Source organism: Heloderma suspectum, chromosome 2, assembly GCF_057233095.1.
Source record: "Heloderma suspectum isolate Gila_16-S chromosome 2, 16-S_ref, whole genome shotgun sequence".
NCBI lineage: Eukaryota > Metazoa > Chordata > Lepidosauria > Squamata > Helodermatidae > Heloderma > Heloderma suspectum.
The window spans coordinates 4,176,046-4,246,680 of record NC_139459.1 but is presented as its reverse complement, the minus strand read 5'-3'; the positions used below and the strand labels follow the sequence as shown (position 1 = coordinate 4,246,680).

The window sequence follows — 70,635 nt, the reverse complement described above, 5'->3', positions numbered from 1 at the left end:
TTTACTCATTTCGTACCTCCCTGACCAGAATATGGATTCTAACACAATTGGCAGTCGAAGTCTGTACATTTCCAAGCTTGCAGCGTGGTTCGTGGACCAAAAAATATGTGCCCGATACATTTGAAAAATGCACAGTTTGGAAAAGTGTGCACAAACATGCTTTAGTCAATGGGAGAAAATGCATCCATTTAAAAATGCACACAATTGATGCATGCATTTAGAAAAATGCACACACATGTGTGCATGCATTTTTGAATGAACAGAAAAAACAAAGCTCATGATGTGATGTGGACATGAGTCAGAATGAGCTTTAGGTGGAATGCAGAGAACTGTGACAAGCTTGACTTTTGCTGATTTACACATCCTTAGTTATGATAGCTATATCTTACCTCCAGTGTCAGTGGCTGCATGCTCTCAGTACCACTTGCTGGGGAACATGAGCTGGAGGGAGCTGTTGCGCTCATGTTCTACTTGTGGGTTTCCCACAGGCAGCTGGTTAGCCACTGTGGGAACAGAATGCTGGATGAGATGGACCCTTGGTCTGATCCAGCACAGTCTTCTTACGTTCTCATAACCCATGGGACATATTCTCATGCACAAGCCTCATTGGAATGAATGGGAGCTGTGCAATGCACGGTAGTGCAGAATAGTGCACAGGAGACCATGCCTGTTGATTGTGCCTCATGATAATTAATGCATGGTAGGGGCCATTTAAATATACTTCCAGAGGTGTTGAAATCTGTTGGACTGGCTTTGGGTGTGATGGAGATTGTGTTTTGTTTTTTAATCATGGGAACGTGCGTGCGTGCATGTGTGCGCGGAGTGGAATCGAGATGGTGATTTTGCAAGGGGGCAGACATGTGCTCACGAAATACTCCCCCCTGCAGTCCCCCTGCATTGCATCCCCCAGGCAACCTTAGCACAGGCTGCGGTGAGTACAGGGCCAGCACTGGGTGGGCAGCGGAGCTGTCCGCACCATACTGGAAGCCCTTGCGAGGCTGTTTCCTGTTTAGCCACCGGAGCGCTCGACTAGTTCCGCAGGGTGCCCCATCGGAATCTGCCGCCAAAGCAGCCTTGGATCGGGCTTTCAACCGCCTGAATTTTCCAGCTTGCTTTTTTGCCCTTTCAGCTGCAATGTGCCTGTATGGCTGACTGACCTGCGTGGTAGGAGTTCATCTCGTTTGCCTGCACAGCAGCCTACTAAGGCAGGCCGCTGCAGCACCGATGTCGCCGGTGAGGTGGGGACCTGAAGCTAGTTCTTCCGAGACCAACTTCCGCTTGGCCAGGCCCTGAATCCCAGCAACTGCTGAGCTGGCCTCGGCTCTGTCTGCCAGGTAGCCCTGGGTTGTGTTGTGTGGCCAGTGTGGTGTAGTGGCAAGAGTGTTGGACTAGGAGCTGGGAGATCCAGGTTCTAGTCCCTGCTCGGCCATGGAAGCTCACTGGGTGACTTTGGGCCAGTCACAGACTCTCAGCCCAACCCACCTCACAGGGTTGTTGTTGTGAGGATAAAATGGAGAGGAGGAGGATAATGTAAGCCGCCTTGGGTTCCTTGCAAGAGGAAAAAAGGTGGGGTATAAATGCAATAAATAAATAAATTGTGCAGGGGCCGACGTGGCGTTCCTGCCGGCCTCTCCAGCGGGCTGCTTTGTGTGGCTTTGTCTTCCAGCACTGCCTCCATGTACGGCCAAGGGAGCCACGCTTATCATATCATCGACAGGTCCTCTCTGGGGTCAAAGCCCTGCTCCCGACTCGTGCTCCCTTGGAGGTGCAGGGCCTGTTACAAGGGAGCAGCCCCGACCTCTGACCTCCCAGGGCACTGAGAGTTCCCTGGGGATGATGAGAATTTGGGCTCTGAGCTGCTTAGGGAAATTGCAGAGACTCTTCTAAGGAGGGTCCCATCAAAGACATTTCAAACCAGCAGTGTTAAATGATATGTTTCCTCGCGTCAGAAGGAAAGTGCAAGTCTGATGATTAGGAACAGAGGAAGCTGCCTTCTGCTGAGTCAGATCCTGGGTCCATCTAGCCCAGTACTGTTGACACTGGCTGGCATCAGTGGCTCTCCAGGGTATCAGCCAGGAGGTTTTCCTGCCCTACCCAGAAATGCCAGGGCTTGAACCTGGGACCGTCTGTGTGCAAAGCACGGGCTCTACCACTGAGCTGTGGCCCCAGTATTAACAGTTGGCCAGTGCTGGAAAAGCAGATAAGAAGGGAGTCTAATATTGTGCTTTAACCTGCCCCCAATCTAGCTTCTTACAACAACCCTGTAAGGTAGGCAAATATGCTTATCCCCATACTATACACTGAGTCTTCTGATGCTGATGGCAAGTGGCTTGCCGAGAGCCACGTTGGTGAGGACATGCGAGAAGGGAAATCCTGACCCGGTGACTTCCTGGTTCGTAGCTCATACACATAGCCATTATGGCAGCCTTCCCCAACCTCCTGCCCACCAGATGTCATAGAATAGTAGGGTTGGAAGGGGCCTACAAGGCCATCGAGTCCAACCCCCTGCTCAATGCAGGAATCCAAGTCAGAGCATCCCTGACAGGTGGCTGTCCAGCCTCGTCTTGAATGCCTCCAGTGTGGGAGAGCCCACCACCTCCCTACGTCATTGGTTCCATTGTCATATTGCTTTGACAGGAAGTTTTTCCTGATGTTCAGCCGGAATCTGGCTTCCTGTCACTTGAGCCCATGATTCCGTGTCCTGCACTCTGGGATGATCGAGACGAGATCCTGGCCTTCCTCTCTGTGACAACCTTTCAAGGACTTGAAGAGCGCTATCCTATCTCCCCTCAGTCTTCTCTTCTCAAGGCTAAACATGTCCAGTTCTTTCAGTCTCTCCTCATAGGGCTTTGTTTCCAGTCCCCTGATCATCTCTGTTGCCCTCCTCTGAATCCTCTCCAGTTTGTGTGCATCCTTCTTCAAGTGTGGTGCCCAGAACTGGACACAGTACTCCAGATGAGGCCTAACCAGTGCTGAGTAGAGGGGAACAGTGCTTCTATGAATGCAGCCCAAAAGAGCATTTGCCTTTTTTGCAGTCACATCACATTGTTGGCTCATATTCAGCTTGTGATCGACAACAATTCCAAGATCCTTCTCGCTTGTCGTGTTGTTGAGCCACTATTCCCCATCTTGTAACTGTGCATTTGGTTTCTTTTTCCTAGGTGCAGAACTTGGCATTTATCCCTCTTAAATGTCATTCTGTTTTTTTTCTGCCCAGCGCTCCAGCCTATCAAGATCACTTTGAATTCTGTTTCTGTCTTCCAGGGTATTAGCTATCCCGCCCAATTTTGTGTCATCTGCAAATTTTATCAGCATTCCCTGCACCTCCTCCTCCAAGTCATTCATAAAAATGTGGAAGAGCACTGGGCCCAGGACTGAGCCCTGTGGTACCCCACTCGTTACCTCTCCCCAGTTGGAGAAGGTCCCATTGATAAGCACTCTTTGAGTCCGATTCTGTAGCCAACTGTGGATCCACCGGATCGTTGTTTCATCTAGCCCACTTTGAGCTAGTTTGCTCATCAGGATATCATGGGGCACTTTGTTGAAAGCTTTGCAGAAGTTGAGGTATATTATGTTTACAGCATTCCCACGGTCCACAAGGGAAGTTACTTGATCAAAAACGAGACCAGATTCATCTGGCAGGATTTGTTCTTGACAAATCCATGTTGGCTTCGAGGAATCACTGCATTGTTTTCAAGGTGCTTACAGATGGATTGCTTTATAATCCGCTCCAGAATTTTCCCAGGGATTGCTGTCAGACTGACTGGCCTGTAGTTCCCAGGTTCCTCCTTTTTACCCGTTTTGAAGATAGGGACAACGTTAGCCCTCCTCCAGTCATCTGGCACTTCCCCCGTCCTCCATGATTTCTCAGAGAGAACAGACAGCGGTTCTGAGAGTTCTTCTGCCAGTTCCTTTATGACTCTAGGATGCAGTTCATCTGGCCCTGGAGATTTGAACTCATTCAAAGGAATGAGGTGTACTTTGACCATATGCCTATCGCTCTCAAGCTGCAATCCTGCCCCTTCAGCCTGTACTTCGCCTTTGCCAGGGGGGTCATAGACCCTCTTTTGGGAGAAGACTGAGCCAAAGTAGGACTTGAGCACTTCTGCCTTTTCTTTGTCATCTGTTATCATTTTGCCATCCTTATTTAATAGCTGAACCACCATTTCTTTCCTCTGTCTCTGTGTTGGACAACAATTCCCATCATTCCCAGCCAGCATGGTCAATGGCTGGGAATGATGGGAGTTGGACTCTCACCCACGTGGAGGGCCCCAGGTTGGGGAAGGCTGCATTCTGGCATCCTAGCTCAGTGAAATAAGGAAGAAGGAGACAAAGAAAGAAAAGGGGGATTTTTGCTTAGGAGGTGGAATAGGAAGGACTGGTCAGTCTCCACATCCATGAGGGCTAGCTACTTGCCTCTTGAGCATGAAAGAGCAGGGAGTCTCAGTTCTTGGGATGGATGCATTAAGTCCTGTTTCGGCAGCCAGATTCATTTTCAAATTCTTGGGGTGACCACAGTTGTGCTTCATGTTTGAAATTCCCACCCTCCTTAACTCTTGCTTTAGGCCAGGGATGGGGAATGTGTGGCCCTCCAGGTGTTGTTGGACTACAAGTCCCATCATCCCTCACCACTGGCTAGGTTGGCTGAGGCTGATGGGAGTTGCAGTCCAACAGTGTCTGCTGGGTTGTTACATGTTCCCCACCACCGGTTTAGGCAAAATGTTCCCAGTTCCTTCAGTATTTCTTCTGAGTATTTGTCTTCTGTGTAAGTCATCTTTACATCCTCTCCTGCATCAGTAATACACAGCTTGGCTCGCTTGCTTGAGTCATTTACAGCACTATAATTTTACCTTCTTCATATTTGCTTTTGTCCTTTAGGGCTTTCGGGGCGACCACTCCCTAAAGATGCTACAGACTTCATTGCAGTGATGGCAACTTGGGCTTGGGGGTTGCACAAACACCAGGGGTTAGCGCTGGGTGGTAGGCATGTGATCTGGATGAAATCGGCCCAATCTGATCCGTCTTTCCAGGATGCAAATCCCTTCTCTGTCTCATGCAAAGCAGCCATAAATATAACGCCAATACTGGGAAGTTAATCTGTATCCAGGCTGCTTAATAAATATTGTGCTGAAAGGCAGGATTCCACTTCTCCCCTCACCCTCCCTCATCCTTCTGGCATCCAGCTCGATCCAGTTGCCTCCGGCGTGCTCTGGTTTGGAGTTTGGGTGAACAATCCATTCCAGCCCTAGCTTGGATCCTGCTGGGGCTTAGCAGGCTTCAAACCCTAATGGGGCTCCCGTGCCTTTAGGAGTGTGCAACCTGGCACATCTTTCTGCATCACAGGGCTGCATCCTGCAGCTCTTTGAAGGTGCTGAGCCTTTCTCAGGGTTTGGATTGGAAGGGTCCACAGATCTGCCACCCAGACGGATGCTGCGGAGTGTTAGATGAAAACCTAATCAAAGGGTTGGAGTTGCAAAAGGGCACCTGTGGCAGCCTGTTGCAGGGAAAACACGGAAGAGTCTTGCAGCACCTTTAAGACGTGACAGATTCATTATGGCAGGACCTTCTGTGGATGAGGGTCCATTTCTTCAGATGCTTGGAGAGTTATCCTGAGCTGGCAGGTATATATACAGAAGGTTGTGTGTATGGGGGCAGGGAGTTACATTCATCCCCACACTTGGAAAGATGATTTCCCAGCTACCACGCCCCAGCCAGATCCACCTTCACCTGGGGTTCTTTAATTACGTTCCACCAGCAGGCCCAGGCCCGGCTATCCTTGGAGTTGGGAGCAGATGCCCAGCTGGCAGAGGTCCTGCTTGTCAAAGGCTGAAGGACAGGATCTTAGTATTTGTGCCAAGCCTGGTCAGTCCAGAGGCTTCAGCCTGGAGCCTCCTAGACGGGGGCTGAGACCTACTTAAAACATTGGGTATGATTTCCCCCTAAGATCTCAGCATGCAAGATCAGTGCAAGAGGGTGTTGCTAAGTCGCTCAGTTCGTCTATATGCTTTGCAAGTTCTAAGGTAATCTGCAAGACCGTAGACCTGAGCTGTCTAGTAAGAGCCGATATCTAGGCAGCTCCTTTGCTAGCAAGGTGATGCCTATAGGAAAAAGAACTAAACAGCACTGCAATCAGGCACATCCTGAATCCCAGAGTGAGGCAACCAGCTGCTGTAAGAATTAATATTTTTAGTAAGGCAACCGGCAAAACAGGGATAAATATATATTCTTTCATCTCTATCAAATGTTTTGGCTTCCGCCTTTGTCAGTGACAGTTAGTATAAGAGCTGAAACACAGCCCCCCGGGTGACAATTATAGAATATTTGTGCCGTGGATGGAATTATACTGTCACTGATGAAGGCAGAAGCTGAAATGTCTGATAGAAATTAAAATATATCTATTTACTCCGGTTTTGGAAAATGCTTTACTACACACACACGACATCTCTGTTCTGTCTTCAAGCATAAGAGTCTGAAGCCTCTTGGCATATTTTACACCCCCACTTCCAGCAGGGCTTTTGATCCTGATATTTTAAACAGTGGCCTGCTCCCCACTCCAATGGCAAGCCATTTTTGAATCTTGGGGAAGTTTCAGTAACAGTTTGTGATGGGTGTGTGCACACAATTAATAGAAAAACTCCATAAAATTTGTGCTGGGCACAAGCACAAATTCTCAGGCACAAGAAGATTTCTAGATTCTGGCTTTACACCCCAAACCTCACCACTGCCTTTACCTAGATGTCCAGCCAGGTTCACAGATGCATGTACATTTATACTGCATTATGAGGTGCTAGATGATGGCAACTACATGTGTAAAACTGATGCTAGCATGATGCATTTAAAATTCATTCCCTTTACTGGCCATTGGACAGCATTGCATTGCATTTGAGGTGATGCAAACATTCCTGGTGGCGTCAGTTGCACACATGCAAGGCACCTTTGGCCGTTGTAGTCAGAGTAATGTGTGGACATCCCTTTGGCTCACTGAATTTAGGGGAACTTGGAAGGACTGCCGCCTCCCCTCTGATCACATGCTGAGATCCTGCACTGAGGACATACCCCATGTCTCACCACTGTCTGACGTATGCCAGGCCTTTTTGGTGGTAGCGCCCAAGCTCTGAAAGTCATTGCCCCTGGAGACATGGCCTGTCTACTTCTTGGTTTCTGTTTAGGTGCCAGGTTAAGACAGTTTACAGCAATTAGCTGGTCTGGATTAAGGGCTCAGGGCGCAATCCGATGCATGTTATAGACAGAAGAAAAGTCCTACAACTCCCAGCATCCCCAGCCAGCATGACAGGCTGGGGCATGCTGGGAACTGCAGGACTGTTTTCTGTCTAAACATGCATAGGATTGCGTCCTAAGCATTCAGGGCATTTTGTATTCTGCTGCTGGTGTCTTATCAGATGTTTCAGGTGATGATATATTGATGTATTGTGTCCCCAGCAGTCAAAATCGTGATATCGAAATAAATGCTTTAGGGAGCATTCCTATGTGGATCGATGGTCACCTCCGACCCCAGGGTGACCGCCTATCCAGTGCAGGGTGGGAGGAGTGGTGAGGAGCGGATCTCCTGCTCTCTCCCCCTCCCCTGCTTTTGCGGCTAGACAGCCGACTTCTGTCTAGCCGCGGGACCTTGGAGTGTGGGGAGTGGTGGCTGGATGGCACATAGGATGTGTCGTACTGGCATTTTCGACCTCCCTGCCCCACCCCACCCCTGGGAACGCCCCATTTTTGCCACTCCGTGCTGCTCTTATGAGCGTGGGGCCGATCCACGCTGCCTACGAGGTGGCGCAGGAGGGGGTGGGGGTCAGTTCCCAGGAACTGACCTATCCTATGGCCATGTAGCTGCTGACTAGCGGCCGTAGGATTGCGCCCTTAAATATATAAACCAAAGTCACCTCCAGATAGGTTTCCCGTGGCTCACCGTGCTCCTGTTCCCCACCTCAAGACCTTGTGATGTGGAGGCCCATGAAATGGGAACGAATAAACAGTGCTAGAAGCTTCAGTCGTTCGAATGAGTAGATTAATAAACTGGAGCCGGAGCTGATATATTGCAGGGAGACCATCTGAATGTGTGAGGCAAATGTTAATACTTGGGGCCAAGTGTTAAGGGCCCAGTTCTTTATTTTTACCCCCTGTTTAGATTCTGGTGTGTAACTAGAATGTGGAATGAAAAAGAAAATGCTGACGGGGATCTCAGCCTCTGAGAGCCAGTGTGGTGCAGTGGCAAGAGTGCTGGACTAGGAGCTGGGAGATCTGGGTTCTAGTCCCCACTCGGCCATGGAAGCTCACTGGGTGACTTTGGGCCAGTCACAGACTCTCAGCCCAACCTACCTCACAGGCTTGTTGTGAGGATAAAATGGAGAGGAGGAGGATAATGTAAGCCGCCTTGGGTTCCTTGCAAGAGGAAAAAAGGCAGGGTATAAATGCGATAAATAAATAAATAAACAGCCAAGGCTGGCAGTGTCTGTTTATGAAACTATGAAGTTCTCTCACACTTCCTTCAGTTTCTGGAAAAAGGCATCAATACTGAGGTTTCAGAAATGTGCAGGTTAGTTCAGTCTCATGGATGGCTCAGATGATTCATGGCCCTACAATCCTTGAGTTGGCTGCCAGCCCCTGTGACGAAGGCATGAGCAGCAGGGGAAATTGGGGCCTGGGGTCTTCTGCGGCCGGGAGCGCGTGCAGTTTTGTGTGGGTCCTGGTGTGCCTAGAATTGTCCGTCAGCATGTACAATAATGTACAAAGTGCTGGGAATCAGCCATGCATGAGGGAAGTGGCAGGTTCTGCTTTATCTGGCGACGGGCAGCTCAGCCCCCCTCTCCCATCGGACTCTGCCAGGTGCAGAGTCCGTGAGGTCAGCACCGAGGGTCACCATGTGAGCGTCTGATCGGTTCGTGCTGCCCGCTTGCCCCGGATTGTGTAATCCCTCATAATTGGCAATGCGGCTTTCTCTCGGTGTTGGATCTATTCCAGGGCAGAGAGCAAGGAAGCTGGTCACAAAACACATCATGCGCGAGGGGAAGGCTGTAGCTCAGTGGCAGCGCGCATGCCGGAGGTCCTCATTCCATCTTTGCCAGGTTACGGATCTCAGCTAGCAGATGATGAGAAGGCCCCCTGCCTGAAACCTTGCAGAACCCCTCACTGCCGCTCCAAATACATGGCGCTGGGCTCCAAGGATCAATGGTCTCAGTCAGTACAGGGCAGATTCATATTTATTTAATTTATTGATTTAGAGATAGATAGATAGATAGATAGATAGATAGATAGAGATATGTCCTGCCCTTCTTTGCAAGGAGCCCAGGATGGCTAACAACCCATATAAAAACAACGCAACACACAAACACAGTTAAAATAATAACGCCACATTTAATTAATTAATTAATTACATTTCTAGCTCACCTAACAACCAGTGTTCTCTGGGTGGATAGCAAACTGGATGGATTGTACAAACTTTGTACAAATTACAAAGGCACCATAAAATGCAGTACAGTGCAATCATCATAACAACAGCAGAAAACATAAAACGCTTGCCCATGCCCCCAAAACTTGCATGAATAAATACGTCTTTAAGCAGTGCCTGAACCACAACAGTGTGGGGGACAGCTGAACCTCTTCTGAAAGGGAGTTCCACAGTCGGGGTGCCACTGCTGAGAAGTCCCTGCCACATGTGGCGGCCCCACGGGGCACATTCCTCAAGGGTACCGCAAGCAAAGCCTCCCTGGCCTATGTTAAATCCTGGGTTGGTTGGTGCTGGGGAAGGTGGTCACCTGTTCACATGATACTAACACCCCCCCTCCCCACACGCTGTTCTCTTGCCTGCAAACATTTTCAGTGGCACCATGTTCAAGCAGCAACACCATTACAGATGTCTGGCTGAATGTCTTTGGCTGGGTGGCACAGTGGTGAGAAGAGCTACGATTTGGGTTGGCACCTCACCCCCGGACACCAGGCCATGGGCTTTCACATCCCTTGCTGAGGCCGCTGAGGCTGCCTCCTCTCCACCTCTGTGCTTCCCTGCTGTCGTGATTTCCACGTGTGCTGCCTGGGAGAGGTACCTGGACAACAGGCCCACGGAGGAGGTGGGCAGGAGGAGCGGCAGCTGCCCTTGCCTCCTGCCCTGGCGAGGGGCCACAGCTGAGCCTTGGAGTGTGTGACAGGGGGCTGGGCGATTCCGGGAATTGCAGTCCACCCCGTCTGGAGGGTGTCAGGTTGGGAAGTCTGAACTCCCTGATGGCAGTGTTGGGCCGGACGAGGCGAAGGTGGCCAGCCCCAGCCCTGGGTCTTCAAAGGTCTCTGAGGAGCCATTGTTTCCCCTCCTGCAGCTTTCCTCTTAACCGAGTAGAGAAGCAGCATCTTGCAGAATTCCCTTTCCTCCAAAAAATACCTACACCTAAAAAAAGGATACTGTAGAGCTGGAAAAAGTGCAGGAAAGGGCAGCTAAAATGATCAAGGGGCTGGAGCACTCCCCCCATGAGGGAAGGTTACAACAGCTGGGACCGTTTAGCTTGGAGAAAAGGCGAGTGAGGGGAGAGATGATAGAGGTGTACTAAATTATGCATGGTGTGGAGAAATTGGATAGGGAGACATTTTTCTCCCCCTCTCATAATACCTCTAGTGTACTGTAGTGTAGATGTAGTGATGGCCACCAACTTGGATGGCTTTAAAAGGGGGTTGGACAAATTCTTGGAGGAAATTTGTCCTTCTAGTGGCTACTGGTTACTGGTCTTGATGGCTATGTGCTACCTCCAGTACCTGAGCTGGTATTCCTCTGTACACCAGCTGCTGGGGAACATGGGTGAGAGAGTGCTGTTGCGCTCGTGTCCTGCTTGTGGTACTGCCTGTGGCACTGGAGGTGGCACACAGCCATCAGGACTAGTAGCCATGGATAGCCTTCTCCTCCAGAAATTTGTCTAACCCCCTTTGAAAGCCATCCAAGTTGGTGGCCACCACTGCATCTTGTGGCAGCGATTCCATAGTTTGACTCTGTGCTGTGTGAAGAAGGACTTCCTTTGATCTGTCTTGAATCTCCCAGCAGTCAGCTTCGTGGGATGACCCCACTAGGTTCTAGTAGTATGAGGGGGGGGGAGTCTCCCTTTGCCATCCTCCGAACCTCCCTCGGAGGAGGGACGTGGAGAGGTCCCCAGGTGGTGAGGCTCCTCCTCCTCCCCTGTGGCCTTCCAAGATCCGTCCATAGCCAGAGCGCCCCAGCGGGAATGACAAGGCACCCCTGAGTCCTCGCCACTCTGCCGGCCGGCCTTTTGAGTGCTCGTCCCCTTGGCTTCTTCTGGGCAATTATCCCAGCTCCGAAGCATGCCCTGAACATGGCTCGGACCCATTTCTCGTTCCTCTTTGCTTTTTGCTCGCCATGCTGCTGCAGAGAAGCCAGTCGCAGCGGAGCGTCCCAGCAGAAGGGCATCAGAGAAGGGCTGCCACACAGCCAGGCTCCAAGCCAGCGGGCTGCTGGGAATGCTGCCAGTTCAGTGGTTATCTGGACTGCAGCCATGGATTGACTGTGTCACAGCCTGCATTATCAGGGAGGCTGGGAAGATGTCTGGCCTGGGAGGAAGCCAAGACTCAGGGCAGGAGAGTTTGTTGCCGCCTCAAACGCGAGCTGCTGTGTGAACAGAGAGTGGGCTCAGGGCTGCCTGCCAGACTAGGAAGGTCCACTCACCAGGGCAGCAGGCTACAGCAGGAGGCTGGCTGGCAGCATTGCGGGAAGCCAGAGCTGGGCGGCAGTGGAGTTGTTCTGGAGGACAGGTCTTGGTTGGTTGCCGGCTGTCCGCAAGGAGAAGCACGCGGCAGGAGCAAGGCAGGCGGGCAGCAGGGAGCTCGTTTCAGGGTGACTAGTATGGCCGATCTCCAGGTTTCGGCACATGCATGTAAAATGCACCCACGGGAACATTCGAGTGCCACGCACTGCCTGGATGTTGTGCCTGCTTCCTGGGTTGGCAAGACTCCCGGGGAACTCGCGATAGCAGATCACAGGAGAATTGGGTTTTTTCCTAGCATATCTTTAACCAAAAGACAAAATCAACTTGGTTTTTAATGCATTGGATATTAAATGAGTGCAGCATGTAGCAGGCAGAATTAGGAACATCAGAAGCTGCCTTAAACCAAGACTGACCCTTGATCCACCTAGCCCAGTATTGTCGACACAGACTGGCAGCAGCAGCTGTCTGAGGTTTCAGGCAGGAATTTTCCAAGCACTACTGGAAAACGCCGGGGATTGAACCTGGGACCTTCTGCATGCCAAGCAGGGGCTCTGCCACGGAGCTACAGCCTCTTGCTAGCCTCTGGCAACTTGTTGTAGGGCGTGGTGGCTCACGTGTAAGAATAGGGCTGTTACAAACATGACCGTCGTTTTAGTGGTGTCATGTCAGAGTCTATGCTAGAGACCAGGCTCCCCCAACCTGGTGCCCTCCAGATGCTTTGGAGTACAACTCCCACCAGCCCCAGCCAGCATTGCCAAGTGTCTAGGATGCTAAGAGATGTAGTCCAAAACATCTGGAAGGCACCAGGTGGGGGGAGGCTGCTATGGACCCTCCCCACAGAGATATTGATTCGTTTAAGGTATTTTCACGGTGCTTTTTCTAAGCTTGCCCTTGTTTTGGGCCCCCTGATATTATTGGCAGTGAGCACTTGGTTAAAGCTCTGCTGTTCACTTCCCAGGGCTTTGGGACACCCCCTACCCCAGCCCCTTGACCTGAGCCCAGAGCAATCCCACCCTGTTCCTTCCACCAGAAGGCTTTTGGCCTTTGCCAGTGCTTTTCTGAGTTTGGCTCAGAGAGGGCAGCTGGGAAGGCCCTTGCCACGGGGCCCTCTAGATGTTTTTGGACTACAACTCCCACACGAGAGGGGCTGTCGCTCAGTGGCGGAGCCCCTGCTTTGAATGCATGATCCCAGGTCCAGTTCTTGGCATCTCCATGTAGGACAGGGAAGATCCTGCCAGAAACCCTGCAGAGCCGCTGCTGCTGCCAGTCTGTGTATACAATACTGGGCTTGATGGACCAAGGGTCTGACTCAGTATAGGGCAGCTTCCAATGCTCCATCACTGACAATTGGCCATGCTGGCTGGGGCTCATGGGACATGTAGTCGAGAACATCTGGAAGGCAGCAAGATGGGCAAGGCTGCCGGGAGACGGCATCCCAGCCACCTGGCTGGCCACCAAAGGGTTAACAGTGACAGCCGTGATCTGGCTTCTCTCCTGCTGGCCTGATGCCCATTCCCCACGAGTCGTGCCAAGTCTCTGCCGTGTCACAGCTTCGGCCGCAGATTCTGATCTAATGAGATGCGTCCGGTTAACCCGGCGTCCCAGCCTCCTGCAACTTCCTTTGTGCTCAGGAATGTGATTTGCTGGCAGTTTTGAAGCTCTGGGCAATGAGAGGGCCTGTGCCAGGCTGGGAGAGGGCAGAGGGCATCCCAGCCAGCATCCCTGTCCAAGCCCAGGGGTTTTCCCTTCTGTAGAACAGCACAAAGTCTGCCTCCCCACTTACACGGACTCCGCTATTTCTCTTGCTGCTGCTTCCGAATGTTTGCTTATGCCAGCGTTCTCCAACCTGGTACCCTCCAGATGTGTTGGACTGCAACTCCCATCATACCCAGCCAGCACGCATGTCGGAGAAATCCATTTAGTGGGTGGAGTTTGATGGGTTTTCCTAGGCTCAGCCCCCTGGACTTTGTCCCAGTTCCTGCTGCAGCGCCCAACTTGATCTGCAGCAAGTCGGGCCAATTCATGGGTTTTACGGGAATTTTGCATATTTTAGGGGGAAGGTTTTGCAATATGTGCAAATTTCTAAGCGATTTGAGCAAACTATGGGCAAATTTGCACAGATTACGCAAATCAGGGCTGAATTTGCACACATTTGGCTGTCATTTGCACAAATTGCTCGGAAATTTGTGCAAAATGCAGAACCTTCTCCCCAAATGCACAAAAAAGTTCCTGGAGTTCGGGGAACAGCCCGCAGCTTGGCTCGCAGACTCAAAGTGAGCCGTACATGCTGTGGAATGCCATTGAACCAAAGAAGAGCTGGATTTTCCCGTGACAGACGTCCCGGAGTCCATACACTTTGAAAGCCAGGGAGAGGGGTGCTCCAAGGGACAGAGTGATATGCCTGCCCCCTGCCCCTGCTGCAGCGCAGCCCACCCCTCAGGGGGCCCAAGGCTGCCCATGGCAGGGGCCGTGCCAAGGGGTGCCAGGGGCATGCTTTCACTCAGATGGGCCGGCACAGTGTGGCCAGCTCTGACAGCTGCGTCCGTTTACTTGCAGCCCTCGCTGTATCAAACTGAGGGCTATTCCAACCGACGTGGAGCCAGGTCCCTTTGCTCGTTTAAAAGAGGTGGAGGAGGAGTGTCTGTACTGTGCCCTTCCAAATTTTGCCCCCCCAAAACTGGATTTGCCTTTTACGTGCACACCTAGAGTATTTGCATGTATCTGCTTTTCTTGCATCATTTATTCCCCTTTCGGCCAGTCAGGGAGGAGGGGCAATGAAGCCCTGCCAGCTGGGAGTCCTGATCAGCTCCATCTCCGGATTCCTCAGGCACAGCCCACACCTTTTCCAGGCTCCTGTTGCAGCCTTAAGAACGAGAAACTTGCTTTTTGTAAAACTGGAAGTGGGGATTCCCCAATGCTGGATTCTGGGCTGCTGGGCTCGCATGGTGCGACTGTGGGGGCTGTGTGTACACCAGTTGCTGGGGAACATGGGCAGAAGGGTGCTGTTGCATGTCCTATTTGTGGGTTTCCTGTGGGCAGCTGGTTGGCCACTGTGGGAACAGAATGCTGGATTCATGGACCTTGTTCTGATCCAGTGTGGCTCTTCTTATCTTCTTATGTGTGGGCCAGTGCATAACACCCTTGCTCCTGCTTTTCATGGGTACAAAGCTGCAAAATGTCACACTGCAAGCAGTACTTTTGCAAGTAACCCATGGGCCTGGCAGGGCTCAGTTTGGACCCCTGCTTGTATCCAGCATGGTTTGTGCAAATGTAATGTTTCCAAGAAGGGGAACCTGCCCAGAGAGGAGTATTTCCATTGCAGTTAATTTTATTTGGCTGCTGAGTTTCGAGTCAGATCAGAAGCCCCCACCCCGGGTTTTGTTGCCAAGGGGCAGGAAGACACAAACTCTGGCAAAGTGGAGAGGGGCCCAGCAGCCCCCTCCCTCCCCATCAATTTTACTCTGCTGGAGCCTGGATAATAGAGGTCAGAGGTCAGTAGGGGGCTGGCCCCATCTTGCTAATTGCCCTGATGTAGGGGAGGAGGAGGAAGGGGGGGATGCAATCCCTACAGGTGTCAACCCAGGCTCAACAGAGATTGCCGAGTGCCATCAAATATTTATTTCTTCCACCCGCACAAAGGTGAAAGGTCGCTGCTGTGGAGGGCCGGGAGGGGCAGCTATGGCTCCCTTGGGGTGTAGCGAGCTGCTTTCCTCCACTGTCCAGGCTGGGAAGAGCCAATTGTCCAGACGAGGCGCCCTTTGGATCTCACGCCCGGGTCGTGCTGGATGGGCGGAATGAATTAGGCGCTCCTTTGGGCACAGGGGCCGGACCTGGATGGCAAATGAGGGAGGCAAACGGGGGGGGGGGCTGTTTTTGTGGGGGAGGGATGGATCTCCTCTTCAGGAGGAAGGGGAGGAACTGCAAGTGAAAAGTGAGGAGAAGCCCCCTTCTGGAGCAGGATGGGTTCCTTTCGAGGTCTTAACAAGGGTGCCCCTAGTTAAAAATAAATAAATCTGTTCGTCTGCAAAATTATCAGCTGAGAAGGGAACTTGCAAGCATGTGTTCAAGCCTTGAGATACAAGCCGTTCAGGGGTTTGACAAGTGGAGCTCCCATTTCTGGGAGGCTGATGCTGCTGGATGTGAGTGCTGGGCTAGTGGCAGCTAGATCACTGGGGCCAGCTTTGTGGCAGGTTGGCACGGGGGGGGGGAGGGATGGATGCTGGGAGAGCCTTTGAAATGGATAGAAGACTCAATATGGCCTGGGAGAACTGAGAGGGGGGAAGCAGCTGGTTGTGATGGCTGTAAGAGAGAGCAGCCTTCCCCAACTGGGGCCCTCCAGATGGTTGGTCTACAACTCCCAGCATCCCCAGATGCTGGGAGTTTTAGTCCAACACAGCTGGAGGGTCCCAGGTTGGGCGAGACTGGGGGGAGCACGAACACTTTGCATTTAACAACAACAACAGCCTCTTCCCAAATAATTCTGTGGCAGGAAAAAGCCGAATTCTGTGATTCAATTTGTACAATTTGTGCAAATATGCCTAATTTCTCTCATTTTGCATAATTTATCTTGCGGCACTCCTTATGTTGCATGGTGTATTCTGGTCTTATTGGTGGTGGAGGTGATGCGGTGAAGCCCCCACCCCTAGCTACTGGCAACCTTGGTAAGCATTTCCTCCGGCTCCCGAGATTTTAGCAGGTTGCCCCTTGGACACTTGCAAGCGCACCTTCCCACCATAAGGGCTAGAATCTTGATTCCGCAGCCCCCAAGGAAGAACGCTGGAATCGGCTGAATTCTACACCCAGAGTCACAATCTGCGCTTTTCTTGGAATCGAGAGGTGCCCTCAGCCTTGGATATAACTCGCCTGTTACAGCATATAAACGGGGTGGTGCCCTGGAGTCCAGATTACATTTTGGGGAAGACCGACTGGGGATCATGGGGATGCAACCCCCACCTCAGTTTCTCCAAGGACACAGGGATGTATCATCTGTTCCCCCATCAGCACAACCGCTGTTGACCTTCTGGGTCCTTTGGTGAGGCTTGGGGTCAGCTGGTGTGCGTTGGCCTCCAGGAGGGTTTACTCAAGCTCTGCTAATATCCTGCCTTGTTCTTTCCCACATGCAGCTCTATGAACTGGATGGTGACCCCAAGCGCAAGGAGTTCCTGGATGATTTGTTTGGCTTCATGCAGAAGAGAGGTGAGTCCGATGATCCTCTTGGTCGATAGTCCCAAACGGCAGGAAAGACGAGGTGAGCTGAGGACGGTGTTGTGGTGGTGAGGGGCTTCGGACTGCTGCACTCCGCCCTCCAGGCGTGGGTTCTTTGTCCAGGTGGCCTGGGACCACCAGCCTCTTGCCTCTCTCTTCCCAGAGGACAGCCGGAAAGGCACGCGTCTGCGCAGGCATCAGCTGGGGGAGCCCAAGACGCTGTCTCGGCAGACTGGGTGCTTCTGGGGTGTGGAGGAAGCAGTAACTCTTGCCCTAGTCAAATGACCACAGCATCCTGGGCCAGGAAGCCGAGATGCCCGCGCACCCACGGAGCATGCTGATGGCCTCAGGTGGGGGGACCTGGTGTTCTGGTGCCCACCGATCTCTCGGGGAGCTCCGAAACTCTGCAGGACCTCTGTTTCAAGGAAAACTCTGCAGAGCCCACACAAGGGCGTGAAACCAGGCCCTCTTGCTTCAGCCACCGAAGGGGAAAGAAAAAGCTTTGCGTTTGATCTTCTCCCCCTCCGGAGCAGCTGAGCAGCCTAGTGCAGCAAACCACACATCTCCTCTCTCCCCATCAGCCTGGGAGAGGCAGGGAACCGCCAGCCCACAGGAAGCGACAGCTTCCTCTGCCTCTTCGCGTACAGAGACAGGAGAGGGACAAGGGGCCCCCAGCCTGTCTTTCCTCTCTACCCCCAGCTCCAGCCTGGGCATCAGGACACGAAAGGGGGCAGGTTGCAGAGTGGGGGCGGAGGGGTTCGCCTTCAAGGCAGTGTGGAAAACATGCCACTCCCCCGCCTCCCCCCCCGCCCTTTCAGTGGCAGGGCAGAAGCCGTCCTGCTTTGCTTTGCTTTGCTGCAGAGGATAAGGACAGTCTCGCTGCCTGCAGGAGATGGAGCCGGCCCCTGGGAAAATGCGTACAAACTGTGCCATGAATCCCCCTCCCCGAACCACAGAACAGTTATTGCTCGGCATTCACTGCGTGGTGAGAAAAACAAACACTCGTGTCAAAGGAATGAAGATGTTTTACAGGGCGGCATCTTGTCTCCTGTCTAAAAAAACTTGGAGAAAGCTTGAGCCCAGTTTCTCCTAATCTGTATTTAAGGCAGCCTTCCCCAGAACCTGGCACCCTCCAGATGTGTTGGACTACACCTTCCATCACTCCCAGCCAGCATGATGGGTTTTGTAGTCCAAGACTTCAGTAGCGTGCCCAGGCTGGGGAAGGCTGATTTAAGGCAACCAGAGGTGAATATGAAGATCTCTGCAATAACGGCCTTCGCCAACATCTTTCTCCGGGAGCTTGTTTCTTTAAACAATTCCTGCCGTGTGTCCCCCCCACCCCACCCCCCTTCGGCCTCCCCCTCCCAGTTAATTAGTGCAACATTAACCTCTGCCTGGGGTTTTATTTCCTATCGAGCTGCATGTTCATTAATCCCGATGCTGGCAAAGGGCTCTAATTGATGGCAGCCCCCGGACGGCATTGGCTGCAGTTTGGGAGGCTTTTGAAAATTGTTCTGTGGCTCGATGGGGGATTGGGAGGGAGAGGTCAAAGGTTAAAGCATTTATCGAATCACCTCAATTGCTGGAGCTTCCTATTTATCCCGCCTGGCCCTGATAACAAAACCCAGCACCGATTTCCAATGCGGGCGCCGCTGTCCGTCAAAGGCCCGCGCATGGTTCCAGGACCGGCAGAAAACTGCGCTCCGCGTCCTGCTGTGGAGTAGAGGAGCTCCTGCCACGCCCCCCCCCCGCCAGTCCCACTCTGTTACAATGCCAGGGTTCAGCCCTGAAAATCAGGAAGCGATATTAAAAGCAAGAATGCATTCGAACACTTGCAGAGTTCTTTCTTTTTACTCTGAGCCGCTGTGTTTTGGTGCCACATTATTGCTCAAGTCAGCAAGCTCAGCAGAAGGTGGGCGAGAGATTGCCCATGTAGAGGTGACCGTATTGGACAAGGGCCGGCCCCTTGAGATGGGCGGCTGCTCTTGGCTGCTTGGAGTGACCTCTTTGGCTGTGATGGGCCATAGCATAAGCTGTGGAGGACAGGGCTAGCAGTGGCTATTTACCATGACTGCCAAGAGCAGAACCTCCATGTTCAGTGACAGTGTACCTCTGAGTTCTGGATGCCTTGTGAAAAGAGGAGGGCGTGGCATGGAAGCAACTGTTGCACACAGGCCTTGATGGACCCATCGTGGGCATTCTTAGGTTTTTATATCTCTGTATTGATGAGCCCATTCAGGGTGGCTCACAATGATGGAGGCAGCTGAAAAGGGTCCCCACACGTGGTGCAGTGTTGCCTGCAGTTCCTCCTGTGCCAGCCACGCTGACGTGAATGGGCGCTTTGCGAGAGCAGAGGAGCAGCTGGGAGCTATTGCACACGCAGCTGCCACTAGATCAAATCCGGTGCTCTCTTGTGCTCGTTCCAGGGCAGCTCGCCTTGGAGAACCTCTGGGCTGCTTTGTGCCCCACAGGTCAGGTCTGTGCTTCTCCCACTCTGACCCACTTAATATCATATATACTTATGATTAACACATTCCTATCCCACCTTCCATCATGGAACTCAAGGCAGCGTATGGGAGACTGCCTGCGTATTTCCCAGGCAATCTCCCAAGGAGACAGCATCTTGTGCCTTCAGCAGGGCTGGCGTCAATGGTAGGCATGGCTGGGCACTTGCCAAGGGCCCACACTCCAGCAGGGGCCCACTGCAAAGAGCCCCCTGGAGTTGCTCCTCCTCTTCGCCATGGCAACCTGCTTGTTCGCCTGCTGATCGCTCTGGCCCAGGCGGCGGTGGTGGTGGTGAGGAGGAGGAGCAGGAGATGCCCCAGCCTACTTGCTCCCTGGCTCTCTGCCTGTCGAGCGAGCGAGTGGGAGCGAGGATGGGGAAGAGGATGAGGAGCAATAGCAGTCAATGACAAGGGTGGTGAGAGGGTGCACTCTCTGAGGGAGGGGCCCCATGAGCTCCAGAGCTTCAGGCACCGGCTTTCGGATGATGTTCGTGGAATCCAGGAGCCAGAGGGATAGAACCTTTGCCTTCCCCTGCAGTGGTGCTCCTGTATTTCCCTTTCCCCCAGTCCTTCCCTCGGGGTCACCCGCATACAGCGGTTTGCCTCCCCATACCTGAGATTGCAGCCTGTTTAGTCCCTTCCATGCAAAGCAATTGGGGGGGGGATTCAGAGGTAACCCCACCCCCATATCTGCACGGCCCTTTCACTTGCATAGGGGCGTGGTTCTTTGGGCAGTGCACCTCTCCTTCTTCGGTGACCCCAGAATCCAGTCTCAGTCCTCCTCTCCCAAGGCGAGGGTCTCCTCTGTCCCAGCCTTCCCGTGGTCTCCTTCGGCAAGCCATGCCACAACCTGCCCCAGGGGCGCTGCGCAACGTTTCGTCAAGCCACCGAGCCAAGCCGCCTGCTGCAAGGGAAAGGAACTATCCCCCCGCCCCCCACCCCCTAACCAAGCAAGTGAAAACGCCAAGGGACTGTTGACAATTTAACTGCGGGGGAAACTCCGTCCCAGTCTTAAACCAGATCCAGTTGACCCCAGGCTTAACCCCCTTGCCGCACCTCCCCAAGGGGAAGGGCCTCGTCCCACCAGCAGGCATCGGAGGTGCTGCAGGCAGCCCGAGCTGGGCGGACGGTGACACAGGCGGACGGTGACACAGCCGCGTCCCCGACCCGCTCCACCTGACACAAGATTCATGGGAGCTCTGCGGCATGCGGGCCTCATTATTCTAGCCAAGCTAATTAACTGGCTCTCTCCTGGCTGAGATAAGGGTGCTAATTAACAGCCATTCTCCCTGGCTGTACATCTGTACTGGAGGGGCCTTTGTGAGGCTCCTGCCATCGGCGGCTGAGGGATCGAATCCCTCAGGGGATGGGGGGCTGCTTCCCCAGGGAGGGGCCTGGTCGATACCCATAAATCCACCGCAGGGAGATAAGAGCCAGGAGGCTCAGCCCTTCTCTGCCCGGAGCATCGATCCTGGGGAAGGGATAAATAACCCGAGTCTTGTGGCTTCCTGGTTGGCATTAATCTGCCTGCTGGTCCCTTGGACAAGGGCTAATCGCCTGTGGCGATCTGCGTCTCCATTAGGGCTTCACAAAAGGGACAGAGGCAGGAATGATGGCACCCTTTAGCCACTGCCTGCCTGTGACAAAGAGGGAACCTGCACAGGGTTGAGAGGCAGCATAGCTCAGACTTCCCCACACCTGGCTGGGGGTGCTGGGAGTTGTAGTTCAAGAAATCCAGCGGTCACCAGGTTGGAGAAGGTCGGCGTAGACCCACGTGTGAAAGATTAAGCCTGCCTTCTGGGACTTCTCCCAGACATGAGGTTTGCTAGTGCAGCTGCCTCTGGCAGAGGATTTCGGGTACGTTAAGAGTGGCTGAGCAGGATCTGATGCGGCCCTGCCCTCAGAGGCCCTCTGAAGCAAGAGCAAGAGCCTCTGTCTGTGGAGAATCCGTGGAAGAAGATTTATGTGTGGACCTTCCATCTCAAGCCAAGCCTGCCCTGGGTGCAAATCCCGCTTTGGCCAAGGACTTGCTGGGTGGTTCCTTTGCCAGTCACACTCTTTCCGCCTCAAAATTCCCAGCAGTAATTCTAACTCCCATGAGCCATTTGCTTCACCAGGAGGGCCAGATAAAGATGGTTTAAGATTTACAAATGGGGAATGATTTATCAAAGCCTTTTGCAACCTGGTTGCCCTCCAGAGGTTTCAGACCTTAACTCCCATCAACCCGAGCCAGCATGGGCAATAGCCAGGAAGCTGGGTGTTGTAGTCCCAAACACCTGGGGGGCATCAGGTTGGGCAAGGCTCAGGTATGCATCATGATGGCGACAATAATAAATACACCTCACGTTTCCATACCACATTAAAATATGTCATACAGCTTATCTCAGTAATCTTTACAACACCCCTGTAATTTAGGCCAGCATTATTGTATTGCAGCTGGGGAGAGAGGCTTGTGTAAAGCAACCACACGAGTTCATGGTACAGTGAGATTTGAACTATAGCCCCCCACAAGAGGCCACGACTCCCTCCATTCTGTCCTGTCTCTGTGGAAAGAAGACCAAACAAGATCTTCCTTTTGGATGAACCTTTCTGCAAAGCCCGCAGCTGACGAAAGATACCACGTGAGGTGTCAGAAGCAGCAGCTGTGCTACGATTCAGGGGCTCCAGCCCAGGTTGTCTGCTATCACTGAAGGCTTGCCAAGTGCACCCCGCTTCTTCGAAAGCAGAGCCACCTCCATCCTCCCACATCAGCCCTGCGAGGGAGCGCTGTCTTCTTTCACTTCGCAGCTGGAGAACTGAGGCTGGTCAGGCTCGACTTCCCAAGGGCCACAGCCTCCCTTCTTATGCCTGAGGCTGGGGGCAGAGTTCCCCAGTCAGTGGTTATGGCTTGCAGGCCAGTTGGAGTCCCCACATTCCTCATCTTAGAAATGTTGGCCTTAGGAGAAGGACATGGAACTATAAAGCCACCCAGCGTGGCCGTTGAAAGCCCTGCCTTGTGCCCCCAGCTGGCTTCTGAGATCTCCCTGGAATGCCATTCATGCAAGTTTGCAAACTTTCCTTTGTGACCGGTGAGGGCTAGCAACTTGCCATTTTAATTTTGGAATGAGGTGCGAGATGGCCAGAATTCCGGCTCTGCTCCAGATGCCACAGTTCTGTACCTGCCCAATGTGATACTACGTACAGGCAGACCTGCCTCTGTGGTTCCCCCGCATTGCTTAGTGCTGATGTGTTATTCTCCTCGTGGAGGCCTGAAAGCAGCAGGTTCTATTTCTCTTGCCTTTTTACAATATGTGCCCGAGCTGGGCGTTTCCCGTGAAACTTGTTCTTCCTGATCCCCCTCCCCGCAGAGGGCCATCCACTTCTTCTGGGTGGGGATTGTGGCAGGGAGGGGAGGCTCTTGCTCTAGAGGCACTGAGCTACTGGACACTGACCAGAGGTGCAAGCCAGCATCTGGGCGGCACCGAGAGCACAACAGAGAGGGTGGCGCAGTCCGGAAGTCCAGAGCGCCAGGAGCTGAGATGGTGCAGCTGAGGGCCGGAAAAGGCAGCAGTGGAGCCAGCTGTATAGCCCAGCTGCTTCTGGCAAGGCAGGACTCCCCGTCCACCAGCCTTTTGCTCTCGCAGCACATGTGACCTCCACTCATGGCGCACCACGGTCCGGAGGGCACGGGCTGGGCTGTGAAGGGCAGGTGGGCAGGTGCTCCAGCCTCGCTGGATGGTGACCAGGTGACCGGATGGGCTGGCCCTGCCCAGCCCTCTTGAGTGCCTCTTCCGTTCTTCTGTCTCCATCTCCAGCCCCCAGGCGGGGCATCTTGACAAAGGGATTCCCCTTTCACGCTTGCCACCCAGAAGAACTTTATCCTGCTATTTGCCCCCTGCTGTCGCCGCCAGATGGAAAAGGGGCTGCCCACATGCTCACACACACCACTTGTCTGTGTCCAGAAACACTCCATGCCTCTACAGCCTTCGAGGGCAGCCTGTACAGAGCACTTTGTAGTAGTCTAGCCAAATGATGGTGGCTGTGGCGGCGGCATGGTTCTTCTTCTTCTTCTTCCCCGTTTTTTAGAGAAAAAAATTCTCACAAGGTGGCTTATAGGTAATTCATTGCCATACGAACAATAACATTGCCACCTCCAGTATGGTGAGAGGGCAGTGATGTTGGGGGAGGGCTGTAGCTCTGTGGCGGAGCACGTGCTTTGCTAGACTGAGCTAGATGGTCCAATGGTCTGACTCAGAACAAGGCTGCTTCCTCTGTTCCACAGTCTTGGTGCCACTGCAGATAAGGCCCTGTCTCCGGTACTCAGTGAAAGACATTGGCTCAAAGGGAGACCAGAGAGTAGCTCTTGAGAAGGGTGGTCTTAAAACCTGGGGAGATTCATATGGGTGGACAAGGCACCCCTTTGGGGTTTCCAGCAAACCCTAGGGCTTCTCAGAACCTTCTCAGGGGCTTCTCAGAAGACCAGCAGTGAGAGACAAGTGTCTCCGGAGTACAATTCCCACAGCTGTGGATATTCCCTGCAGTCCCTGGGGAATGACAGGTGTCCTCTCAGGAAGGAACCACGATCTCAGCTCACTCTGGGAGGCCCAACTGGCCTGGTCAGAACCTTTTGGGATGGGACCAAGCACCATAAAATGCCTCCCAGAATCCTCTGCAGACATGCAGGGGTTAATCAGGGGACACGTTGACGTGAAAAGAATTTCCCTGAGGGGGAAAGCCAGGAAAATGTCTTAGCCAAGAGGTTCGAAGTTCCTGGATAGTGAAGTGATGAGCAGTTATTCTGTCCACAGCTGTAGGCACGGGGTGTGTGTGTGTGTGTGTGTGTGTGCGTGCGCGCGTGTGCGTGTGCGCAATTTCCGAATGAGGCAGAAACTCTTGCCCATAATCAATGTCTCGGCTGGCAACCAGGCCACAATGAGCTGTCTTCTCCCCCTCTGACCTGAGTGAGCGTTTGTGTGACTCCTTGGCAACTGAGTTGTGCGCTTTTGCTCTTGGGGGAGAGGGGGGTGGATATATATATAAATACACACACACTACCACGCACACACACACACACACACACACACACCTTTTTGTTCGTGGGAAAAAGGAAACCATTTGAATGGCAAGCAAGAAGAGGGGTATATAATGTATATTGGCTGTGCTGGGCAGGGCTGGTGGGAGTTGTAGGCCAACACATGGGGGGGGCACATTGCCCACCCTGAGTTACAGGCTGAGATGCCTGTTTATTAATCGTGTGGGTTTGTTTTCTCTCTTGTCCTGGAGGCTTTGGGCAGGTGCAAATTGCTCAAACACCTCAAGAAAACCCGACAAACAGCAACAGCGCGCACATCCTTCCACTGTGATCCCGATAATGATCATCCACCCACCTCTGCTGATGCCGTTTGCATGCTTAAAACGTGCAGGTTAAACGCAGAGACGCGTTGGAGGCCATGTTCAATTTATCCCTCCATCCTTTCAGGAAGAAATGAAAACTTTCCATGCCACCTCAAAGGGTCTTGGTGTTGAAGTGCTTCCAGATGGGGCGTCTATTGTGCAATCCTTGGCAGAATGTTACAGGGGTCCTGCGTCGTCGCCTTCCTTTGTAACCATCCCATGTTTTCCCTCTGCTTCTTCCATCTTTTTTTCTGACCTCAGAAAAGCTGCTAAGGAAGGGAAAGCAGGAGAGCTGCTCATCGCCTCCTCACTGGTAGCACTAGGAGCCCTCCCTCTGGAAGCACATCTGCACATCTGCAGATAGACCTCAGTAATCTTTGTGTGGATGTGCGCGTGCCCCTCTTCCCCCTTTTTTGAAGTTAGAAAACTGCCTTGTACCAAGTCAGACTATTTGTACCTATTGTCTACAGCAGCCTTCCTCAATTTGGCATCCTTTAGATGTGCTGGACTACAACTCCCATCTGACCTAGCCAGCATGGCCATTGGGGCTGATGGGAGCTATAGTCCAAGACATCTGGCAAGTGCTGGGTTGGAGAAGGCTGGTCTTGGCCAACAAATCCAGCAGTGGCTCACCTGCTCTCCTTGAAACTGGGGATGCTGAGGACGGAGCCTGCGGCCTTCTGCATGAAAGGCACGTGTGCTGCCACTGAGCTGCCGCCTCCCTGACATGACGAGGGCCGAGACTGAGGGCTTGCTGGCTTGTTGATCCCGTACTCGGCTTGCCAGTGTGCATGCTTGTACCAACACTTGCAGAGCTGGGTTCATGCTGTGGACGAAGAACCTGCTGCGACCATTCCCCAAGTCCTGTTTTCACAGCCCATCAATGGAATCCTCACCAGACTGGCCCTGATGCCCTGGTGAGGGGCAGAGCAAGGACTGATCTGCTTTGCAGCCTTGTGGAGATTATGAGTGTGGTGATGGCAGGGGGGTGGCTTTGGCTGGTGGCTTCCGTCTCCAGAAACGTTTGGCCCCCCCCCCCCCGGTCAAATTCTTCTGACCGGTTCAGGTTTGATGGAGGAAGGTTCTGGGAGCCAGCTGCTGCATGTAGAGACACTCGCTTTGTGGCAGGGCAGAAGGCAGAGGAAAAGAGAAACCCTCCCCACGCTCGCTCGCCCTCTTTACAAAACAGAGACAAAACAAGTGAAATAAACTCGGCGCAAAGAATAAAGCGAGCCATTTCTCAGGCCTATGAGGAGCAGCCAAGCCAATATCGGGGCCATAAATTAGAGGAGCGAGAAAGCGGCGCTGAGTGACAGCCACGTTTGAGTCGAGTGGAGAGGCCCCGATGGCCTCTCTGCTGCAGATGGATGGCTTTTCGATAGCTCCCCAACTCCCTTCCCACTTCCATTCATGGCCACCCAGAAGAAAGGAAGGGCATAATTAAAGAGCTTTACTCCTCCTGTCAGTGGCAGCAGCGGCCTCCGTGACCTGCCCTAGGAAGTCCACCACACGCCAGACAATTCTGGGGCTGGTGGGAATGTGGGGAGGGAGGCGCATGGGCCACCCCACTGCTCCCCATTTTGCCTCATGTGTCATCTGGCAGAGAAGGGACTTCCAAACAAAGAAACATCTCATTCTTTCCCCCACCCCCAAAGCTATGTTTTGCTTTTGGCTTTAGAACACCTTGCATTATCCTGTGGCAATGGGTTCCAGCAGCTGATGGTGTCTTGGATAAGTGGCTCCTCCCTTCTCCTGTTTTTTCTGGAATTTGCAGCCTACTCATGAAGACCGTGCTTCTGAGCTTATGCAAAATGCATTCTCCTCACTGCAACTTTTCCTATGCCTACCCAGGAGGAGGGGGTGGGCTTTGTAAGTCACAGCATGTGGATTTTAGGCACCCACTATAATCAGGCAATCCCACCCACTGTGCAGACACAGAAAAGGGCATTTGGGGAAGATTGCTGCCTGTCTTTAAAATCAAGTTACTAGTCCTTAAGGCTGTGTGTGGGCAGGGCGTGGATAAATGTGAGATGCTGGAGAATGACAAGCTGAGTGAGATTATCAATAGTCAGAAATGGAGGCTCTTTGCCCTTCCCATCAGAAGCAGAGAAAATAAAGATATGTTCCAAATAAGCCAAAGAACATAAGAAGAGCCCTGCTAGGACAGACCATGGTGGGTCCCACCTCATCCAACATCCCGCGTCCTGCAGTGGAGAAGCAGACGCCTCTTGGGAGTCCATTAGCAAGCCATGAAGGCTGTGGAGGCTGGTGGCTCCTAGGTCAGTGGGGCAGTGAATCTGCTCTGGGTTTCTGTCAGAACCGGTCAGAACTCTAAAGCAGCTCTCCAAGGCGCTCCACAGCAGAGCGTCACACTGTGGAAACCAGCCTCCGCTGCTCGAAGGGCAACTCAGATCTAATGATAGACTGCCTCTGAATATGGAGGTTCCAAACAACCACCGATAGACCCATCTTTCCCCGCGAATTTGTCTCATCCCCTTTTGAAGCTGTCCAAGTCGGCAGCTGTCGCTACACCTTCTGGCAGCGAATCCCAGAGTCTGACGATGGGCTGTCTGGAGAAGCCCTTCCTGTTGTCTGTGCTGAACCTTGCACCACTCAGCTTCATGGGATGATCCTGTTGGGTTCCGGTATTGCGAGAGAGTGGGAGAAAAGTGTCTCTTTCTCTGCTTTCTGTACACCATGCATCATTTTATAAACCTATAGGAAGTCCTTGTTCTGTAAACTAAAAGCCCCAAACACTATAGCTGCTCCTTGTATGGGACACACCCTAAGAACATCAGAAGAGCCCTGCTGGATCAGACCAAGGGTCCAACTAGTCCAGCATTCTCTTCACATCATGGCCAACGAGCTGTTGACCAGGGACCCACAGGCAGGGCATGAGCACAACAGCACCCTCCCACCCATGTTCCCCAGAAACTGTTGTACACAGGCTCACTGCCTCTGGTACTGGAGGGAGCACGTAGCCATCAGGACTAGTAGCCAATGATAGCCTTCTCCAGGAATTTGTCCAACCCCCTTTTCAAGCCATCCAAAGTGGTGGCCATCGCTACATCCTGTGGAAGTGAATTCCATAGTTTGACTCTGTGCTGTGTGAAGACATCTTTCCTTTTATCTGTCTCGAATCTCCCACCAATCAGCTTCATGGGATGACCCCTTTGGGGTCTAGTATTGTGAGAGAGGGAGAAAAATGTCTCCCCATCCACATTCTCCACACCACACATAATTCTGTACACCTCTCTCCTGTCTCCCCTTATCCTCCTTTTTTCCAAACTAAACAATCTTAGCTGTTGTAGCCTTCCCTCATAGGGGAGATGCTCCAGCCCCTTGATCCTTTTAGTTGCCCTTTTCTGCACTTTTTCCAGCTCTACAATATATATATTTTTTGTAGGTTTGGTGACCAGAACTGGACACAGCATTCCAAGCGTGGTCACGTCATAGATTTGTATAAGGGCAGTATCATATTGGCAGTTTTATTCTCAATTCTTTTTGTAATTATGCCTAACATGGAGCTTGCCTTTTTTACAGTGGCCGCACACTGGGTTGACATCTTCACTGAGCTGTCCACCACAACCCCAAGATCTCTTTCCTGGTTGGTCACCGCTCGCTCAGATCCCATCAGGCTATACTTGAAGTTGGGATTTTTTGCCCCAACGTGCATCACTTTATGCTTGCTTACACTGAACCTCATTTGCCATTAACTGCCCATTCTCCTAGTCTCCCGATTTGGACAGATCCTTTTGGAGCTCTTCACAATCCTGTTTTGTTTTAACCACCTGAAATAATTTGGTGTCATCTGTAAACTTGGCCATGTCACTGCTCACGCCTCACACCCTAGAACCCTGATGGCTTTGCCCTGTTCTGTACCTTTTGCAGCCCTAACATACCCTTTTGGAGACACATTTGCTTAACTTGCACAGGTCATACTGGCCAGGGGATGCTGGGAGTCCAACCCATCTGGAGGGCACCAGCATTCCTCAAAATCCAGCATTCCATTGTGCAGTGGTTGGGAATGGGATACCTTGGTGTGGAATTCTGACTTTTCTCTAATGCAAAATTGCCCCCTATATAAACCTTCAATAACAGGCATAAGACCGTGTAGTAGCACTCAGGCCTCCCCCCTCCCCCAATCTAAGATTGTGGACTTGGAAGGGCTTTCATGCTCTAATTTCATCTTGGGGCTCCCTCTGCAAATCCCAGCAGCCGTGTAAAGCCACTGAGACTCAGCAGAGGTTAACAAGGGAGGGTCACACCAAGAAGGGATTACGACCCATTGGGTGGGGTTTGAGTAGCCCGCTCCAATAGCCCAGCTATGCGGGGTTTGGCCACTGTCCTGCTCCATGGGCCCAGGAAAGAGGGCACGGCAGACTAGCTTTGTCCGGGGGCCCTGTGAGCCCCCCCATCCCTGTCTTGCAGGCAGCAGGTGCTGAAGCGGTGCTGTGGCACTGCAGACTCTTGTCCCGGTGACCCAAGAGGCTGTTAATTAGCCCTGGATGTGCTGTGAAGGGCTGTCGATGCTGCAGGCTTATTGGAAATGTGTTCAGTTTAGATGTTGAGCCAGGCTTGTAGGCAGAGTGGGAAATGCACGGCCATGTGGCTCGCCAGCAGAAACCGGCCAGGCTCCTGCTCTCGGTGAGAGGCTGGGCTTAGGGGGCTTGAGATTCAAGAGCCTGGGGGGGCCCTATTCTCTTGGGAGGTGAGCCACCTTCAGCAGTAGGAGGGAGGACCGATGGTTCAGCGGCACATCATACAGCGCATATTTTGCCTGCAGAAGATCCAGCCCTTATTGATTTTATTTACTGATTTGATTTGCACCCCACCTTTCTACCAAGCAATATGGCACTCAAGGCAGCTTACAATCATAAAAAAAACTTGATTAAAACAATAATGAAACAAATACATTAAAACAATTAAAAACCCAGCAATAACAGAATAACAACAGCATCCACCCCAACAGACCTGCTTACATTCTAAAGACCTGCTTGAATAAAAAGGTCTTTGCTTGCCAGCAGAAGAGAACAGCAGAGAGGGAGCAACCATAGCTTCCCTTGGGAGGGAGTTCAACAACCTGGGAGCGGCCACCAAAAAGGCCCCCTCTCGCACTGCCAGTTGAGAGTGAAGGCCTCTCCAGAAGATCTTTAGAACCGGGCAGGCTAGTATGGCAGAAGGTGGTCCTTCAGGTAGCCTGGTCCCAAGCCGTATAGGGTTTTATAGGCCATAACCAGCACTCTCAATTCCGCCCGGAAACAGACTGGTAGCCAGTGAAGCTGCTGTAACAAGGGAGTCACGTGCTCCATGTAACCGGACCCGATCTACAGTCTGGCTGCAACATTCTGGACCAGCGGAAGTTTCTGAACAGGTTTTGAAAGCAGCCCACATAGAGCGTGTTACAGTAGCCCAAGCGGGATGCAACGAAGGCCTGCGTGACCATGGCCAGATCCGACGTCTCCAGGAACAGCGCAGTTGGCGCAGTAGCTTCAGCTGTGCAAACGCACCCCCGAGACCTGGGCACCCCTCGGCATCTCCAGTTAAAAGGGCTTGGGGTAGCTGGAGGGCAGAACAATCTCTCTCTGCTTGAGACCCTGGAGAGCTGCTGCTGCTGCTGCTCAGCCATGGTGAAAATACTGCCCTGAGTCAGGAGTGCCGAGCTTTAGGCATGGGGTCCCAATCTGGCCCTTGGGGCTCCCCCGATGGCCACACCCCTTCCCCTGGCCCCACCCCCTTTCCGCTGAGCACTGATGGTTTAGTGGTTTCCTGGCATTTGTGCAGTTTTGCCCCCATTCTGAAAGATCGGAATGCCTTAAGCTCAAATAGGCTGGTATGTTTTGTATTTGGGGGCCCACCCTTTTGCCTTCAGCCCCACCCATCCTTGGATGCGGCCCCTGAGAGCTTCTCCGAAATGGGACGCGGCCCTCGGGCTGAAAGGGGTGCCACACCTTGGGTCTAGGTGGACCGATGGTGGCCTGCTGCCTGCCGTGTGGGGGCCGTAGCCCCCACCCAGCACGGAGTGGTGAAGAGTTGCCAGAAGGGAGCGGGAGAGGCGAGCCTGTGCCCTCGTTCAGACGCCACCGGCCACGCGCTGAATGGTCCCTCTGCCTTGGGGCATCGATTCCTGATGCAGCAACACCCCTGTTTTGCAGTCCCCACAATCCAAAACTGGGGGTATGCTATCACGCAGGCCTGGTCAGTTAATTACTGGGGGCGGGAGGTGGAGAGGGGAAGGTTCCCATCAGCAGGTGGTTCAAAGTCAAGACACTGACCGGAGCAAGCTGCCCTGGCAACGAAATCCCGGGTGGGGGCGCAGCAGGGCCGGCTCCGTCCCCGAGCGAGGCCTTTTCCCAGACTTCTGCTCCCCACTGGAAAGGCGCAATCCAGCCCTTGGCTGGGGCTCAATGGGGCTTTATCAGTGGATGGCAGCCGCTCCTCGGGCAAACACCCCCCATTAGCAGCCCCTTCCCAATCAGTGCCCCCTCTTCTCTTGAGGCGCTGGTCGCGTTTGCTGCCTCCCCGTAATAGAAATCATTCCGTCACCAATGGAAGTGAGTGTCGTAAACATTTCCAGAGGGAGCCTGAGTGAGATTAACACGCATTCTGACACGCTGGCAGTTTTGTAAGCTGATAATGCGCCTTGTCGCTCGGGCAGCAGTGAGCAGGTGAGGAATGAAGTCAGTTGCCCAGGAGGGAGAGCAGTGAGGCACGGCGCAAGGAGGGCCCCATTCTGGCCACAGGGCTGAGGCGGCAGGCGCCAGGGCATTCCTGGGGCCCACTGCAGCCCCCCCGTCCAACACTATGCCCCCACTCAGATCCTGCCAGGAAGGGCTGCTGCACTGAAGTAGCCAGCATCGCAGCACGCCTGGCAATCATCCAGTGCAGTGTATTGGATGCTGGATACCAGAGTGACATACGAGCCCTCTTGTGCCAGTCTTTTTAGGGGAAGTGCCCTGGCTCTGGTGGAGCGCACAGCCAGTGTGGAAGGTCCCAGAAGATGACCGAGAGCCACTGTAGTCAGAGTCCCTGGGTGTCTCTACACGAGCGATTCGTGGCACGCTCGTGATTGGGCACTCACGGAAGTTTGCAATGACCCGACATTGTCAACCTCCAGGATGTCTCCCACGCCTTTTCCCATTTATATTCCGCTTTCAAAAAGATCAGAGAAAAGCTGGAGTATGTATGTATGTATGTATGTATATGAATGAAAGCATGCATGCATGCATGCAGGATATCGGCAGTATGAAATGCTGCCGTAGTGCTATGAACTTGCCAAGGAAGGACTTTCCTCTATTCGAACCACATGTCTGCCATGTAAATGCTTGAGCACATTTCTTGATCAGAAGGAGAAGAGGATAAAATGCCTCCCTGCAACGAAGGGAGACAGATCTGATCCTTCATCCCACCAAGCACAAAATCATCATTCTTTGTTGATTCAGAGCACCCCATTAAGTTCAGTGGGGCTTACTCCCAAGTAAGTGTGCCGAGGGTTGCAGACATACAGCACAATTTTATGTCTACTCTGATGCAAGTCATAGCTTTCCTGGGGGCTGCGAGGAAACAGTTCAGCACAAGTTAAGCAATGAAAACAAGACTCCCCCCCCCCCGCTCCTTTGCGCACATGTCAGGGAGGGAGGGAGGGGCTTCCTCTGTTCAGATCACATGTCTGTCATGTAAAGGAGCCCCTCCTAATCCCACAAAGAAACCGAAAGCAGAAAGTCCCGGAAAGGATGTGGGTTTGGGGTGGGTTTTTTGCTCATGTAGAGTCACCCCATTTGGATGTCATGCAACCCCGTTTAAAAATAAAATAAAATAAAATTGGGGTTACTGTGAGTGAGCTGGTGTTCTAGTTCATGCTGCTCAATCGCTCCTGCTTGGCTTCTTCTGCCAGAGAGGCCACCTAAACAAGCCAGGAACCCTCAGCTGGTGGCTTGTCCAGCATTACATTCAAACAGGGACCTCTGGTTTGTTTCTCTCCTAATAAGCTAGTCAGAAGCCAAGAACACACCATGGTTATAACTCTGACTCATCTAGGAGAGACAAGCCAGAGTTCCCGGTTCAGATATCATGCTAATCAAGCCAGGGACACCTTGGTTGGCATGATGTCCTCACTCACAGTAACCCAGATTTGAGAAAACTACCTGGGTTACTGTGACCTGTGAACCAGGCCAGAGTAGAGAATCCCGGGCTGGACTGACAAAGAGACTGACCTGGTCTCTAGATGCCCCCAGTGTTCTTGAGCAGGAAGTCTAAATAGAGCCTGGATTTCTATCCCCATTTGGGTAAATTCGGATGAAGTGAATGGGGCTCAAGGCAGCCCGGCTGAGAAAATTAAGAGGCCCCAGGTGTGCATGCAAGTGCTCTGCTTCATTGGTGCTAGAAAACAATGTTGCACGGCATTGGATTTCTCATCAGAAGCATGCCAGGCGCTGTACGGAACACGGACACTGTGTGGCAGGCAAGGCAGAGATAATGGGAGGGAACGTGGCTTCACCACTGAGTTGTGGGCGCTGATTGGTTGTTGGCAAAGGGTCCCGCAAAGTTGAGTCTGGAATGGCCCAAGAAAGGTTTGGTGGGCCGTGAGGCTGTCCTTCAGGTGGGGGGACATTTGGTCTGAGACGCGCCCAGTGACGTGTGCAGATTTGATTCTACGTTTCGCTCTTTCAGGTTCGCTCATTTGCATTTAGCATAACTTTTCATTGAGAAAGATCCTCCTCATGAGGACCTCACCCTTTTACTAGGCAGCTTATCCCAGAGGTTAACCAGCCCTGATATATATGTATGTATGTATGTATGTATATGTATATGTATATGTATTTAATGCTGCAATTTCTAAATTGATCTGTCCCGATTCACATTCTTATAGCCATTCTCTCAGATTTTGTCTCCCTCTACTGGAGGGAACCCATCTTTCATCGTGAAATACTTCCTTGCAAAAGAACACAGTAAATATCGTACAATAGGCCCACATTTTCTAAGTTTTAATACATGACGTGACCTTCATTTAGGGCTTTATAGACACTGTGGTACCAGGGTAGCCAAAATAATGTGGCAAGAAAAGTTAAATTTTCCAGCCCACATGCATCAGGTACAAATGAAGTATATTCGCATGATTTTTTAAATTGTCTAATGTTGTTTTATGTTTTTAATATTCTGCGTAATTTGTTCTGGTTTTGCCAGTCATAGGGAAGGGCAAAAGGTTTGCCCCACTACCCACTGAACATCTTATCCAGCCATTCCTTGGCATCAGAGAGTTCAGCATGCATTGGCCATATGCTTTGAAGCAGATCTTTCCAGAGATAAGGGCTAGGAATATGCTGCCTTTTAAAAATGAAAGCTGAAATTGGCCAAATCCTGCTCCTGATAACACATTCCACACTTTGCCTGCATGCCCACGAAACTCTGGCACACTCAGCCTTGCCTCTCTCTGATTATCAGTCGTGACGCCATATATAACCTTTCTCTCACTCAGCCACAAACACAACAGCAGCCTGCAAGGATGTTTTATGCCTTTTAAGCTTTTTTAGGTTTTTTTTAAGAAAAGAAAAAAAAGATTGTTTCTGTTTTTATTTTATTTTATTTTATTTTTAAACCCATTTTACAGATTGAGAGTTGAGGCTGGGAGACAGAGAATCACCCCAAGTCACCAAATGTGTACAGGCTTGAATGGATGGCTCTCTGGATCTCATTTGGCTCTCTATGTGCTCTGCGTGAGGCCACCCTTGAAGACAGTCCGGAAACTTGCGTAGCTGCAACATGTGGCTCCCAGAGTCTAAAATGGAGCCCGTCAACTAGGTCATGTTACACCAATCGTATACCAGCTACACTGGCTGCCAGTTTATTTCCAGGTTTCATTCAAGTTGTTGGGTCTGATGGTTAAAAGCCTAAATGGCTTCAGACCAAAATATCTCTGGAAGTATCTTCTACCTCATGAGCCTGACCAACAGATTTGCTGCTCTTCAGACCCTGTGCTTTGGGACCACACACCATCAGAAATATGGTGGGTGAGGGGGTACTCAAGATGGGTCTTTTCAGTTGTGGCCTCCAAGATTTGGAATAGTCTCCCGAGCAAGGTCCATACGGCCCCTTGCTGCTCAAGGGCACAATTCTATGCATGTTTTTCTATGACAGAAAAAAAGTCCTGCAACTCCCAGCATTCCCCAGCAAACGTGACTGGCTTGTGTATTTTTGTTCCTGTTGTAAGCTGCCTCAAATATTTGGAGAAAGGCAGGGTATAAATGTACCGAAATAAATACATGTAAGCAAACAAACAAACATCTGAGCTGTCTGCGGCTGAATGACTGGCTGCCAGCTTGTTGCGAAACCCAAGAACATCTCTAGTGGGATGCGTGTGGGGAGTGTCAGTGGATGTATTGGGAAAGGCTGGCCCCGCTACTCCTCTTAGGGCACCATCCTGTGCCTGTTTAGACAGAAAAAAGTCCCACAACTTCCAGCATTCCCCACGCTGGCTGGGGAATGCTGGGAGTTGTGGGACCTTTTTTCTGTCTGAACAGGCATAGGATGGTGCCCTTCCAGGAACATCCACCTTGAATGACTGGCTCTTGGGGTTGGACTCAATGGCCTTGTAGGCCCCTTCCAACCCTACTATTCTGTGATTCTATGATTCTTCATCTGCCTGTCTTCCTCCCCTAAGGGACCCCCGTGAACCGGATCCCCATCATGGCCAAGCAGGTGCTGGACCTCTACACCCTCTACCGGCTGGTCACCGAGAAGGGGGGCCTGGTAGAAGTCATCAACAAGAAGATCTGGCGGGAGATCACCAAAGGCCTCAACCTGCCCACCTCCATCACCAGCGCGGCCTTCACGCTCCGCACCCAGTAAGTGGCTCTTGCTTGGAGGCCTTTGGGGCCTCGGCCTTTGGCTGGGTGAGGCACTCGGGCCTGCCCCAGTAGGGTGGCCACTTGCTCAGGGCTGAGAAAGAGGACAAAAAGAGGAGAGCAACTTGCATAACATTTGCATATGAACATTTATACACAGGGGGGCAAATTTGGAAATAATACGTTTCATTTAAATAGCAATACAAGGCATCTCACCCTAGTGGAAAGGACGGACTGGGTGTCCTGTGTGCCTGCCTGCTCAGTCTGCTGTACAGATGCTGCCACCTCTTGGTTTTCAGCTCCAAGGCCTGGCGTTCCCTCTGTCCTTAGGGCTCTTCATCTTTAGACAGGCTTTGGACTGGACAGCCCTTACACAAGGGGTTCCTTTCAATAGAGGACTGTCCTCTGCCAGCTCTCCAAAATAGAGGACTGTACTCTGTAAAGAAGGGCATGCGGGAACCCTATACCCCAAGTGCCTCTCATCTTGCAAGCTGTTTGAATATTCTCGTTTGGGAGGTAGGGGAAGGCCACGACTGAACTGGAAGGTCATTTCTGTCCCGCTTTTGAAGGCGTGTCGCCACTGTTCCACCAATGAGGTGCCATGGCTTGAAGAGCGGCATGGCAGGCAGAAGTCCTGCAGGTGCAAGTCTTCCCTGATGCAATGAGAAGGGAGCTGCCCCCGTTGGATTTCTGCCTGTCATGCAGCCGTTCAAGGTGCAGAGCACCCAATGGTGGAGAAAGTTCTGACATTTTGTGTTCCGACGGGGAGGGTCCTTGTTCAGTTTCTGCCCTCTTGTTTCCCTCCACGTGGCAGATACATGAAATACCTCTACCCCTACGAGTGCGACAAGCGTGGGCTCAGCTCCCCCGGCGAGCTGCAAGCAGCCATCGACAGCAACCGGAGGGAGGGGCGGCGGCAGACCTTTGGGACAGCTCTGTTCAACTACTCCCCGGTGGGCACCCCGGTGGGCGTCCTGTCTCCCCCCAAGATCCCCATGCCCTCCCTCACCATCTCCACGCACAACTGCAGCCAGATCAGCCAGGTGCACGCCATCAAAAAGGGTGAGTGGGCCGGCCTGGTGGCGGGCTGGCGGGCCAGCAGGGGCACTTGCAAGCTGGGCCGAGGGAGGTGCTGGAGCTGCTCTCTCCTGGGTAGCAGGAGAAGAGGGCTTGAGGCAAAAGGAGAGGAGGAGAGGCGCGCTGCTCAGAGCAGAACTGAGCATTGTGCCGAAATACGTCCTCGCCCCTGTATTTTTTATCACTCTCCCATGTATAAAAACAGTTGACAAGTACAACTTAAGCATGGGTGTTAAACCTCAGTCCCGAGGGCCAAATCTCAAAACTGGCCCATCTGGGGGCCAAATCCAGCCCACCTGGGGTCCCAATTTGGACATCACACCATCTTCCCCTGGCCCCACCCTCTTCCCCCGACTGCTGATCTTTGGATGGCGTCCCGGCTATTGTGCAGTTTTTCCCCCCGTTCCGAAAGTTTGAATTGCCTGTCCTAAGGCTCAGTTATGGGTAGGAAGAGCTTCAAGCTAAAATATGCTGGTATTGGGGGGTATTTTTGGCCCCGCCCTGTTTACCTTTGGCCCCGCCCACCCTTGGGATGTGACACCCCAAGACCTTCTCCAAAATGGAGGTTGGTCCTCAGGCTGAAAGAGCTTTGACACCCCTGCTTTAAAGTAATTATGAGGAAGAGCGCGTCCTCTTTTAAGGCGATCCCTTGGCGCGTGGCCTTTTCCACAGCTCCCCTGCCCTCGCTCGCTCTGTGGCTCTCCTTGTCTCCGTCTCCTAACTCCTGCCTTTGTTGTCTCTGGACTGCAAGCTTTCTGGGGCAGAGACCTGTCTCTTCCAGCTTTCATTGTAAAAAAATGGTTTGTAGCTTATCAGAGAAGCAGCAACTGTTCCGCAAAGTCCCATCAAGCTCATGGACGATGGCCTGGCCTCAGTGGAGGCTGGTGGCTGCAATGTCAGCAGGGTGGTGAATCTGCTCCGGGTTTCAGTCAGAACCAGTCAGAACTCTAAAGGAGCTCTCCAAGGTGTGGATTCACCACCCCACTGACGTCAGTGTCACCTGCTTCCACTGCATGGTCATCTAAGAGCATTGCCCACCCACCCCGCTGCCCCCCTGGCCTATAAAGCTATTACATCCCTGAGAGGGCCCCCATAAGGTCATTAAGTCCAGAGCTTGGAAAGAGCGCCCCAGTGTCCTGTGCTGTTCTTTGTGACTAGGACTAGGACCAGACAGAGGACTCCTAGCACTACCCATCAGAAGGTTGGGCAGGTATTTTGTCCTACCCTCCTCAATGGATTTTCTGTGGTAAGAAAAAAGATGGAAGAAGCAGTGGGAGAACGCAGAAGGGTCACAAATGGAAGATGGCGCTATCTGGGCCCTCTGTCAAATGCCATGAATGAGGCAGGACGGTCGCACCTCTGGACGCAGCCCATCTCTGCGATGGCCAGTCTCCACGTGGATGCTCGTTTCTACGACCCCTTCCCCCTTCACAACTTCAGGCTACCGTAGGAGCATGAATGCATTACACCGCAGCTCAGCGGTGCAGAACCTCATTCCTGTGGGCCACATCGGGCCCTCCAGGGTTCCTCAGGGTGCCACACCCCTTTCTCCTGGCCCCACCCCGTCCCCTAGAGCACTGATGGGTAGTTTCCTGGCTTTTGTGCCACCTCTTTTGCCTTTAGCCCTGCCCACCACTGGAATGCAGCTCCTGTGAGCTTCTCTGAAGTGGAATTCAGCCCTCGGGGTGAAAGAGGTTGTGGGCCCCTGCCGCAGCCCCACCCCAGAACTAAGCAAGCCTCTCACTGAAGGCTGGACTGGATGGACCCGTGGTCTGATCCAGCAGGGCTCGTCTTACATTCTTATGTAAGGCCTCCAGAGGGGTTTCCTTGCTAGTCCGCTGCAGAAGAACAACAAGGAGCTTTGTGGCACTTTGAAGACACGTTTATTAGGGCAGAAGCTTTCACAGCCCATTGAGGATCATGCCCCACCCGCTTCCTGTTTCTGCTGAGATGAACAAACATGAACCCTGCATGTCCATCATCACGTCCGACAGTCACACCTACATGCATTTTGCTCCCTTGGCATTTCTGTGGTGGAAAGTGACAGTCACAACGTTGTATCCAATGTTAGTGTAACGTAAGTCCCACTCATTTCAAAGGGTCTACTCTGAGTAGCACTAACATTGTCGCTCCCCACAGCGAAATACACCCCATGGTGATGGTGAGACGTGATAGTCTACACGTGGGTTCCATCCTGTTTTCTACCCAGAAGTGCTTTCCATTTGTACAAACGGTAAAGTGCGACATGGCCCCAGCTCTGGGTGAGAGGAGGCGGCACAGTTCTGCCGTAAACAGTCAAGGTGCTGAACCAGGTTAAAGAAGGAGAAAGCCAAAATGTTAAGCATTGCAACAGAATGGCACTTGTGCAGATACATTTGTGGTGACGTTGTGTGTGCGTGCGTGACAGAGAGAGAAGGTGCAAGATTCCTACAGAGGCCTCCCCCCCTTCCCTCCCCCCTCCCCCTTCATATCAGTTAGCAGGCTCCTCCCCACCTTCTTGTTGCAGAGGAGAGCATCCTTTCGTCGGCAGTGCCTGGCCGCATCGCCATCCCCGTCAGCCTAGCCGGGCATCACTTGGTGGCGGCTCAAGCAGCAGCGTCTCAGGCAGCTGCACTGGAGCAGTTGCGGGAGAAGCTGGAAACTGGCGAGCCGCCTGAGAAGAAGATGGCGCTGGTGGCTGAGGAACAGCAGCGCCTGGTTCAGCACGCCCTCCAGCAGAACCTCTTGGCCATGGCCTCGCAGTTCCCCGTCAACATCAAGATCAACAATCGTGGAGGCGAGTAGTTTCTGCCACATAGAGCTTTTCTGCACAAAGCATTTGTTGTTTATGGGTTCCTTAGACAACATCGTGATCCTCCCATTTCACTTCTGTTTTTAAAGAGCACTTCTGGCAAGTGTTTTTTAGAGCAGGGAAAATGTGGTGTTATTTATGAAAGCAAAAGAAAACGCTTTTTCCACTTGTGTATCTGCACTATTCTGCTATACCACAGTGCCACCTAGAGGTTATGTAGTGGAAAATAAGGAAACACATCTCAGTTCTGTGAAGAAACCAAAAGTAGATACAGCCGATTAACAGTCTCGTGTAGAAAAGACGCATACCTGGTTTAATAGCCATTCCCTCTTCCCGGGGAACTCTGGGAATTGTAGTTCTGCCCAGGAAGGCAGTGGATCTCAGCAGCTCACCAAACTGCAGCTCCCAGCATTCTTTTGCAGGAAGGTCTCCTTTGGAGGAGGGGCCACGACTCAGCGGTGGAGCACCTGCTTTGCATGGGCCAGGGGAGGCTGGCGTAAGCGATGCTGAGCTAGACAGATAAACCTGGTGCAAGGCGGCTTTCTGTATCCTCAAGCCAGATCAGTCAACTGGCGTCACACCATTACCTCTGTGATGCAGCCCTTCCAAGCAGTGCTCTGCCCAGAAACCTCTGCGGAATCCATGTGTGTGTGCATGGAGGGGAAAGAGAACTCCATCCTTCAGTTCCTGTTGAATCGCCCCGAGTGGAGCAGCAAAGGTGCCATTTGCCACTTGCCTGCTCAGCTGGGGCGAGCAGCAGATGAAGAGGGTGAGGGCAGCCCCATCCCCGTCACCCTCGGCCACTGCGGTGCCTTGTTCCCCAAGGCAGAAGGAAGTCTGGGGAAGTGCCCGGGCTGCCTCTCCTGGACCTTTCCAGCCTGCCGTGGCCACCAGTGTCCATGCAGAAAGCCCTGTGACGCTTATTCCGATTCAGGGGGAGGAGGCACCTGTTCCTCAGGGTGTGCGGTGCCTCCCCCATGGAAGCAGCAGCATGGCTGGGAGAAGCTGCTGGCAGCACAAGGGGTGGGGTGGGGTTGCACTGTGAGCCAGGCCGGTGGGCTTTGGACGAGAACTTGCAGCTCAGTGGAAGTTAGCGAAGGGTGCTGAGGAGTCAGTTTAGGGAAGGGCTTTAAGTATGTGGGGGGGTGACTCACACACCTTTCTTGAGTGTGCAGAAGTGAATGGTGCTTCTAGAGGGCCAGGTAGTTGGTGGGAGGGGGCTTATTCCGGGGTCCATGTATCTAAAAAACTAGTCCCAGGTTCCTTCCTTCCTTCCTTCCTTCCTTCCTTCCTTCCTATTTAACAAGAGATTATACAACGCATGATATCAGTATCTTTACAAAAGGATTCCAATAATTTCTAAATGATTTATCAGCACTGGGAAGCTAATCATACTTAGCTTTCGTATCACGCTGTAAGCGTGCTGAAAGTGCTTCATATCCATTAATTTGTTACAACAACCCCATAGGGTAGGTCAGCACTATCCCTATATTGCAGATGAGAGGCTGATAGTGAGGCTACCCAGCACGTTCATGGCAGAAGCGAGATCTGGCCCAGCGGCTTCTTGGTTCGCAGAAGAGTCTCCGAGCTGCTTTGCTGCCGCGGCGTTCCCCTGGAGTTGCTGCGCCACCCTCATTTTGACTGCGTGGTCCCATGTAAAGTGGTGAACTCGCCTTGTGAGGAATGATTCGGACAACCCGTTTGCTGTACACACCGCAAAAGTGCGGCTTGGTGGCGCGAACTGGTGCTGCTTCACGGGTGCATGCTGTGCTCCCTTGGCCAGTGGCCGCCTTGCTAACACCCCTCTCGGCATTTCTTCTTCTCCCCTTCCAGATGACAGGCAGGAAGCTGCATTGAACCTGTCCACCAACGGCATTAGCAGCATCAACATGTCAATAGAAATAAATGGAGTTGTCTACACAGGTAAATAGAAGGGCCGCTCGCCCCGTGTAATTGCAGGCAGGAAATCCAATAAGTTATAGCCGCAGCCCCAGCTGCCGATCCTTCCCTGCCATCTGATGTCTTTGCTATAAAATCCATCATAATGAAGCAGTGGGTCCCATTGTGCCCGAGGAATCGCCCTTTGCCCGGCTCCCGAGACTGAGGCCCTCGGAGGATGATGCATGCCACACGTTGGAGCGAGGGGGGCGGGGTGGGGCGGGGCAGGGGGAGAGGAGCTGAGCCTGCAGTTCCCTCTGTCCAGATGCTGTGGCAGAACTCCATGCTGCCTGCGCTGTGCACATCTGGGTTTGTCTCTGGCACATGGCCATTTGGAGCCATCTTGGCAGGCATTGTGGTAGCGAAGTCAACAAGGGGTTTCGTAGGAAAAGGTGGCGACGTAAGTTGTGCTGGGGGGCGGGGGGCGGAATCACATGCAATTACTCTTGTAAGCCCACCCATTGAACACCAGCCTTCCCGTCATGGGCCTCTTCTTTTAAAAAACAGGCAAACGATCTCAAAGATAAGAGATGTTCTACTATGATATTTAGAAACCCAGAACACTGCAATATTGCCTTACCCCAAGCTGAATTGATACCAGGGCTCCATCACAGGAGCTGACGTCTGTATCAGGATGGGGCCTCTGAGCATGTACAGAGTGCCTTTAACTCGCCACTGGGCAACTGAAGTCGTTAAGGCCAAGGCTTTAGCTGTAGACATGTGTTAGTGCCTACCTTAATCCTGAACCCCAATCTCTGGTCCCCCCAACCTCTTCTATCCCCCCACCCCCATTTGGAATGTCACACCCCTCCTCTGTTGTCCCCTTGCAAAGGTATCCTGTGTTATTGCCTGTTTCTCTGCGTGGAAGATCATTCGTCATAAGCTCTCCCACCTCTCTGATGGATGCATTTTCCTGAATAGGGCAAACACATAGAAAAATTATTTATTTTGCAAGGGAGAGAGAATGGAAACTGAGAATGCCCCTCTGTTCCAGCTGGAACCCATAAAGTACAACATTGCAAATATGGGGTGATTCTCCCTGAATTCACAGCATTATGGGAGAGGGGTCTTATGATCAGGAAGGAAGGGGCCATCACAGCTGTGTCTGAAATGTCTTGCAAAAGGCATCCAAGAACTGAGCTGGGACTGGAGGAGAAAGGGGGAGCAGGGATGCTCTTGTGTGGGCCGAGGGGTCGGCTGCGGCAGGCCGGGCATCTCAGAGCCAGTTTGGGAAGGGGTGAGCAGTAGCCCCTTCTTGGGTTGCCCAGAGGAGTTTGGGAAACCATGTTCCAGGATCTGTGGGAGCCAAATGGTCTGGGTGTAACCTTGGGTTCCCTCTTGCCCCCACAGGTGTGCTGTTTGCCCGAAGGTCTGGACTCACTGGTGGTGCTGGGGGCGCCCATAGTCACATCAGCCCAGTGACATCCCAGAGCCAGCTGCTGTCCACAGCATCGCGCGGTCACACTCCGGCCAGCACCTCGCCGTGAGGGGAGACGTCCCAAGAGCCTCCCCCCCATCCCATTGACCTGCTGCCAGAGTCCTCGGACAGCAGAGCTGCGCACCTGCACTGGGGCCCAGCAGAGGGCGTCTGGGCCTGTGGCTCAGGGCGGCCGGGTGTCGCAGCGGGCAAGGGGGGCGTCTGGGTGGGGAAGAGGGCAGGAGGGAGAAACACGCGGGAGTGGAGGCCGGAGAGGAAAGCTTTGGAGAGGACTCGAGGGGCTCGCAGAGGAGGTGGAGTCAACCTTGGGCCGGCGGTGGGACCCTTGTTTCTGGCAGCTTCTCCTTCACTTCCAGCGACCTTCTTTGAGGTTGGACTCTGGACTCCGTTTGGGCGCCTGAGAAGACACCACGGCGGGCGGGAGTGTGCAGGCGGGATGGGCGGGTCCTTCCTCGTCCTCCTCTCTCCCCGGTTATGCACACACTTCTCTGCCTGGATGCACAGCATGCTCTTCACACATGCCACCATCTTTACCATTACACCGTCCTTTCCTGCTCGCGCTCTCCTGCACCCGGCCCTTTTCTCCTGGGTCCAGCCATTCCGCTGATGGCTGCAGCTCCCAAGTGGCAATGGACAACAAAAGGCCTTGGCGGGGAGTGGTGGGGCAGCAGGGGGGGGGAATCCCAGGTTGCATTGACACTAGGGATAACGGCACATTGGGATGTAGACAGTGGGAGTATCGAGGGGGCAGAATGAAGGCAGATGGAGAAGGGGAGGCCTAGGAAGATCAGGTGCGGGGGCGGGAGTGGATGCGGGGCAGATATGGGGATGAAAGGAGGGGAGGGGTGGGAGTGGAAGGTTTTGAGACGAAGATGGTCATGAGGCTTCTAGAGCAGAATGGAGCTGGGTGGAGCCTCTGGAAGGGCATCGGTGTGCAGCGGAGCAGAGGTGAGACTTGGGAGATGGATTGCACTTGACCATAGAAATGGATTTCCTGGTCATACCCCACCACTGTGGAGCTGTGCTACCGACTTGCTTTAGGACTGCAATTTCCCCCTTTCTTTGTCTTCTCCCCTCAACACAAACACCTCCTCTTTCCCAGCACCTCACTGGCCTGATGAGAAATGGGGCACCCATCAGGAAACGAGCACACAGGCTGATAACAATTGGCGCACTTTCATTACGCCACCCATGCGGAGCAGGACAGGGGTGGTGGGTGGGCGTGCCTCTGGCCATGGTGAGACAGCTATGGAGGGAGGCAGTTGGATTTTGTCTCCTTCTGAATCACTGGATTTGGGGGTGGGTTGGTGGGGGGGGGATCTATTTTGTGCTAGTGCAAAATGATGAATGCACCAAAGAAGAGACCTACTTCATCTACCTCATGTTCTTTTAAGATGTGCCAATGAGTGGGGCTGCTCTGTGGACAGCACCTGTGGGGAGCAGAACAAGGGGGAGGGAAACCAACACCTGGACACTGTTAATGGTGTTGCTGGTTCTTCACCAGTGCGGATGCTGCAGCACAGTTATGCCAGCCGATGGCAGAGACAGGCAGTGGTAGATGGGTGGGTTCCTCATTTCTGCCTTGATGTTCCTTCCCCAGCAATTGCAAACGATCATGCTCTTGACCAAAGAAATGCTCTTCCCATGCCTGAGCTCCAGAGCCACATCCTGTGTTGGTCCTGGGGAATCCCACGTTGGCGGCAGGACCACGCGTGCTGTCGATGGGTGGCAGCTGGTGCCTCGTGGGGATACCCATCTTCGGGATGGACCTTCAGACTGCCTCCAGAAGAGGACCGTCAAAGAGCCTTTGGAAGATCCTAACATGGGCAAGACCAGGGTTTGGGTACTACTGCGGGTTATAGTTTTTAAGCTCTTGTACCAAAAATGGACTGCGTTGGGCACTTGGTTTTCACGCCGTAGGAACAATAGCACACTAAGGAGGGAAAAGGAAGCGGCCGACGATCTCATCTCTGTGTCTTTCTGACTTTCTGCAGTTCTTCCCCCGCTGTGCTAGTGCTTGATTACCTCTCCCTCTTTGTGCGTACTGTCCTTTCCCACTGGCCTTCGTTCTTCTCTTCTGCTTGGTTTGTTCTCTCTTCTATGTTTCTCTCCATCTTTCTTGTACGTTTTGGAGTCAGTCCAGTGCACTGTGTGGGATCTGGATTGTGGCGCTCAGGGGAATGAATGCAAGTATCAATGAGATAAAAATAAAAGTGGAAATAATTTTAAATGATGAATCAGACGCAAGAGACGTGTTTCCTTCCGTTGCTCTGAATTTTGGCACGTTTTGACAATTAAAATGATTGCTGTTCAGACACACCTGACCGGCTTTGGCTTTGTTCTTGTGTCTGGCACGCTTCACACCCAGAAGGTGCTACACCTCCTTCCCAGAATGCATCCCCAGCAGCCCTCTGTGAAAAGGAATGTTAGCGATGAAGGGGCAGATCATACAGGGCCAGCAGCGAGGGGAGGCATGGGCAGGCACCTGCCAAGGGCCACACTGCAGCAGGGGCCCGCTGTCAAGCGTCCCCTGGACTTGCTCCTCCTCACCACCACTGCGACCCGCTTGCTCCTATGCCTCTTACCCACTCAGCTGTGCTGGTGAGAAGGGGGAGCTGCAGATGCCACGCCCTGCTTGCTCCCTGTCAAGCAAGCAAGCAGGAGCGAGGATGAGAAAGAGGAAGGAGAGCAACAGCAGCTGGTGACAGGCAGTGAGGAGGCAGGCTCGGTGAGGGCGCTTTGCCCAAGGCCCTCAGAAACCTGGTGCTGGCGCTGGGATCATCCTTCCCCTGGGAAGGACTTCCCAAAGCTTGGCACCACCCTGGAAAAGGCCCCGCGCCCCGCCGAATAACTTCTACAGCAGCTCTCACTGAATGGGGAGGTGGTCAGCATGGGAGAAGGCGGCCCTTGAATTGGGCCCAGGGACAAACTGGAAGTCAGTGCAGCTGTTTCAAAATGGCTATGTGCTCTCTGAAGCACCCCCCCAGAAGTTCAGCAGCTGCAAGCCAGACCAATTCAACAGATGCTGCTTTCTTTATCATTACATTTGCATGCTGAGGGAAGCTTGACTTGTTTGAATTTCTCGCTGTCTTCCCTTTGTTAAATGCACAGGAGCCCTGCCAGAAAAAAAAAATGGCAATGTTGCAACCATCCTACTGGTGGGATGGGATTTGTTCACTGCAAAAGGCCTACTGTCTACCATAGTATTGCAAATTACGGTAATAATTAGTTCAGGGCAAACAAGTCCTGCTGTTTGGAGTTGATACCTCCCAGTTTCATTTACATTCAGGGGCTTTCCTCTCTCATCCATCTCAAGTGCTAGAAGCCAGTTACAACAATGTATCATGAAAAATCTGCCACTTTTATCTTCATAGCAAGTGGAGGAATGACGACTTTCCCCTCTGTATTACAAAGGCTATTGTGTAAAGTCGCCCCGAGGCCCTTCGGGATGACTGGACAACCATGTGAGCAATCCAGAGAAAGCCAGACACCGATCTCCCACGACCTCTTGGCTGAGCTCATCAATAAACTGTCCTTTAAAATAAAGCAGGAGATGAGTTCCAGGCCTCCCCCCAACCCCATACTGCACTCCTCCGCTGCCTGTGGTAGGGCAGAAGTGGCGCCCTGCTCACTTTTCTAGGGTGGGAGGACCAGGCCTCTGTTTCGCAGAGAGAAACCCTCCCCAAGTGGTGAATCTGTTCACAAAGGTGCCACCGTGTGGTGAAACGGCAACGTGACCCTGGGTCTCCCCAGGTTTTCTGTGGCAGGGCTGGCCCTAACATTGAGCAAGGGGTGTTGAGCCTCAGGCCTCATTCTAAAAGGCTGAAATGCCTCAGGCTTAGCTACTGGGGGAAGAGCTTTGAGCTGACTTTTGCTGTCATTTCTGGTATTCTGGTCCCACCTCTTTCACCTTTAGCCCCGCCCACCACTGGGATGCGGCCCCCGAGAACTTCTTTGAAATTGAATTCGGCCCTCGGGCTGGAAGAGGTTCTGCACCCCTGCATTAGGCAGAGTGAGGTGGCCAACTCAGGCAGCAGCTGCTGGGCATCATGCGCACAAAATCTTCCCATCCTGTCTGTCTAAAATTATTTCTAGGCCGCCTTTAAGGATGGAACTTTCTCAAAGAGGCATACAAGATTAAAGAAACATGCAAAGTGGATACAATTACAAAATCCATAAAACATGTTTCAATAAAATCCATAAAAACAGAGATTGCCAATTAAAATCAATAAAAACAAGTCTCACTAATAAAAACGGCCCAGTCTTAAGTGAAGTCCAGTGAAAACAGATGGGCCTTCAGAGCTTTCTTGAAGACCAGCAAAGAAGGGGCCTGATGAACCCCTGAAGGAAGCTAATTCCAGAGGTGCGGGGCTACCACCAAGAAGGTCCTGTCCCTTGTACTCACCAGCCTAACTACCTGTGGCATCTGTCAAGGGCCTCTGTTGATGACATCAAGAGTGCAGGCAGGCTAGAACAGGAGAAGGCTGTCCTTCGAGGAGCTTGGGCCCAAACCATTGAAGGCTTTAAAGGTTAAATCTGGCACTTTTATGTTGGGCTTGGAAATACACCTGCAACCAATACAGCTGGTGTCAGATGAGCAGACCGCCCAGCCCCCACCAATATCTGGGCGGCTGTATTCTGCACCAGCCAAAGCATCTGAACCGTCTTCAAAGGCAGCCCCACATACAGTGCCCTACAGTAGCCCAGCCTGGGTGTCACCAGAGCATGAGCAACTTAGGCGAGATCCCCCCTCTCCAGATTGGGTCACAGCAGGCTGGTGCCACAGTGGCGGTGGCCACCCTCTCCCAACAGGTCCCAGATGGCGCTGTGCGAGAGGGAGCAGGCAAAGAGACAGCCGGCCCACATGGCCCCATGCTGCTGTGCTGATAGGACGCACACCGGCGCCACCCGTGCTGAACCGCAGCCACTGTCTGAGGGGGCAGCAGGCAGCAGCCGGGCGGAGCAGCAAGCGGGGGGTGGCCAGGTGTTGGAGCGGCACGTGCCCGGCGGCTGCTGCTGTGCCGCCCGAGCAAGCCTCCCTCCCTTGGGTGCTGTGCTGAGGAAAGACTTCACTGCTGATCCGAGCAGCGGGAGGGGCATCTTGTCCCCGCCTCAGGCCACACAATGCCTTGGGCCACCCCGATGGTGCATCTCGCTGCAGGAGGGCATAGGGCTGGGACTGCCTGTGCGAGATCAGGCTCAGGGTCCACATGCCCCAGTCTTCCAGCAGTGGGCAGCCAGAAGCTCCCCTGGGAAGCTCATGCATTACCAGTACGGCTGGGGCAAGGCAGAGAGGAGCAGTAAACTGTGGACAAAGCCTTGGCCTTGGGGCAGCAGCTGAGATGGCTGCTCCTCCAGACACGCCCTTGTTGCACAGGCCAAATGGCTTCTGGTGCTGCTCCCTGCAGAAATTCAGGACCTCCAGGAGCATGACCCCGAGGGTGGAGCGGCTGGTCTTTCCAGCATGGAGGGTGCAAATGGCTTTGGGCTTCGCACAGATGCCTCCCTTGGAGCCCAGGAGGCACGAGGGACGCTGCAGCTTTGGTTTCATGTGTGCCCATCAGCCTGCATGATCAGGAGGGGTTCCGGTGCATTCTACGCCCACCAGACCTTCCAAACAGTCTTCAAGGGCAGCCCCAAGTAGATGTGGCATCAGGCCTCGAGGCTACGAAACCAGGGATCAACAGAGGAAGGGCCACAACCTATTTGCCAAAGGATGGTGATGTGAACCTTAGTTGGGCGCGGCCAAGTGGGAGGGGGTGGAACAGGAGGGAGTGGGGTGGTTACCAGGCAGACAGGAGAGAAGGCAGGGGAGCGGGAGTTAGGTCAGCTAAGGTGGGCTGATGAGGGAGAATGGAGGAAAGCGGTGAGAGGTCCTGGGAATTGGGAGAGAGAGCATTGATTTTGATTTGATCCCATGCAGTATTTATACTGCTGTCCTTCTACTGAGTCATTTTCATATTCCTTGTTCAACCCCAATATTCTGATCTTATAGACTGTAAAATGAAGCCATATGTTTTTGAGAAGGATCCAGGACTGTTTTCTGGATTGAATCCACATGGGTAAGGATTGAACATCCCCACCCACCCCAGGAAATATCACATTTCATACTGGTGCTGAAACATGTTCCTGGCCACTGGGCACAGCTGACATTTCTGCGGGGCACCATACTGTGTGCCTCAGCTGGTGTTCGGGCAGGGGGTAAACTGCCTCTGAATATGGAGGTTCCAATTAGATGGCATAAATAATACCTGTTGATGAACCTCTCCTCCATCTCTACACATACATCTAATCTGCCTTTGCAGCCCTCTACACTGGTGGCTGTCACCACACCTTGCGACAATGAATTCCATCAATTAATTGTGTGAACCTGAATGACTGGGAAGGGCTGAACCCAGGACACCCTTTCAGGCACCCTGTCCTGGTCACAGAGCTGCTCCAGCCATCCCTGGAGTCTGGTCTGGATGCTTTTCTGGCCTGCTCACCCACGTCCTCTTGACTCTGGCCAAACCCTGCATAAGAGCAGCAACTTCAAGGCTGGAGCTGGACAAAAATAAAGTCAAGCTGATTGTCACTGACATCCTGACAGCGCCAAAGATCTTCTTTTCATATCTCATCCAGCAACCGCCTTGTACACAGAGAATTGGGGGAGCAAGGTCAGTGACACCTGCCAGCTCCCACAGTCACCCCCCCCCGTGTTTTCCAGTACTGAGTGCCACAAAGTGATGGGTTCAGTAGGGTGCAATGCCCATCGCAATTTCCCACACCCAGAGCATTGCGTACCAGGCTGCAAGCCCATCCCCACAGCCAGCCTGGCAAAGGTCCGGAACCTTCTTGTTCTCCCAGGTTAACCTGGAGCTGTCTAATGATATTCCATTCCACGGAAAGCCCCCCAGCCCCACCCCGAAGGGAACGGTGGAAGCAGCTCCCCTGCCAGGGGCGAAAAGGGCCCTGCGAAGGCCCTGCAGTTCACTCCGCATAATCTTTCCTCGCAGTTGGCTCAGGGGCTGTCGATGGCATGATTTATTGACCAGAGTCCGGCCGCAGTCAATAGGAAGTGCTTGGGCTAGTAAATTGTAATATTGACTTGTGGGAGATGGGAAGGGGGTGGGGGTGGGGAATGGGGGAGTGGAAACCTTCACCGAATCTGTTTATGAGCTGATTAGAAACCTGATGAACCTGGAAAGTGGAGGGAGGAATCTCCCAGCGGTTTGGGGTGGAGGAGAACCACCATCCTCGCGGAGGCAGCTCCGGGTTTTATAGGGCCTTTGGGCAAGACACCCGTACTGGGCCCCCTCCCTCTGGGCCAAAGCAAAGGGCAGGGGAACAAGCGGGTCGCAGAGGTGAAGAGGAGGAGCCAGTCCAGGGCCCCACGGTGCCCAACCAGGTCTGCTTGCGATGCCAGCCCTGCAGCCTCTGACAAATGACACAGAGCAGCCAATCAGGGCAACTTGGAGGCGCTGCGGCTTCTCAACCATGGCCTCTGGCTGGAACTGCCACGCTGCTCCTGGCTGCGTTTGCAAACTCTCTGGCGCAACATGCCGGCAGCTTTAGGGCTAGTCTACTGCAAGACCGAGGACTGCACATTCTGCCGCGTTCACGGTGACCCGCTGCACTTTGCTGTGGGATTATCCCTGGGGGAGCCAGCAGGAGACACGCTGCGTGACGTGGAGCCTGGTGCCCTCCAGATGTGGTGGACTGCAACTCCCACCAGTCCCAGCCAGCACGCACACCCACACATCTGGAGGTTGGGGAAGACTGATGCAGGGTGTCGAACCTGGACTGGGGAGACCTGGGATCAAATCCACGCTCAGCCAGAAAGCTCCCTGCCTGACTCTGGGCCAGTCGCCTTCTATCAGCCTAACCCACCTCACAGGATCGTTGCAAGGATAGCATGGGATGCCCCACACCCCGTGCCCTCGTCTTTTGGGGAGAGGAAAATGAAATAAATCATAGAATCATAGAATAGTAGGGTTGGAAGGGGCCTACAAGACCATCAAGTCCAACCCCCTGCTCAATGCAGGAATCCAGGTCAGAGCATCCCTGGCAGGTGGCTGTCCAGCCTCGTCTTGATGCCTCCAGAGTGGGAGAACCCAACACCTCCCTAGGTCATTGGTTCCATTGACGTGTTGCTCTGACAGTCAGGAAGTTTTTCCTGACGTTCAGCTGGAATCTGGCTTCCTGTCACATGAGCCCATTATTCTGTGTCCTGCACTCTGGGATGATCGAGAAGAGCTCCTGGCCTTCCTCTCTGGGACAACCTTTCAAGGACTTGAAGAGCACTATCCTATCTCCCCTCAGTCTTCTCTTCTCAAGGCTAAACATGCCCAGTCCTTTCAGTCTCTCTTCAGAGGGTTTTGTTTCCAGTCCCCTGATCATCTCTGTTGCCCTCCTTTGAACCCTCTCCAGCTTGTCTGCATCCTTCTTCAAGTGTGGCGCCCAGAACTGGACACAGTACTCCAGATGAGGCCTAACCAGTGCTGAGTAGAGGGGAAATAGGACTTTCCAGGATTTGGAAGCTATGCTTCTATGAATGCAGCCCAAAAGAGCATTTGCCTTTTTTGCAGCCACATCACATTGTTGGCTCATATTCAGCTTGTGATCGACAACAATTCCAAGATCCTTCTCGCTTGTCGTGTTGTTGAGCCACGTATCCCCCATCTTGTAACTGTGCATTTGGTTTCTTTTTCCTAGGTGCAGAATTTGGCATTTATCCCTGTTAAATGTCATTCTGCTGGTTTCTGCCCAGTGCTCCAGCCTATCAAGATCACTTTGAATTCTGTTTCTGTCTTCCAGGGTATTAGCTATCCCACCCAATTTTGTGCCATCTGCAGGACTGGTTCAGAACAGGGTGGACCTGTTTGGGTTTTCTTGGGCAGAATGAACTGAGTAGATGGAAGATTTGAGATCTACCTCTGGTAATATAATCAATCAACCCCACACAGAACTGGCCCTAAGACAGATCAGTGGCAGGAAAACAAGTGAATGAGTTAGAGATGGATTCTTAGCTTCCGCTTCCCTTCCGCTGCCTTGCTATTGAGTTAAGCTGCCTATTTGTAGCTGACCACTGTACTTCACTTTATTAAAACACCACTCACAGCAGCTTCCCAAAACGGAGAGGAACGCAAATCATCATAATAAAAGACAGCTTACAAATGAAGTTAACCTTTAATAAAAAAACGAGCTAAAAACTAAACCCTACTGTTCAGTCAAATACAGAAGTCCAATCAATACCTAAACAGCAGCTGAAACCATCTCAGTTCCGTTGCCTCGTAAAAGCCTATCTTAAGAAAAGGCGAGTGTGTCTGAAGAGTTCCTCTAAAGGCCTGTAATGACAGGGCCAGACACCCACCAGTTGGTGGTGTGTCCTGCCATTGTGTGTGCATGCGTGGGGGAGAGGGGGCACAGCCCCCAAATCCCCGCCCCTAGTGCTCATCAGTTGGATTGCCCCAACGGGTAGGCAAGCAAGCAACGCATTGGCAGCTGACCTCCAATTGTGGGCAGGACCGCATGGGTGAAGATGGACCTCCAGTAAATTGGCCCCAGGCTGTTTGGGGCTTTGAAGGCTAAAGGCTAAAAGCATTTCAAATTGGTCTCAGAAATGCTCTGGCACCCAGTGTCACTGGTGCAGCAGGTGTCCTATGATCTTAGCATATCACCTCCACCAGTGCTCAGGTAGCTGTATGAGCTTAAACTGTTTCAGCTTATACCTTTTGCACTGGAGATATCTAAACCTTTTAATGTTGCTACATTTTAAAAACACACAGGCCGTTTTCCTTTGCAAACCCCTATACATTTTGTTTCAAGTCTTGGCCTGTGTCTAGTAGTGAATAGCTCCCTATTTTAAGCATCAAGTGCGACTTCCCCATGCGCAGAACAGCAGTCTGTATGTGCGCAGAAGTGTGCCCAACTTTAGTCGAACTTCACACGTTCAAGGGCCTCTGGCCTTGTCTTCCGAACAGACCTGGGGGATGAGCCCCAGCTCTGGCTAAGCTCTGCTGAGTGCGCCTTCTGCTCAATGATTTTGTTTGAGAGAAAGAGGATGGAAAAAAGATGACTTAATTAAGGGCTGAGCAGTTGTTTTAATTAGGACTAACAGAGATTTGTAGTCTTGGCGATAAACGTGTGAGGGTGTTTTCTTGCCACAATTTGCAGCTAATGGACTTATTATTGGGTTGCAGGGGAAGACTCATTAACACCAAGAATAAACACAAATGAATTAGCAGCCACCATTTTGCCGGGGCTCAGCCTGTCAAGTTCTGATGGATACGCCTGTGCGGCGGCCCCCAGGGCAGGGAGCAGGAGGGAACAGGCCTTTTTTGCTGCAGTGTTAATTTTACACCTCAGCACCCGAGTTGATGGAAGCTGGGCTGGGGTCCGTGTGTGTGTCAGGCCAGTCCAACTACACTGGTGGCCCAAGGGCTGCTCAGGGTGCCAGCATCTCCGGCGTGCCGAGGGAGCAGCACAAGATCCGAGGACCGTACCAGATCCCTGGCAACGCTACTGTGGTGCAGGGGGCTGGTCCTCCTCACGATGCAGAGTGAGGCACGTTTGGGGCATCGGAAAGGATGGGGGAATGTCCTGGGCTGCCCCTCAAGCCGCTCATCATTGTATTCTTCAAATTGCACAGGGTGCATTACAGAGTGTAAGAGGCACATGGGTGGGAGGGCGCTGTTGCACACAAGTCCTGCTTGTGGGTTTCCCCTTAGACTGGGCTGAGCCAAAGGCCCTTTGAGTCTAGTCCAACCCCCTGCTGCTGATGCAGGAAAACTGCTGCTACGGCTGTCCCTGGCAGGTGGCCAGCCAGCACCTGCCTGAGAACCTCGAAGGAAGGAGAGCCCACTGTCAAAGATGTTGTACTGCCACGAAGATCTTCCTCATGTTTCATCAAAATCCCCCTTCCAGTCGTTTGAACCAATTGATTCAGGGGTACCGCCTTCTGGAGCAACAGAGAATCAGTTGGCTCCACCACCTGTGTGACAGCCCTTAATATATTGTCTCCCCTTAATCTTGGGGATCTTCTCAACCTGGGGAGAGGTAACAAGTGGGGTACCACAGGGCTCAGTCCTGGGCCCAGTGCTCTTCAACATTTTTATTTTCTTTTTTTAATGTTGGGTTTCAAACCAGCTTTTGCACTCTCCACTTTCACCCGCAACAAGAGGCTCTTTAGATCTTCTTCGCTTTCTGCCCTTAGGGTGGTATCGTCTGCGTATCTGAGGTTGTTGATAATTCTCCCAGAAATCTTAATTCCGACCTGTGATTCATCCAATCCGGCATTTCTCATGATGTACTCTGCATATAAGTTAAATAAGCAGGGCGACAATATACAGCCTTGTCGTACTCCTTTCCCAATTTTGAACCAATCAGTTATTCCATGTCCGGTTCTTACTGTTGCTTCTTGACCCTCGTACAGGTTTCTCAGGAGACAGGTAAGGTGGTCTGGTACCCCCATCTCTTTAAGAATTTGCCAGAGTTTGTTGTGATCCACACAATCAAAGGCTTTAGCATAGTCAATGAAGCAGAAATAGACGTTTTTCTGGAATTCTCTTGCTTTCTCCATGATCCAGCAAATGTCGGCGATTTGATCTCTAGTTCCTCTGCCTCTTCAAAACCCAGCTTGTACTTCCAGTAGTTCTCGGTTCACATCTCGGTCTTTCCCGGCATCAGGGTCTTTTCCAGGGAGTTTTCTCTTCGCATTAGGTGGCCAAAATATTGGAGCTTCAGCTTCATTATCTGTCCTTCCAATGAGCACTCAGGGTTGATTTCCTTTAGGATGGACTGATTTGACCTCCTTGCAGTCCAGGGGACTCGTAAGAGTCTTCTCCAGCACCACAGTTCGAAACCATCCATTCTTCGGCGCTCAGCCTTCCTTATAGTCCAGCTCTCACAGCCATACATTACTACTGGGAAAACCATAGCTTTGATTAGACGGACCTTTGTCGGCAAGGTGATGTCTCTGCTTCTTACTATGCTGTCTAGGTTGGCCATAGCTTTCCTCCCAAGGAGCAAGCGTCTTTTAATTTCATGGCTACAGTCACCGTCTGCTCTGCTCTTCCCCAGTAGTATATTGGACACCTTCCGACCTGAGGGGCTCATCTTCCAGTGTCATATCTTTTAGCCTTGTGATATGTTCCATGGGGTTTTCTTGGCAAGAATACTGGAGCAGGTTGCCATTTTCTTCTCCAGGATGCTTTTGAATGTCATGCGTGAAAACAGCCATCCTCAGATCAGCCCTGGATTAGCGGTGCTTTTGCTCCTTTCAGCGGTGCTTTCCATCCTGTTTTCCTGTCCCTGTAACTGGTTCCAAGCCCAGAGGGGGAGAAAGACAGAATGGGAAGGAGCATTAAAAGGAGCAGAAGATGTTTGGGCAGTGGAGGGAAGAGAATGCCAAGGAGCAAAAGTCATGTGAGCCAGAATATCTCAGGATAGGAGGGCAGACTGAAGGGGCCAATGCCATACAAGGAGTTTGCACTTGGCAGTCAGGTCATGCAGGAAGACACCCATAGACACCAACCCTGCTGGCCAAGTCAGACTTTCCTGCAGACAGCAGGTGCATGACAGTACAGTCTCCACAGCGCATTAGCTCTACGTAACTCAAGTGATTGGGTCAAGCCACACACTACAGAGGAAAAGAGGAAGAAAGCCAAACAGGGTTAGTACTAGCCAATCTGACTTGAGTGGAAATGCTTTTCAATCCCATTACATGGCCATCTGTTTGTTTAGTATTTAAGTGATGTATGCACTGCTTTTCTACGCTCCTTGAGGCAGAGGCCTGTCCTTTCGAACTGTGTAAAGGACTATGCTCACCAATGGCGCTATAGAAACAAACATTTGTTCTCAAAGCGCCTTATGACAATAACATGCAATAACAATAAAACACACTAAAACATAACAAATAAAAACACAAAAGCAAAAAACAACAGTCAGCCTATAGAACAGCATAATTATAAAATGCCTTCTGGAAGAGCAGGGTTTTCAACACCTGTCTAAAAATGGAAAGAGAGGGAGCTTGTCAGAATGCCCTGTAGAGAGAATTCCACAGCTGTGGTGCCACCATCAAAAAGGCCCTGTCACTGATCCCCTGCGAATCAGATATCTGTTGAAGGCAGGCCAAAGAGCAGGGCCACCAGTGCCAACCTTAAAGCACAGCCTGGCTCATATAGGCACAGATGGGTATTGATCTTTGTCCTAGGCTGTGTAAAGCTTTAGAGGTCAATACTGGCACTTCAAATTGCACAGTTTGCAATATTGGGCTTCATTCACAGTGAGAATTACATTCTAAATTAGCTCTCAAAATTGAATTGATAACCACTTTGGATCTAATGTAGTCACTACAACACCACAAGGATTCTTTAAAGCAGCCTTCCCCACCAACCTGGTGCTCTCCAGATGAGTTGGAGTACAACTCCCATCAGCCCCAGCCAGCATGGCAATTGGCCATGTAGTCCAGTTATAGTCCAACCCATCTGTAGGGCACCAGGTTGGGGAAGCCTGTTTTAAAACATTAAGGGTGCAACCCTATGCCTCTTTAGAGAGAAAAAAAGTCCTACAACTCCGAGCATCCCTTCAACCAGCCATACTGACTGGGGCATGCTGGGAATTGTAGGACTTTTTTGCAATCTAAATATATTAGGTGATGTACTTCCCTATCAATGCCTTCCATGTTGGATTAAATATGGTGGCTGAATACCACTGTGATATTCCTGGACTATGTGCTATACTGGGATGGTCTATATCAGATTTATGTGGTTTTTAATTCACTTCTGGCATCCTGGACCTTGTAGTCTACTTTGGTCTTTTATTCCCAGCAAAAACGCACCACTGTTTTGTTTCTGTTTTTAGAGTCTTCTCTAAAACTCTTTAGAGTTCTTGGGGTCTGCCATAAAGCAGATTTGGATTCCACACACTATATACTCAAGTATGCCCACTTCTACTCAAAAAGGCATCTAGAAGTCACAATTTTTCAAAATCTGAGCAGTTGATTCCCCAGACCAGAATTCTGGCTGCTGCTGCAGCAGCATTTCATCCCAGTTGCAGTTTCTGCATTGCAGTTGTCTAGACTGGATGAAACTATCCAATGCATGGGCAGCTGAGGCCAGATCCACCTGAGGAAAATGCAAGCGCCGGGTTTTCCAAACACAAATGTTGGGGAAGCAACTCCTCATGGCTCAGCATCCTGTCCCTTGCTCTGGCTGTTCTTCACATCTTACAAGGTGGGCCTTTAGGAGGGGCAGAAAGACACAGAGGCCCTGAACATGGAAGCCAAAGCCACTTGGTACAAGGAGAATTCCAGAGAGGGAAGGTACGGACACAGCAGTGGACTGCACTGGTCAGCCAGGCAGTACCAGCAAGGCCTCTTTCTCCTAGGAGACAAGCTTCTCCAAAGGCTCCATGGCAACAGCCAATCAAAAGCTTCGGGCCCTGCTTTTAACTGCCTCCCTCTGCCCTGGCCTACCTGATCCTGTTTCTATGATGCACAAAGAAGAACATCACTCAAGAGGAGGAGATTGATCCTTTCCCTCTCCCTGCTCCCGGACAGGCTCTTTGCTTCCTTGGTAAGGCAGGGTGGAGTCGCAATGCTCTAACATCTGTACAGGTGATGGCACGCAGCTTTGAGTCTCCCCCCCATGGAGTTGTCCTTCCAAGAGGTGAGTGAGGAAGAAGGCAGTAGTGGCAGCATGTGCTAGAAAGAAATTCAGTGGTCCAGAGTGCCGGAGACTCTTGCATCCTCAGCCCAGGCTCTCCCTGTTTTGGTTTTTCCAAAGTTGGCAGAGTTTTTAAAGATGTCTGCAAAATGGGCCAAATTGCCAATGCACTGCCCTGGCTCTCCCATAATGCCATCATGCGCTTAGGCTGGTGTCTCCTTTTCAATCAGAACAATGCTACAGTTTGAGCAGCTCACAGTCACAGCCAGAGATTCCGCCTCAAGAGCATGAGAGCGGTGATGATCTCAGGAACAGAGACCAATTGCCTGCTGGAGGTTGACACTGGCTTTTAAATTGACTTCGATGCAGCATCAAATTAAACAGCAGTTGAGTGACAAATGGAAGAGCAGCAGGCTAGAGGCAAATTTCGACCTTAGCATGGCCTCCTTCCGTCACTCACACAAGGCATGAAAGTTACATCTGGTGGGAAGGGGATTGACTTCTCCTCATCGGGCTCTGTACTGCTGAGCTCTCAGCTGAACAGGTGGAGCTGCCTGCCCCAGAATCCATCCCAAGAGGAGTGTCTGAAGGGGGGAACTCAGCCCCCAAAGAAGAGCAGTGATGTGCCCTCCAAGGTGATGGCAACTGAGCATGAGGAGAACCAAGGGCTCTGATTGGGGCCTGGGTGCAGGGCTTGCTAGACCTCTGGCTCTGGTCAACAGCCTTACCTTTGTTAGCCAGGCAGGCCGAAATGTGGAGACTGAGACTCACAGGAGTAGCCTCGCATGATGTCACGCCGCGCTTGTTTTACTTTCTGTGGACTAGTTTCTCACCATGAGACAGAGGACAAGCAATGAAAATGAGTAGAATTCTTGATTTCTGAGTGAATAATCTGCATGCGCACACTTACTTGTTTGTTTCCTTGTGAACTCCAGTTACACAAGACGATTGCCACCATCAAGCACCACGCTGAAACGACCACTTCCACATCAGAATGGCACCACAAGAGTTTCAGAGCAAACTGGTCATTGGGGGGTGCCCAGATGGAATCAATGCCCCTTCTTAGATTCTTAGGGCTCTAAATGGTGTCAGGACTCCTGCCAAAAGTTACGTCTGGATATCAGGGCTGCCTCAGGCGGCAGAGTGGGGGAGTGGTGAATTGCAAGAGCCCTGCCAGGAGGAGCTTTGCCAGCACTGCCACCACCACCACCATCCCTCCCTCCCTCCCTCGCCCTATTGCCACCACCTGCTCTGCAATACAGGCAGTCTCCAGGGACAGCCCACCCCCCACAATGCCTGACTCTAAGGAAGGCCCCCTCGGAGCCAGGCATTTGGTCCTGGCCACCTCTCTGAAGAGCCATGCCAGCTGCTTTTCTGGATGATGCAGCCCTTCAGAGAGCTCATCGCCCTGCAGCGTGGGCAGCAGGCAGCAATGAGGTAGTTAGGGAGGGAGGCAAGAGGGAGACAGACATGCACAGGAAGAGGAGGGAGACACAGTGAAAGCGGGCAGGGAGGAGGGAGACAGAGACGTCAGCGGAGGAGGAGGGAGGTGGTGGCAATGGTGGCCGGTGGTGGTGCATGTGCTTCCCTGCCTCAGGCAGTGGGAGGGTTTGAGCCGGTGCATATGCGGAATGCAGCTGTGCCGAGGTCTAGTCACACCAGGGATGTACAGATTTTGTTAAATGTGTTCTGCCTGAGTTTTGCAGATTGTCATGCGTTTTCTGTTCCATCATCCACCCATGGACGGAATCTGTTTTTTTTAGCCAGAATTTCATTGAACTTGTGCTGACTGGCATTAGCACTAATTCGCACTTGTGCAAATGCACTAGTCCACATTAGTTAATGAGAACAGGCGCTGATGCAAATTAGTGCAAGTGCAATGAAATCTGGTTTAAAAAATCTGATTCTGTCAATGAGAGATGACAGGACGAAAGACGCCTCAGAATCCACGAGACAAAGGTGGAACGGACCAAACAAAACCCATACTTCCCTAATCGCCCAGGTCTGATTCAGAGCTCCAGGTTCACCCACTGCAGGATTCTCCCCAGAGTCCCCCCCTCCATCAGTTGTTTCCAGGTCGTTCTCCCGCTCCCTTAGGAAAGGCCCCGAATGGCCTCTATTTTGTTCCAATCCATTTAAGTAGTTTGCGCTTCTTGCATTTCCTGTACGGGCGCTATCCAGAGTGCTGAAGTGGGAGCGGAGTAATCCACCAGATACTCCCTGTATCACTCTTCCCCAGCCTGACACCATCCAGATGAGCTGGACTACAGCTCCCATCATGCCCACCCAGCACAGCCAGCGGGGATGATGGAGCTGTGATCCAGCACATCTGGAGGGTCTCAGGTTGGGGGACACTGCCTTAACTCTTCCAGGGAAAAGGGACACTTTGAACATTGGGCAGAACCAGGTGCTTCTTGGTGCTGTGGTGCAGTTTGAAGCCACATGCTCTGGAAAATGTCATAAGGAAGAAAGCGCTCTCCGGCTGCCTGTGCTGGGTAAAGCAATGTCTTCCCAGTTCATAATAATTTCTTCCATTTCTATCCAGCCCTTCCTCCAACGACCTCAGAGCAATAGACACAGTCCCTCGCATTGCATTCTCACAACGGCCCTGTAGGGTAGGTTAGGCTGAGAGAGACTGTGACTTGCCCAAGGTCACCCAGTGAGTTTCATGGCAGAACAGATATCTGAAGGTAGGGTCTTCCCAATCCTACAGTACCAATAGGGATCAGAAAAAAACAGCTGTAAGGCTGGAAACCAAAATAAAAAAGGAACATCTGCACCAACTGAATTCCCAGTTGAAGATGCTTTGGAAGAAGCAAGAGAGAGGGAATCCTCCAGAAGAATCTCTAAGAGTTTTTCCCTTGATAAAGACCTGAGTCAAAACGCATTGGGAATCCAGTTGGTGCAACTCTTCCCAGTCCTAGCCTGGCGCTAACCATGACACCATTCTGGCCCACATTTCTCCCAGACAGAGTCTGGGAGGAACTACTAGGGAAAGCAGGCAGGGTGCAATCCCAATGACTTGTGTTCCAACATCCCCTTATCCCCCACAAGGCCTGCACCACCCATGGGCAGGCCACATTTCCCCACATCTACAGTCTGGACAGGTGTAGGATGGAGGCAAGCTGTGCAAGGATATTTTGTGTTTGGCATCTCTTTCTGATGTATGCCACTGGGTTCCTCAGTGGTGGAGGGGAAAAATGGGTGTACAAGTCCTTGAATAGATAGTTGGCCACTTGCTTCAGTCTCAGTCCTGGGCCCAGTGCTCTTCCACATTTGAATTAATGACTTGGAGGAGGAGGTGCAGGGAATGCTGATCAGATTTGCAGATGGCACAAAATTGGGCGGGACAGCTAATACTTTGGAAGACAGAAACAAAATTCAAAGTGATCTGGATAGACTGGAGCGCTGGGCAGAAAACAAGAGAATGACATTTAATAGGAATAAATGCCAAGTTCTGCACCTAGGAAAAAGAAACCAAATGCACAGTTACAAGATGGGGGATACTTGGCTCAAAAATACTACAAACGAGAGTGATCTTGGAATTGTTGTCGATCACAAGCTGAATATGAGCCAGCCATGTGATGTGGCTGCAAAAAAGGCAAATGCTCTTTTGGGCTGCATTAATGGAAGCACAGCTTCCAAATCCTGGGAAGTACTAGTTCCCCTCTACTCAGCACTGGTTAGGCCTCATCTGGAGTACTGTGTCCGGTTCTGGGCACCACACTTGAAGAAGGATGCAGACAAGCTGGAGAGGGTTCAGAGGAGGGCAACAAAGATGATCAGGGGACTGGAAACAAAGCCCTCTGAAGAGAGACTGAAAGGACTGGGCATGTTTAGCCTTGAGAAGAGAAGACTGAGGGGAGATAGGATAGCGCTCTTCAAGTCCTTGAAAGGTTGTCACAGAGAGGAAGGCCAGGATCTCTTCTCGATCATCCCAGAGCACAGGACATGGAATAACGGGCTCAAGTGACAGGAAGTCAGATTCCGGCTGAACATCAGGAAAAACTTCCTGACTGTTAGAGCAATATGACAATAGAACCAATTACCTAGGGAGGTGGCGGGCTCTCCCACACTGGAGGCCTTCAAGATGAAGCTGGACAGCCATCTGTCAGGGATGCTTTGACTTGGATTCCTGCATTGAGCAGGGGGTTGGACTAGACAGTCTTATAGGATCCTTCCAACCCTCTATTCTATGATACATCTTCTCCCAGGCTGTATAAATGCAGAGGGTTTATCTCTCCCCTTTTATAGGAATTTAAAGTCCAGAATAATTCAGGATGATCCCATGACTGCTTACTCAGAAGTTCACTTTACCTTCCCCCTCCACTGTGGCTCTCTCAGCCATTTGATAAGGCTCAGGTGTCATCCAGGTCTGCTGGCTTTCCAGAAAATGGCAGCCTGCACCTCGCACTGACTTAATTCAGTCTTTCCCAACCTGGTGCTCTCAATATGTGCTGGACTACAACTCCCATTATCCCCCAGCCAGCTGTGCCACTCTTTCATTTTTGGAACAGCCCAATAAGGAACTTCCAGCGAGGGGTTGGGTAGGCCCCAATCTTGCATGCACATTCAGGTGGGTAACAAAATATCTAGAATATACTCAAGCACCAGTAGGCCTCTCCCCGCTTCTCAGAGTCTCAGTTTTTTTCCAAAGCCATTAAAATGTCGTTTGGTTGGGGCTGGGGCTTTTGCGTGGGGTGGGAGGTGAGGGGAAGCGGGATTTCTATTTGACTCAATATACAGTGGAGCAAGTAAATTGGGATCCCACCCATCCAAGCCCCTTCAGCCTCCTTTGCAGCACTTGGGCCTTCTCTCTGCGATCCATGTGCTGGAAGCCTTCAGATCAATGCCCCCTTTGTGAGCCACGGTCACCTTGCACTGAGGGCCTGGCCTCCATTTCTTGGGGGTACTGAGCATCTTCCTCCCGCCCCCCCCTCCACTGAATCCTGGGAGCTAAGCAGCCTAACAAGCCGGAGTGTCTGGCGCCGGCAGCCCGGCAGCCCGCAGGAGGTCCAAGGAACAGCCATTGATCCAGGGGATAATTGGGGTCTCACCTTGGCCTCTCACCGCCAATCATCTCCCAGCAGGGGGGACGGTGTGCCGAGGGTGGCAGGCAGGGCTGGGAAGCATCACATGGGTGCAAGTGAGACTCGGCCTCCGGAGCATTCATTAGAGGGCTGGGGGCAGTGGGACCCCCTGGGGCGGCAGGCTGGATGGGAAGGGCCACCCGCCATCTCCAGAGCATTAATCAAAGCGGATTCATGGCTCTCCAGCAGAGGCTGTAATTGTCCACAGCACTGGGGTGGCAGGCAGTGGGGGGAAGGAGTCAGTCACATGAGGACCGGGGTGGCGGGGGCAGGGGGTGGGGGGAACATGGCAGCTGCTAAAGGGAAAGTCCTTGGGGGCTCAGGATATCCCCCCGCCTATGTCCTGGTGAGGGCAGAGTGGTCCCTTTCCCTTTCGGGCCTCTGCTTGAGCAACTGCTAAGTGAGAGGCTGTGTGGCCCAGTGGACAGAACGTGGGGCAGGGACTGCAGTCCACGTTTCAACGTAGAATGGAATTGGCAAGTGGTCTCAAACAAGTGATCTCTCGGTCTCAGTCCTCTGGCTGTAAAATGGGTCTCCTTATGCCCTGCTCACACACCGTAGAGCAGCTGGAAAGCAGTACAGAGGTCTGGACTGGCCCAAGACATTTGGCTGCCTGAGGCGAAGGACAAAATATCGCCCGTCTTCCCCAGGTTCAACCTACAGAAACCAACTGAACGGCAGTTGAATCGGACTTCAGTACCAGCGACGGGGCAGCATCACCACCTCATCTGAGGGCAGCTGGCTAGCTGAAGGCATGCAGGGCAGGTTTCCCGGAACACACAGCTCTGCCCTCTAGCACAGGGGAACGGCTGGGGGTGGCTGCTGCCCCCTAAACACCACCCAGCATCTGCCGCCTGACGAGACTGCCTCATGCTGCCTAGTGCAAGGGCCAGCCCTGAGGGGCACGTGTGTGTTTTAACAGTGGGCTAATGCAGACGTGACCAAAGCAAACACAAAAAGCCTGAGGACATGGACAGAGTCCTTGGAGAGGGGAGGCCTGCCGCTTGTGCACTGCACCTTTGCCCCTCCTGGCTTATCAAAGCAGCCCGGGGGTGGGGGACTGGCGGAGTGGGTGAGGGCAGTGGTGAATGGCTCTTTACGGCGAGGCGTGGTTCCTTCTTCCTGAAAGAGGCAGTGGTAAAACCTTTATTTAACCCCCCCCCCCCGAACTTCACTGTGTTGGATAATTTCTGGCCCTTGGGCAAGGTGCTGGAGCGTGTGGTGGCTTCTCAGCTCCGGGGATTCCTGGATGAGATGGATGATCTGGATCCATTTCAATCTGGCTTCAGGCCTGGTTTTGGAACAGAGACTCCATTGGTCGCCTTGGTGGATGATCTACACCAGGAACTGGACAGGGGGAGTGTGTTCCTGTTGGTTCTGCTGGACCTCTCAGTGGCTTTCGATACCATTGACCATGGTATCCCTCTGGGGTGTCTGTCTGAGATGGAAATGGGAGGCACTCTTATATGGTGGCTCAGGACCTTCTTGGAGGGGCAACCTCAGAAGTTGGTGCTGGAGGATCCCTGTTTGATGCCTGTTTGATGCTGGAGGATCCCTGTTTGGTCGTTGGTCTGTGGTGTCCCTCAGGGTTCCATCTTATCCCCCATGCTATTTAACATCTACATGAAACCACCAGGAAGGATTGTTCAGAGTTTTGGGATTTGGTGCCACCAGTGTGCTGATGACACCTGAGTCTACGTCTTCTTTCCATCCAAATTCAAGGAAGCTGTTCTGGTTCTAAATCAGTGCCTGATGTCAGTAATGGACTGAATGGGACAAAGAAATGGAAACTTAATCCAGACAAGATAGAGGTGCTCCTGGTCAGTCGAAAGGCAGATCAGGGAATAGGGATCAACCTTTGGCTGGTCTGATGCTAAAGATATTGCCTTGGGAAGAAGCTCCATTTTGTTGTAGGAAAGGGACATCTGTTTTTAAAGTAGAAATGATGAAATGAGCATCTGTACCAATCTGCATGTCCAGTCTGCTACTCCTGGCTATGAAATGTTTCTAAAAATTAAAAGGAAGGAAGCTGCAATGAGCAGAGTCAGCCCTGGGGTTCCCCTGCATGCCTGTGCTGGCCCAGGTGCTGATGCAGAGCCTGTTCGCCACTGCTCACATCACCACGCACTCTCCGGATGGTCATTTGGGAGGCCCTCGGCTGCAAGAGCTGTGGGCTGAAGCCCTGAGGTCCTGGTGGAGGTGCCCACTGGTGTCTTTTCCCAGAGGCTGGCCAGCTCTGTACAGCTGTGGGAAGTTTGGCTGTAGCTCAGTGGCAGAGCCCCTGCTTTGCATGCAGAAGGCCCCAGGTTCAGTCCCTGAAATCTCCAGGTAGAGCTGGAGAAATCCTTGCCTGAAACCCCGGAGAGCTGCTGCCTGTCAGTGTTGACAACACTGGGCTAGATGGACCAAGGCCCTGACTCCGTATAAGGCAGCTTCTGATGTTCCTGTGTTTCCCTCCTGTGTGAGTGAGGGATGATAAGGCAGCTAGTTCAACATGGATGGACTGTTAAACTCAGAACTGCTTGGGATTTGTAGCTGTCTTGGAGCCAACGGTGTTCCATTGCAGAAGAACGTGGAGGACTCAGTGGGAGTATTTAATGGTTAACCCCTCCCCCAAACAACAAAATGGCGGTGGTGGTGGGGAACGTGGAAGGGCTGCTCTCATCTCAGTGGCAGAGCCCCTGCTCTTCAAGCAGCAGGCCCCAGGTTCAAACCTTTGGACAGGTAGGGCTAGGAAGGAAGCCTGCCTGAAACCCTGGAGAGCCACAGCTGCCAGTCACTGTTGACAATACTGGGCTAGTGGGGTCCAGGGTCTGACTCTGGACCAGGCAGCTTCCAATGTTCTGATGCTTCACTCCCATGGAGCAGCTAGTTCAACGTGGATGGACTGTTAAACTCAGAACTGTTTGGGATTTGTGGCTGCCTGGAGCCTAACTTGCACCTGGTCCCTGCTATGCATAAACAGAAGACGCTGCCTTGTACCAGGTCAGTATTTGCCCATCTGGCCCAGAACTGTCTTCTCCGATTGGCAGCCGCTCTCCATTCCAGGGTCTCAGGCAGAATGTGGCCATTCCCACCACCTGAAACTGGATCTTTTTAAGTGGAGATGCCAGGAACCAAACGGGCACGGACTTTTGCAAAGCAGGTGATCTGTCTGTCACTGATCTATGGACCCTCCCCAATATTGGCTGAGGCATTTTGCTTTCCTGGGTAGCATCACAGCTGCCCTGCCTGACTCTGAGCCTTATGGAGAATATCCCATCCCCATTATGCTGTCTTTGCTGTAGCAACTGGGGCAAAATGCCGGGGATTGCATAATGGCTACGGGACCAAGCTGTGAAGCAAGACACTCCTGCTTCACATCTTGCCTCTGCTATAATCTTACTAGGTGGCACCAGGTAAGGCTTTCAGCTTAAGTCGCCCATCTGAAATATGGGGATAAAAATACTGATCTACCTTACAGGGTGGTTGGTAAGGAATTAATGAGATAATGCACGGGCTATATAAATGTTAAGCATCATTATTATCTGCCTGGGCCTTCTGGGGTGGTGGGTTAGGAAACATATAGTGACATCCAAACAGAGACCCCGTTAAGGGGGATATTTTCATCCCTGGATCTCAGGTATGTAGCTTCATGATGGAAATGATGGCAGAAGAGCGTTTGGGTAACACATTTTCAAGCAACTAGAAAAATGGATGTCAGTGTCTCTAAAGGTAGAAGACTAGCCCCACTGTTGATACCCCATCTTCTTTCAGAGCATACCTCCTAGATTAGATTAATTGCATTTCGCTTATCTGAGATCCCTAGTTATCTTCTTTAAAAGGATATTATGTTAATTTGGTAAGATCAGCTTTCGGTGGACCCAAAAGGCAACTTGCAGCCCATTTGTGGGCTGTTCTGTCTCTGTGTAGGCGTTTTTGCTTGTGGATTTGTTCCCAACTATTCATTGCACACAGGTCAAGTATCGCGAAGGCCCTGGGAGTTTGCTCCTCTCTTGGAATGACTGAACACAAGTGAAGACGATGCTATCCTGTTTGGGGGAGCAGCGGGGCTGTCCTGGGCCTGGGGTAACCATGAGTCTCTCTCCTATGTAAACACCCTCTCTGTGCTCTGGTCTCTCCTGGAACCTTTTGCTTGTACCAGTGTGTGTTGGTGCACATACAGGCTCCACATCTGCAGAACTTGCAATCTTCTGGCCCTTTCAAACCCACACAGGCCACGGCCCTCCCTGATTAGACACAGATTAAGTGCCATTGATTCCCTTTGCTCATTAAATCTTCCACTCAAGCCTTTGGAGGTCCCGGGCCCCTGCTAATCCCGCAAGGCCTGGCTCTTTTCTTCTCCCACGTCGATACTTCACTGACATTGTCAGCTTCCCTTTTGCTGGATCCAGCAGTATAATTTACCAAATGGAGCGGGGTGGGGGGGAAACTGCAGTGTAGTATCAGGCTGACACAACTTGCTGGGGGCAGATGGCTTCCAAGCAGCCCAAGGGAGAAGATCCAGTTGCAGGAGACAACGGACTGTTGATCTCGAAAAATGAAGTTCCCCTTTTAAGAGCTCTTCCATGCAAATCCTATGAAGTCAGACTGAAAGAACTGGGCTGGTTCCGATGAGCGAAGATTACAGGAGACACTTTTCAATATTTAGCAGGCACCCAGAAAGAACTATTGTTCACCCTAATGACCACATGAGCCTGCCATTAGCCCACCTCCCACAGACTGAAGCTAGGACCTTTTGCATACAAACCATGACCTATGGGCCCTCCCTAATGATGAAGAAAGCTGGACTAGGCAGACCTCAGGCTTGCAGGAGCCATTTCTTCTTCTCCTTTGACTAGAACTCTGAGGTCCACCAATCAGACCGGGGTGCAAAATAGTGCCGTAGGTGGGCAAACATTAAGGACTGGGATGCCTCTGAGCATATACTCAGCCCAGGACTTGCAATCAGTACCAGAACCAAGCTCACAAGTCCTTTCAGACAAAAATCTACTCCTAGTTTTTCCCCCCAAGTATTATTTTTCAGCAACCCAATTTGCAAGGCAAAGATGGGGGTGGGCGGTCGAGAAGGCTTTTTAATCGTGGCTATTGCTGGGCACCTGGAAGTCAGAAACCCTTGCTGATCTACTGGAAATCATCCAGAGACCTTTCAAGGGATCCCAATTCATCTTTGGCCCATCCTTGGAGTAAGACCTAGTTCAGCATTTGAACTTTGAGTTGATGGGAGGGAAGAGCTAAGGATGTTCTGTCTCTGGTGAGATATTTCTCTTGCAATCATCACTTGATAAGGATGCGTGTATGACCCAGCCTTGGGAGTACCACAGATGAATGCCAATTACAAGGAAGTAGACATGGCCCCTAGTCATTTTTTTACACACACTTGGGGGAGACAGGTCTTGTTCTGGTGGGGCAGAGCAGATGGGAGGGATCAGTGTTGTTTTCTCCCCTTTCTCTTATTTCCCCCTTATTTGAACTATTTCCTTTCTATTGCAACTAATGGGAGGAAAATTAGGTATGCTTCAGAGCTGGTGCACATTTCCTACTCCATGTCGGGAATGTGTCTGGGGACTGTTCTGCCCATAAGACACGCCCCTGATCCACTCCCCTTTCTCTCCTGACATCAGAAAGGCAAGAGCCACGGAAGTTTCAAGGGCTGGGGCGGTCCCCCCCCCCCCGATCAGATATCCCCTTCAAAGAACAGAACTCTCTTCCTACACTCGAGGGGGGTCTTGAGCTACCTTATGGCCCCTGGGACACCCTCCCAGGAGCCATAGGAGTGTAGCCTAAATAAATAAAATAGGCCTTTCTGTGATGGCTCCATCCTTGTGCAATGACCATCTTTCAATGGCTTTAAAGCCTTGGATGTTCCACTCTGCTGTTAAACACATGGATGCCCATACATTGGAACTTTTATTCCAGAGGTTTTATGCTGCTGTTTTAGTTCAGTGGTCTCCAAAGTGGAGTGCGCAAGACAATCCATTGGGCGCAGGAGCCTCCGGAAAATTGAGCGGCCTCCCACTGCCCTGACGAGCTGCTGCGGTGTGCGATGATGGTGGCGGCGGCGGCGGCAGCAGCAGGATGGGAAGGGAGCCGAGAGGGAAGCTCCAGGGCATTTCTCTCTCGGCTCCAGTCCTCTCCTGCCTCTGCTGCGTCCCCCAAGAGCAACAGTGCCAGTCTCTGCCAGGCACGGCAGAGGACGGCGTGGTTGCTTGCTCAGCTGCTGCCGTCCTGCCGAAGAGCAAATCTGTTCCAAACTTGCTGCCCTTTTCTGGGATGACAAGTGGCTGTCAGTAGCAGGCTCCCTAGCAGGTATTTTTGGAAAAATAAACACGCCTAATCTGTCCCTTCAAGGTAAAGGTGACGTTTTAACAATGAGTGAGAAAGTAACTGCTTTTCGAAAGAAACTCGTGCTATGGAGAGGGCATTTTGAAAATGGATGTTTGGAAATGTTTCCATCGGTATGTGATTTTGTTGCAGAAAACAATGGAAGCGTGTCACCCATAAAAACTCTCATATCTGCACACTTTAAAAACTTGGAAACGGAATTTTCTAACCTGTTTAAAAATCTTCCAAACAAAGAGTTTCAGTGGGTTTTGAACCCATTTGTTAAAACTATAAAATGCAACACCTTCTAGTGGGTTTGAAAGAATAACTGATTGACATCTGGGAAGATGGAAGTTTACTAGCTGAATTTTAACAAAAATCTTTGCATAATTGGTGGGTGGGATTGAAAAATGAGTATTATGATTTCATAAGCACAGCCAAAGATGCACTTCTTCCATCTGGATCTACGTATCTTTGTGAGGTGTTTTTTTTGGCTATGACAGCTATCAAAACCAAGAATCAAAATAAACTGAACTTAGAACCAGACCTTCAAATTGCTGTATCACAAAGTGTTAAACCAAGATTTTCAAAAATAATGAAGCATATTCAGTCACATTGCTCTCACTAAAAAATATTATTAATATTTTTTAGTAAGAGCAAAAAGGTTTTTTGTGTCATTAATAAATAAAATTTAAAAATATTATTTATTTCATATTTATCTCATCCTTCTTAATTTCTATTTTTTGTGTATGTTTTAGAATGTATATATTAGTACAGTAGTGCATGTATATTATTTATAAATAAATATACATATATTGGGGGGGTGTGCTCAAATTTTTTTTACTGATGGGGTGCACAATCAATAAAATTTGGAGACCACTGTTTTAGTTAATTGTATTTTATTGTTTTGAAATGTTACTTTGTAAGCCGCCTTGAGGAGGCTTTGCCTCAGGAGGTAATATAATTTTTAAAATACTTAAATAAATACTTTAAATAAAAGTCTCTATGCTACCTCCAGGATCAGGGCCAGCATGTCTCCAGGTCCCAGCTACTGGGGAACACGAGCAGGAAGATGCTCTTGCCCTCCTGTCCTGCTTGAGGGCTTCCCCTTGGGGCATCTGGTTGGCAACTGTGGGAAACAAGTAGGGATGTACGAAAGGTACTTACCTTTCTGCGGATTATGCTGATGCTGGGGGGGAGGTGTTCCGTCCCTCCCCCCGGAATCCTGGCCGGGGGGGGAGGCGTGCTGTTCCTCCCCCCCGGAATCCTGGCCGGCCGGCTGTGCTCCGCAGGGATTCTGCGGAGCCGCCGGCCGGCTCCGCCAGCAGCCGGACATCCGGCCGCTGGCTAGCAGGGACGCAAATGGCGGCGGCTGTAGCCACTGCCGTTTGCATCCCTGCAGTCAGCCGTGATAGGCTACGTAAATGTTTACGTAGCCTATCACAGCTAAAAAAACAAACAAAAAACGCGCGTACGCAAATGGCGGCGCCCAAGGGCGCCGCCATTTGCGTACGCGCGTTGTTTTTTGTTTGTTTTTTTAGCTGTGATAGGCTACGTAAACATTTACGTAGCCTATCACGGTGTTTTTTTTAAATCTAGCTGTGATAGGCTACGTAAATCTTTACGTAGGCTATCACTTTTTTTGTTTTTGTTTTACCTGGAAATGGTGGCGGCGGCCGCCACCAGAAAGATCCACCT

At 51.9% G+C, this 70,635-nt stretch overlaps 1 protein-coding gene across 1 annotated transcript; it reads left to right on the top strand.

Moving 5' to 3' along the window:
• Positions 1-11,365: 11,365 nt before the first annotated feature.
• On the top strand, positions 11,366-45,196 carry ARID3C (AT-rich interaction domain 3C). The gene is made up of 10 exons (XM_084841314.1): positions 11,366-11,994; positions 14,268-14,354; positions 14,574-14,656; positions 15,247-15,350; positions 16,835-16,907; positions 35,451-35,634; positions 36,449-36,696; positions 39,218-39,487; positions 41,336-41,425; positions 42,791-45,196. Exons 1-10 carry the CDS (start codon positions 11,366-11,368, stop codon positions 42,925-42,927), a joined length of 1,905 nt encoding a protein of 634 aa, XP_084697440.1. The 3' UTR covers positions 42,928-45,196.
• The last annotated feature ends 25,439 nt before the right edge of the window (positions 45,197-70,635 follow it).

Coding starts and splice junctions, on each gene's coding strand:
- ARID3C (XM_084841314.1), top strand. CDS start 11,366: ATGCTGCTGCAGAGAAGCCAGTCGCAGCGGAGCGTCCCAGCAGAAGGG. Junction 15,351..16,834: donor TTTCTTCCACCCGCACAAAG/GTGAAAGGTCGC, acceptor TCCCACATGCAG/CTCTATGAACTGGATGGTGA. Junction 16,908..35,450: donor TGGCTTCATGCAGAAGAGAG/GTGAGTCCGATG, acceptor TCCTCCCCTAAG/GGACCCCCGTGAACCGGATC.